Source organism: Papaver somniferum, unplaced genomic scaffold (assembly GCF_003573695.1).
Source record: "Papaver somniferum cultivar HN1 unplaced genomic scaffold, ASM357369v1 unplaced-scaffold_11, whole genome shotgun sequence".
NCBI lineage: Eukaryota > Viridiplantae > Streptophyta > Magnoliopsida > Ranunculales > Papaveraceae > Papaver > Papaver somniferum.
The window spans coordinates 929,823-1,001,911 of record NW_020619936.1 but is presented as its reverse complement, the minus strand read 5'-3'; the positions used below and the strand labels follow the sequence as shown (position 1 = coordinate 1,001,911).

General features: G+C 35.4%; 2 protein-coding genes across 4 annotated transcripts; both read right to left on the bottom strand.

Annotated features, from left to right (window-relative positions):
• Nucleotides 1-35,702: 35,702 nt before the first annotated feature.
• Nucleotides 35,703-46,732, bottom strand: LOC113328569 (NAP1-related protein 1-like). Of its 2 annotated transcripts, XM_026575648.1 has the most exons (17): nt 46,595-46,732; nt 46,347-46,520; nt 46,211-46,264; nt 46,075-46,125; nt 45,887-45,994; nt 45,727-45,797; nt 44,776-44,833; nt 44,572-44,628; nt 43,399-43,488; nt 43,131-43,298; nt 42,998-43,048; nt 42,765-42,836; nt 42,498-42,611; nt 42,378-42,424; nt 41,653-41,707; nt 36,457-36,513; nt 35,703-36,019 (listed from the first exon to the last, which is right to left on the bottom strand). In XM_026575648.1, the coding sequence occupies exons 1-17, from the start codon at nt 46,664-46,666 to the stop codon at nt 35,948-35,950; spliced, it is 1,371 nt and encodes a 456-aa protein (XP_026431433.1). In that variant the 5' UTR covers nt 46,667-46,732; the 3' UTR covers nt 35,703-35,947. The 2 variants fall into 2 exon arrangements, with proteins under 2 accessions (XP_026431433.1, XP_026431434.1); XM_026575649.1 differs by lacking the exon at nt 41,653-41,707.
• A 3,756-nt stretch (nt 46,733-50,488) lies between these two features.
• Nucleotides 50,489-54,120, bottom strand: LOC113328576. 2 transcript variants are annotated; one of them, XM_026575653.1, is made up of 5 exons: nt 53,910-54,120; nt 53,282-53,804; nt 52,947-53,024; nt 51,642-51,700; nt 50,489-50,816 (listed from the first exon to the last, which is right to left on the bottom strand). In XM_026575653.1, the coding sequence occupies exons 2-5, from the start codon at nt 53,426-53,428 to the stop codon at nt 50,762-50,764; spliced, it is 339 nt and encodes a 112-aa protein (XP_026431438.1). In that variant the 5' UTR covers nt 53,429-53,804; nt 53,910-54,120; the 3' UTR covers nt 50,489-50,761. The 2 variants fall into 2 exon arrangements, 1 of the variants encoding a protein (XP_026431438.1); XR_003349460.1 differs by having other exon boundaries at nt 50,790-50,816; nt 52,331-53,024; nt 53,282-54,120.
• Nucleotides 54,121-72,089: the final 17,969 nt, after the last annotated feature.

The following is a 72,089-nucleotide window of genomic DNA, read 5'->3' as shown; positions in this document are numbered from 1 at the left end:
TTAGTATTATTATTAATTTATATATTATATGGGACTTGTTAATCCTTCAAGGGAATTTTTAAATTTTATTATTTTATTGAATTTATTGTTTTACCACTAAAAGCTCGAGTCGGGTCCGGGAAATTTTATTATTTTAGCGAGAATATTATATTATCGAGTATTATATAAAAGAAGTTATATTATAAGAAGATAAACAAAATGTCTCTTATAATGCTACTTGTAATCAATTCACTGTTGTTGAATGGCCTTGGATAGCTTTAATCACGTTCAAGCAGTCTTCTTCCAATTGATGGTTCCTAACACCATGTTCCTTAGCCCAAATAAGCGCTCCCAGATCCCCCAAAGCTTCTGCTTGTTCCGGGTCTACTACAGTTTTTGAAATGCATCGCACTCCATTGCATTCACCTGCATTATTTCTAATGATTAGTTCAATTCCTGACAATATAGTTTTATCAACAAAAGAAGCATCAAAACTGATCTTTTCAGCATGAACTGGTGGAGGCCGCCAAATATGTGTAACAATTATGTTTGTTCTCAGTTTTAATTACAACCAAACAGATATTCCATTCTTCCAAGTGCTTTTTACTATATTTTCTGAGATCATTCTTGAAAAAGCGGGGGTCTAACAACACCACCCAATATTTCTCTTAACAATCTGTATGGACAAACTTGGATAAACTTTTAAGAGAATCAACAAGAATTAATCAATTAACAAGTTAATATCTCAATCTCTCAATCTGATTGATACTTAACAAATACAATCTGCGAGTCAAATCAAAGAGAGATAATTTGGACGGTATCAAAAACCAATATCCAAATGTTAATCAATGAGATCAACAATCACAAGACTGGATCTCTAATTGATTAAGCTTATACGCACAACCTGTATTATTTCAATTATATAAACGAATATAATGCGGAAAACAAATAACACAGACACCAGAAATTTTGTTAACGAGGAAACCGCAAATAAAGAAAAACCCCGGGACCTCGTCCAGATTAGATACACATTGTATTAAGCCGCTACTGACACTAGCCTACTACCAATTAACTTCGGACTGATCAGTTCAACACCTACCATTCTCCCACTAATACAAGGTACAGTTGCACCTCTACGCCTCTGATCCCAGCAGGATACTACGTACTTGATTCCCTTTGCTGATCTGACCCACAACAAAGAGTTTCTACGACCCAAAATCGCAGGCTTTGACAATAAACAAATCTGTCTCACATACACAAGTCTATCAAAGGATAAATCTGTCTCCCACAGATAAACCCTAGTTTTGATTCCGTTTTTTGATATAATCAAGGTAGCACATGAACCAATTGATTTATACGGTCTTATATTCCCGAAGAACAGCCTAGATAAACCAATCACCTCTAAATACTCAATTCTTGAATACACAAGAAGAATATTAAGGAATTACGAACAGTGAGACGAAGATGTTCGCGAATACTTTATCTTACCTATCGGAGAAACAAGTTCTCGAGCCAATCAGAAACAATTGTACTCTTAACGATAGAAAAGTAAGATCGGATCACACAACTACGATAAAAGTAGTATCAGTCTGGCTTCACAATCCCAATGAAGTCTTTAAATCGTTAACCTGAATTTGAAGAAGAAATTCAAGGGTTAATGGAGATCGACTCTAGTTTGAAGAAAACTAGTATCACACAAGAAAGGTGTGTGGGGATTAGTTTTCCTCATCATAGACGTCTCCTATTTATAGCCTTTCAAACCAGGGTTTTTACTTAAGAATTAAGCAAATAATATTAACCACTGATTTAGATCCAAGCCAATATCTCTCAACCGTTAGATCGAAAGATAAAGCTTGTCAAACACACTCGTAGACGTTTTCCAGGTTTGTGAAAACCGACGCAAAACGTTTAAATACATGTTGGTTCAATATAGCAACCAAAAGGCAACCATATGAGCTTCACATATTAACCATGTTCCTCATTCATCATAACTAGTCCACTTGACTCAAACGAACTAGTTAGAGAGTCATTCAATTGCTATGAGATCTTATGTAACTACACAAGACACAATTGAACTCTAAATGATATCGATTCGATTGAATCGGCTCAATGAACATTATAGCCACAATTTGCATTAAGTATTCCTTATTAATTTAATATTTATGTTCAGAGATAATCATCTTGATTACAACCACTTAAGTTTACAAACAAGTTCGCGGACTTAAGCATTCGGTTTGAGTTTTCCAAAACTCAACAGTAATTCTCGGTCGAGAACTTCCGCCAGTTCGCGGACTTGCGTCACATAAACGAGTTTCGAAAATCCCAGCAGAAATTCTCGGGTTTGAGAACTTCCGGCAGTTCGCGGACTTGGCAAGACAATTCCACAATCCTACCGAATACACTTGCTCAACAAAGTTCAAAGAACTTCGAATCAAGGGTTATGTAATGTACTCTCATTTCAATCATTGAGACTTTCTCTTAGAACGCTATCCCAACCGTTATTCACAGATCGTCTTCACGTCGGAGCAATTCTCAACTACGCGATTGAAAGATGAAGATAAACTTGGTTAAAGCGAAAAGCTTTACCAACACACGTATTTTGAGAAACTGATAAGCATTGAATACTAAGCTCGAAATATTAGTGTGTTTGATCTAGTCTATAAAGCATACGACTTTTTTCTCATAAGAAGTAGGAGATAGAATAGATAGACTTATAAGTGACAGATAAGTTCAAGTCTTCACATACCTTTTTGTTGATGAAGTTCCACGGTTCCTTGGTGTAGATCTTCGTCATTATCGTTGAATCGCCATGAAGTCCTTGAGCTCACTTACACTTTTCATATCCTAGTCCGAGACTTGCTAATAGGCTAGATATCAAGACTATATAGTTTTGATCACTAACATTGACAAACGTGCTTGATATAGCAACGCATGCGAGTTCGACCGAGATATGCTCTAACAATCTCCCCCTTTGTCAATTTTAGTGACAAAACTATTAATACATATGGAATACAAAAAAAGATAAACTTTAGTGGCTCCTATTCCATAGTCTAATCTTCAACGTTCCTTGAAATCTTCGTCCTTTCCAAGTACTCCAATGATCCAAAATGTTGTAAGTTCAACATCACCGTTGTTGAAGATTCGTAGCACAATAACGAGAGAAGTCGAGATTCTCAATCATTATTATACAGTGTCATAGTACTACTATGAACGTCAAAGTCCAATTGCATCACGACTTTAACAATAATACTATGGTGATATGTATCACTCCCCCTTAGTCGATACCTATCTCGATCATGGAAACCACTCCCCCTTACACAATGATCCGAAAACCATATGTATTATGTAGTGTGAACTACAATATTTCTCCCCCTTTTTGTTAATAAAATTGGCAAAGGTAAAGAGCGGGTTCATAATGAAATTCCCATGAGAGACAATGCCTAACCAAAAGAGAAGACACGCATCATCTTAAATTTAGATGCAATCTTATAGCCGAAGCTAACAACATTCATCAAGGAGTTTTAAGATACAAGATAACCCTAAAAAATTCCACAACCGCACTCCCCGCAAGATATTACCGTTAAGCACAAGTTCAAAAGAACTCTCCCCATAATATGTCATTCCCAAGAGAACAACATAAGCGACCTTACAAATAAGGATTTATTTGGACACCAAAAATCAAAAAGATGATCTTTTATATCCAAAATACAACCAAATTAACCACAAGAAAACTCATGTTTAATTTAATTGTCAAGAGCAATTAAATCAATACCACAAAAGTGATCAATTTAATTGAGCGTGCTCAACATAAGCAAACTTACGGAACAACGAGCTACGACTAAGTTAATCATACGAAGATAACCAACTTAATCGGAACCTTACGGAATATTTAAAAAGTACTCAACAAAAGAGAGTCCTTAAGGAATATACGATCATTTATTCAAAACAAGGCAAAACCTTAGGAATATTACGTATACTCGACATAAGAGACACCTTATGGAATACATGACTACAATAACCACAAAGAAACAAGATTACTATAGTCTTTCAAATACTCAACACAAGAGATTGTGGAATATTTGAAACATCAACTAGATTAATACAAGAAAACCTATAATCAATCTAATCGGATAACCAACAACCAAACTAATTACCGAAGTAATCAATTTAATTATTCTGGGCTCAACATAAAGGACGGTTACGGATTAGGGGTCACGCGCAACCAAACCGTCAAAGTTGCGGATTTGGAAAATTGAACTATAACCGGCCCAATCACCCGTGGATTTGACCTTTGCGGATCAACAGATTGTACGGGGCGGATGCGGATTAACCGCGGATCTAGTCAAGAAAATAAAAAGTCGCATGGAGTGTAAACAGATCGTGAGAACAAGTCACATGGAACTTATGGAAATGCTAGGTAAAACTTTCAAGCCATCCTTCAAATAAAAAGAAGGGAATGTCAGTTGCATCCACAAGCTTTATGAACCAAGGGATGGTTGATACCACTGTCATTGAAAATGAGAACACGTGAATATGGGCGAGGAATTTAAATATATCAAAGTAGCGTTTCTCTCAATTCCTAACATGTGGAAGGATTTCCTCAAAATGAATAAAATGTCAAGTACCACAAAAGATGATTCCAATCGCACAGGAAATACAAAAGTACACATTCCCCAACGAGCACAATGAATAATTTAGAGCAGGACATCACTTGACAAAATCTAGATTAACATTTTGATTTTTCTGAATGAACTGTCTAAATCTCCATGAGATATATAAAAAAGAGGAAAAAAAGAAAACAGAGAAAGAAATGTAAACCAAGGTTTGTGAAGATACTGGTGAGTAGACAGTAGTGACTCTCCTTACAAACATAGGAAAGATACTTATATTTACCTCACATTGAACTAAAATTTGATGTGTCAAGAAGAAGTGCCAACAACATATAAACCCACAGACTCTTGCTATTCACAGAGCCTTGGAGCTTAAAACCCTGCACAAAATGTAACACGACACAGCCAGGGAGAATAAAAGTCTCACCGCCTTTAACAAGTAATCTCAGGATCAAACAAGTTCGGGAGGATTATATATAAAATTGAACCTTCCATTATTATCATTAGCAGTTTTATGAAACTCCTTCACTACCCTGTGGTGCGGATAAATCCGCAGATTTACAAAACCAACCTCAACCAAACCGCTAAACCTTGTGGATTTGAAAATTTACCCGTGATCGGCCCATTGATTCTTGCAAACTGGTTTTCATCCGCAATTTTGCGGACGGTTGCGGATGAAATCCACGGTTCCGGGTTGTATGCACACCCCTACTTCTAGGATCTGGTGTCGACTTCTCACTTGAGTCCCCAAGGCCCAAGCCTGTTTTGGATCAGGCGAACGTCCCCATCTGAGAAGACAGCGTTAGTAAAATTGAACGGCTTAAAATTTAAAACCGTCAAATTGAGAGGATAGTCTGTTACACAGTATCATAGATAAATCCGTGTCTAAACCCTCTCACTGTTGAAAGCTCCAAAAAGAAAGAACCATGAGTTCTTATTATTCCACAGGCTTAGATTTTTCAGTATCCACAAAACCCTCTCTTCTCTACTCTAATCACTTCTCCTTCCATGGAGAAATCTCTAAAATCAGCACCAAAATCAAAATTTCAACAAAAAAATGGAGAAAGTAGTCGCAGAAGAAGAATACATCAAAGCTTCAGAGCCGCCACTCCCTTAATTTCTAGTTTCAGTTTAGGTTTTCACAACTCGGTCAGTCCAACTCACTGAGTCATACTCATTTGACCCGGTTGTGTGTTTCCAGGTCCTACTATGGCTGCTACTAGTACTGAAATTGAGCAAAGTGAGATAGAAGTAGCTGAAGGGTATACAAGTACTCAATTCTGTGATAAAATTATATGAGAAGCCACAAACTAAAATTGTATAGTGAGAAATCAAATTCTTAACTTTGAGCACTAAATTTTACTCTTTGAAATGATGCATTCGTACTTTAGTTGAGCTTACAGGAAAACTTAGCAATCTTGTAATTGATACAAACATCGTGATTGGTTAGTTCTTAATCAGAAATAAGTGATACCCGGAAAGAACTCTTGGAACATCATTTCAGTTGGGGAATATTGGACATGATGCATTCATACTTAGTTTGAGCTTATGGAAATGATTAACAAGCTTGTACTTGGTACCAAAATGTTGGAGCTTGTATCATAAACATCTTATGAAACCCAGTATAAATAATTGTTGTTGTGAACTATAATATGTTGAACTTAGCTCAGCATAGCTGCAAGGGGAATATGACTACCGTGTTCAGATGTAAGCAGAACTAGCAAGTCATGTTGATTGTGTTACTGAATGTTTCTGAAAATTTTGGTAAGCAAGAAGGTATTTTAATCCCTTATAAACTCTTGGAGCACCACTTTGGGTTAAGTGGCAAAATGCCCCAAAATGGACCACAAGGTTGTGAAAATGTCCCGGACATTAGGGAAAAGATTAGGAATTAGAAATCTGGTTTACTTAAATTTTTTTCTTTTGTGAAATTCAAGTTATGCTAGGCTGTAATTTTGCTAACTCTATGCGAGCTTATGGCAAATATATCTTGTATGTGCAGCAATATCCAGGCTAGGAGCTAGATGCCTCTTTGTAATATGTGCTGCTCAAGCGATATACTCAATTTTCCATTATTAGATGTTGGACGAGAAGAAAAGTTTAGGAAAAGAATAAGAGAGCTTGATTCCTCATTAATCTTGATGATAAATAGTGCTCGCGGAGCAGAAAAAGAATCACCAACCATGAAGAATGAGGTAGACCCAATCACCCAAATACTATAGACGAAATTTAACCTTGTTTCCTTCTATCTATCATCATTTATTCCAGAAACTGAAAAGCAAAGAAAATTGTTATTACCATGATGAATGCACCTCTTGGAATACATGATAGTTATTTCAGTTTTTTCATTAAACCTGGATGCTCTGGAGCATTTTGACTGGATTCTCTGAAGCATTGTAATTCGGTTACAATCTTGTCGTATGGTGATTATAACTGATCGTGTAAGAACAATCGTGGAAAGGTCTTATTTGACGTGTCCGCCAAAGATGCTTTAATGTATTTCATCTTGAAAATAGAGTATAATTCATACATTTCTTGGTGATACTGTCATCTTCAACCTGCATAAACTATTTAGATGATTGGATTCCCACAAACTAAAAGTTTGTCTTTGTCATTGCATCAAGGGTGAAAGATAATTTATCACCAATATAAAGTCACAAATGCAACCTGGTTACATTGCTTATAATCGGGTACTTAGTTTTGAAAGTTGTTGCTCAGCTTGTTCGAATTTAATTATTGCTTGTACATCAAGTGAATGTTTCACTAAGTTGCAACCTTTTTACAAAATATCTTTGCTAAAAACATCAAGACTTTGTAGGTTTTCCAAGTTTCTCTCACAAACTCTTCAACCACACTTCAATCTTCCAACATGTTTGAGGTTAAACTCCTACCATTTTTTTTTCTGCAGCAAATAAACGATTACATTGATAATCAAATTTGGTGTACAATTCTTATGGCTCAATAGCCTATTTATAGTCTCACAAACTTGACAATCACTCAGAGTACTTTCATAATAAAATTACTCTAAATAAAGCACACTTCTAGAAACACAAAAAACTCTGAACATAGTAAACTCTACAACAAGCAACCGACACAACTTGTTATTCCAGTTAGCTCCAACTTCCAAATATCGCGAAGTGTGTCAACAACATATGTTGATCCAAGTTGACTGCGCGCGTCAACTGCCGCAGTTGATCCACGAACCAAATCACTATATCTTGGTTTAACTTCCAACAAAGTTGTTAATGCCAGACTTCTTCGGTTCTCTATAGATTAATACGATCTGCTCGACAATATACTGAATTAAAGTCCACATGTGTAAGTCTTTTCTTTTTAGTCTGATCATCGTTTTAATGCTTTTTTGAAAAAGGATTTTGATTCTGTGTTTTTGCTTATGGGTTATTGTCCGATGTGTACCCGCATTGAGGGCATGGCAGTGATTAGATGATTTGGATATCAATTTTCCTTTGTTGGTGATGCTGCTTTCTTTTATCCGACGAACAAAATTTGTTAGTTCAGTTTGAGTTACTTGATGTTTTCCTTCTCTAGGACCTGTAATTATGTAGAAAATCTTAACTAATTACCTTTCGCATGCAGCATCCTGGAGGAGCACTGCCTGATACACCATTTGATGAGGAGACAATGAGGATTATTGTTAGACTAGACAGGATTGTGTGCGTCGTTCCTTTGGGTTTCTATGTGAAATGAGTTGGTTCCTTGGTGTCAGATACGCCATTTGATCATTACTAAATGTTATGTTTCTGTGCAGCACAAGAGCTCCTCTTTTAAATGCTGCTAGTCTGAAAAGTTCTCTAGAACTTGCACAAGAACGTCAAGGTACGTCACTAAAAACTGCTTATGAAGATTTGTTAAACTTTGTTTTTCTCGTTTGCAACTTTTTCTCATGTTGTACTCCTATAATAATGTATCATAATCATTAAACAGCTATAAAGGTAACCGGTGACATTGTCAATTCTGAGGCTGAGGCTAAGGCTAAGGCTAAGGGTAAGCTCCGTGAGCTAGAATTTGGAAAGCTACATGAAGGTAAAAGCTGCTTACCTGCATAAAAAGCTTTTTGATGTGGAGGATGAAAAAGCTTTGAAGGAGAGGTTTGAAAATTTTAAGGACACCGCTCGGTTTGTCAACAAATGGAACAAAGGCGGCCATTCCTCCACTTGCGGAATAAACCCCTTTTCAGATTTGACTCTCCAAGAGTTTGCGACTTGTTCTTGGAAGATCTATCCTAAGAAACCTAACCAGGTTATAGCTGGTATAGCTGAGTATCTAGATAAGAAAGTTAATTAACCTAGCTGGTATTGCTGTGTTTTGTCTTAGATGATTGGAAAAAAAGCTGCATTACTAAGACTAGAAACATTACTAAGACTATAGAGTATCTCAAAAATGTGTGTGAATAAGAGCAGAATCCAGAAGTACCAAAATGTGTGAAGTACCATGGGCACAGCTGCGCAGGGCCGGCTCTAAAATTTCGACGACCTTGTGCGAATGAGATAGGAACGCCTTTTTATCCATTTTTTTTTTTAACACAAATAAAATCTACATAATAGCATCAAAGCGAAATAATTTGTGTCACACAATTTAAGAAGAAAGTATTAGAAAGTTCGGAAGTAAACTAAGATCCAAATAAAAATAAAATTTGAGGACTAAACTACATCCAAAAACAGACTGAAGCAAACAACCATCTACCAAACACTCTTTCACTTTAGAACTTCTCAACTTCCGATATCGTTTCCCCCCTTTAGGTACGTAGTTCTCGACATATGTACCTGGATTAAAAGGAAAAAAAAAAGCTCAAACGAATAGTGCCCAGTCGACAAGTAAACTGTAATAGAACGGAGCAATAGAAATGTACTGTGTAAGCAAACTTCAAGTTATTAAGCAATGTGCAAAACAAACTAACTGGTGGTTTTATAGAGATTCTTTTACATCCGGCTCTTAAAAGTAAGTATTCTGCCTATGGTTCTCACCTAGAATGTTGGGCTTAAGAAGATCAAAATTATAAAATCAATGCTAATTCAAGATTGCTGCTTATATCACTTCTTTAAATCATCACATTCAGGTACCGCTACTCAGCTAGGTTATGGTGAACGGGAAGAGGTGGGAAGGGTATGGAAGTACTAGCTACCTCCTTTTATCTACGGAACTTGTTTATGTGGCAGGTGAGAGTGAAATTTTCAATATAAAACAACAAAGTGGTTACACAATTACATCTGTGCATATATACGGCCTACCAAATTTCCTATTCATATAGTTTCAAATACAGAAGTTCATGGTCACAACAAAAGATGCCAGACACACGGAAGTTCATATAGTTTCAAATTTCCCAAGCTTGCAAACTTAGCTAATCCGTCGCGGCACCATGAGCTCATCAGCCGCAGCTGCCAAGTGAACTCATGAGCTGCGGCAGCACCATGATCAGTCGGATCCACCGATTTTCAAGCACAAGTGCTCACATTTCAGTTGTCAGTGCACAAATATAATACTCCGAATTTAACAAAACGATAACAGTTCTAATGCGAGTTAAACAATTTTATCAGACACAGACCAAACATATTGTCATTAGGTTTACTCTTACGCATTAAAGTCCAGTAATCGGAGGTCCATAATTAAAAGAAAACATAAAAATGGACCCAATTTTTGAAGCCCAGGTCCTGTACACGTGCAGAACCTATTAAGTAGATATTCAAATTTCCCGAAATAGACTTCTACTATAACACAAATATAATCTAGGTATTTTCATTTTTCTTCTCATTCTCAGATCCGTTTTTCTCTTTCCCTCTCATCTTCTCTGCTACTGCCTCTTACAGAATCTTCTCTCGAATTCAATTTTTTTATGAAGATCTTTCGTGGTTTCCAGGTAATCTTCTCTCTTATTATGCGTACGTGGTCTTCTCTCCATTTTTTTTTTGTTTCTCAACTGAAACATGAAGATCTGATCGATCTCGTGACGTTTTCATCTTCGTATAATGGATGCTTGATTGTTCTTTTAGTGTTTTTAATATCTAATCATTTTATGGATGCTTGATTGTTTATTTATTTTTATCAAAATAGTTCAGATCTAGATGAGTAATCACGTTTTTTGTTCATTTGTTCAGTAGATTTGATTATATCAGTTTCATCTTGTTGGTTTTAGATTTTTTTGAGTTTGTTTTTGTGTATGAATCGACTGTACGTATCTGCAGTACTGACAAAAACCTAGCTCTACAAACTTTTTTTAGTTGATTCAGAATTACATATACAAAATATATAAATAAAAGTGTTTCAATTCTGTTTTTGCATAGATTCATTAGTTGTTTTTGACATACATTTGATTTTTAGATTATGAATCAGCAGTACATATGTGGCATACTGAAAAATACCGCTTTGATTTTGTTAGTTTTTTATAGTATTATCACTTTTTTTTGTCAGATCCAGAAATATATATATGAAATACTGAAATAAAAGTGTTCAGATTCTGATTTTTCATATATACATTCATTAATGCTTTGGTTTGTTATTTTTTTTTATAAAATTTTATTTATCACTTTTATTGTTTAATCCAGGAGTACATATATGTAATACTTAGATAAAAGCTTTTCCGTCATACCGGAAAATATTGCTTTTGATTTTCTCACTTTTCAGAAGTACATATATGGCATACTGAAAAATACTGCAGTACACAGATGGCATACTGAAAATTTTGTTAATTTTTATGGTTTTATTGCCTTTTTTTTGTTTTATCCAGAAGTACATATATGGAATACTGAAATACAAGAGTTTAAGAAGTACATATATTGCATACCGAAAAATACTGCAGTACATACATGGCATACCGAAGAATATTGATTTGATTTTTTTATTTTTTTTTATAGTTTTATTATTTTTTTTGTTTGATCCAGAAGTACATATATGGATAACTGAAATAAAAGTGTGCAATTTTGTTTTTCACAGATTCATTACTTATTTTTGACAGTGATAGACACATTTATGTGTCTAATACATCTCAATTGTGTATATCTTTCCTTAACTCTTTTGCTTCAAATGGTAACAGTTTCTCCTTGTTCATGCTTTTAATTTTATCTTTAGAACATTGAGGACAATGTTAGATTTAAGTTTGGGGGTATGGGAGAAACTCTTTAGTTGCATTATAAACAAACTCCTGAGCCTAGAAATTTATGCCTATTAAGGATAGCACTAACCAATCTAAGTGGATGGAAGCATTTTGGTTTTAGGAGTTGAGGAACCAATCTGATTAGATGGAAACATCTAGAAGAGTCTATTCATAAAAGCACAGAGCTCAGGTGTTAGAAATAACATGATAGTTTCACCATATCTCGTTGAGTCCTTTTCACTTCTGTTTTTATTTTTTTCATTTTAAACTATGTTTGTCTAAGTGATTAGGTGGGGTTCACGATTCAATTTGTTACCATTTCTAGGGTGAAATAGAGAGATTGAGTTACCTTAAAAAAAAAAACCAGACCAATAGACCAATCGGAATAAATATTAACACCTGGATAGCAATATGTGTGTGTTCTCCCTGTCTCCGTCGCCTAAACAAGCGTGGAATGCAATACCCGTGGGAACTATCATGTAATCTGCTGAAAAGAAGCATGCGATTGGATTAAAAAAATATATTCATGCCGTTAAAAAAAAAAAAAAAAAAAGAAGATCGAAAATTGTTCTATGTAGTCAACCACTGGTTCCCGTGTATATGTCAGTTTGTTGATCTAGATTTAGGCTATCGATCACTGGTGCCCTTGTATATGCAAGTTGTGTTGATATTAGTCAGACCAGTATCTCAATCCATTATGATAGGTTTATTTTGGCAGTGGCCTTCAGACAGATATGAGAAACATTGTTCACTTAGTCAACATCAAAACCATCTATGTTTTTCTATATCCATCTTTTAATCTATCCATGTGTTTAGTTTGACTCCGAATATGATGTCCATTGTGAAACTATCTTAGTAGATCTCTGTCACTTATATATGAATTTTAGTATGCTTGAGTGCAAACTCGTGTACAACAATTGGAATTTCGTATCAGGGTACTTCCTCTTGTAATCAATAAGTATGCCAACCAAGGAGGTTCTTTAGTGCTTTCCAAGATTTTGCATAGATAGTTAGGGTCTGGAGTAAAGATTTTGTGGGTACATCTCTGGTAAGCCCTCCCGAGACTATAACTCGGCCACTAGGTCCACCTAGGGGTTTAAAGGCTTATTGCATACGCTAAATGCAATCGACGATGCCTGCGAAAGTGAGTTAGGATTTTATTTTGTAGTTTTATTTTGCTCGGGACTAGCAAATAATAAGTTTGGGGGTATTTGACAAACGCATTTATGTGTCTAATACATCTCAATTGTATATAGTGTTAGTGCTCGAATTTGTACTTATTTGGTTATTTTATTTATTTTTAGGTATTTTTGGAAAAATAAGGCTTTGCGGCGAAATTGGCTGAAAATACGACATTTGGACCTCCGTTGAGAGTACACCGGAAGCGCCCCGGAAGTGTACCGGAAGTACCTCAGAAATACCCCGGAGGAACACCGAAAAAGTGCGGAAAAATGTCCCAAAAAAATCACTATACGGACCCTCGATTTTGGATAAGGGGTAACCTAATTACTAAGGGGTAACCCATTTCCAGGCACCTGCTAAAGGGAGACCAGTCACAGATAAGGGGAGGTCATCTTCACGTTTCAAATTGGAAAAATTGGCGGGAAAATAAGTTTATCAACTGCCAGTTTTTGATCGGACTTTCGAAGGATCTATAGTTCGACTAAATGGCTAGAATTCATTGGAACTATTACTAGTACCTAGAGGAAGCTAATGGGCGTGATTTGAATGGACAGAAGTGGCTGGAAAATCCGTGAGAGGTGAACAGAGAGACGGGAAGAGTTTGGGTCCTGTTTGAGTCGGATAAGGAATTCCAGCGAGACTAAACACCTATAAGAGCTTCCCAGAATTCGTATTTATATAAAGGAAGAGTTTGACACCGTTGGGAGAGCTCAGAAACGCGTAAAACAAATTCTGGAAAGATTTTTTGCCGTGACTGCCAAGAAAGAAAAAAAGAATTTTGATGCGATTTGGGAGATATTCAAGAGGCCTGTTATGTATAAATAGGAATCTTAGGGTCCATATAGAGTTTTAGAAGAAGTGGGGAGACATTGGAGAGCCACAGAAGCCAGAGAATCGATCGACAGTTCTCTGTCTTCTGCTGCTACTTCCGCCATTAACGACCTTCAACAACACGAAAGAAAACGCCACGGATCAAAGGAAAAACCGTTGTGGGAGGGAATAGATCACAGAGTTCACTCCTGTTACCTTTTCTATCTTTGTAACAGCGTAATAAACCACAGCACTTCAATCTCTGTAACGGAGTGACAGCGACTTCGCAACAGGAACTGCTGTTGCGATTTTTCTGTTGCATTGTTTACTTCTTTTAATCAACTGTTTGAGCTATAAACATGTATTTTGAGCAAGTGATTAATATGAGAAGCTAAACCCCAACACTGGGATGACGGAGGAAGCCCTATTTCATGCATGTGGTAATTCTAATAATTCATTTATGACTATTTGCATTGATATTTAATTGATTTATGATTTTTATTGAATGAGTGTGATTTCGTTTGATGGTGTATGCTTGGTCTATCTATTTTTGATACATCATGCTTTTGATTTACAGTCATTGCTTTTCAAAAATCTATTTTTGGCAAAGAACAAGAGTCCATAATTTTATTAATTGAACTATAATTGATTGGAATTATTATTTGAGTCACATGAATGGAATTTGGTGGAATCCTGAGTCTCAGTACCACTCGATACTGTGATAACCTTTTGTGAATATATTTTCTTTATTTTTAGTAATTTCTATTTTTTAGTCTAAAATCGAGTCTACACAAGTCCGAGTTTGAACGATACTCTACTTACCACAATCTACAATCACATCAGACAGGAAATTGATTTTTAAGTTATGAATCAGCAGTACGTATATGGTATACTGAAAATTCTTGCTTTGATTTTGCTATTTTTATAGTTTTATCTTCTTCTTTTTCTTCTTCTTCTTCTCCTTTTTAATCCAGAAGTACATATATGGAATACGAAACAAAAGTGTTTGAATTTTGCTTTTTCATAAATTCATGAATTTTCTTTGACATGCAGTTGATTTTTAGATTATGAATGCAGTAGTACATATATGACATACTAAAAAATAATGCTTTGATTTGGTTTTGGATTCTCTGAAATCGATTTACGAATGTTATAGCCTAATAAATATTGAACCTTTTTTGCAGGTGGTGTTTGTATGGGAAATTAAAGGAGAAATGGGACTGTCGGATACAAGTCTATTGCTAGTTTGTTTGTTTTTTTTAAATAGCTTTATCATTGTTTTGTATAATCCGGAAGTACGTATATGGAATACTGAAATAAAAGTGTTTCAGTACTGTAATTTTATAGATTCATTGCTTGTTTTTGACATGCAGTTGATTTTTAGATTATGAATCAGCAGTACATATATGGAATACTGAAACATACTGCTTTTATTTTGTTATTCTTCATAATTTTATAAAAAAAAATTGATCCACAAGTATATGTATATGGAATACTAAAATAAAAGTGTTCGATTATGTTTTTCATAGACTTACTACTTGTTTTTAACATGCATTTATTTTTTAGATTATAGATCAGAAGTACATATATGGAATACTGAGAAATATGTTGTTTCATACGTGTTTAGTTGCAGGGTATAGTAGTCATTTTCTTGATTTAAAAAACTTTGGACCTTAGGATAAGGATAAAATCCGGTTGGACCCTACTATAAAAAACTATATGGGCCTAGGACCAAACAACAAATTTTCCTTTTGATTTTGCCTCTAGGGTTTTCGTTAGATAAATAATTCAAAATGGGCTTGGTTGAGTTCGACTCCGACAAAATAAAAAAAATAGTTAAAAAGCTGGGCCCAACACTGAAATTTGGATAAAAAAAGAACCACTTTTTGGGGACCATGGTTTTTTTGGGGGGACCATGGTTCTATTTTGGGTAAAGACATTGAAAGTAATTATAGGTCACCCCATATCTAGTTATTTCTTTAATACCTAATCTACCCTCCTAATTAATTATAAATGATTTAGTTAAAAACAATTAGTGAGATTAAATTAAAAGATAGGTTTATTATTAGTTGAATAGAATTATTGTGAGAGTAGAATTAGAGAAGATGAAGGAGAAAAACATTGAAAATAAAAAAAAATCCAATTCACCCCCTTTGGGTATTCAAGTGATGAATCTGATTCTTCATCTCCATCCTCTCCTACTACTATATTTGTTAATCTTCAAAATGTATGTTGAATTGGTAAAAACTTCCCCAAAACTGTCAATTTTTGAACTGGATTTTGAAGAGTTCGGTTACATTATATGAAGAACAAGTAACCAAACTCATCTGAAGGTGTAGTTCGGTTATCTTGTGAGGATGAACAAGTAACCGAACTCTTATGAAGGTGTAGTTCGGTTGCCTGATCCAAACACGCAGTTTACCGAACTCCATATTAATGGAAGTTCTGACATGCATCGTTATGTTCGGTTGGTTCCCAACTAACCGAACTTTACATACAAATAAATTTTAACTAAGTGTATAAGGTTCGGTTGGATTGCAAACTGCATGCTTTTGCGAACAAACCGAACTTATAGGTCAGAGTTCGGTTCTTACAGTAATAAAAATAATGGGAATAACAGTAAGGTTCGGTTACATAAAAAAAAGTCTTTCTATGTTTTTAACCCTATAGTTCGGTTACATGGTTGTTTAAAAATGTTTGTGATCAAACCGAACTCATAGGTCAGAGTTCGGTTCTTACAGTAATAAAAATAATGGGATAACAGTAAGGTTCGGTTACATTAAAAAATTCTTTATATGTTTTTAACCCTATAGTTCGGTTACATGGATGTTTAAAAAGGTTTGCGATCAAACCGAACTTACAGGTCAGAGTTCGGTTCTTACAGTAATAAAAATAATGGGAATAACAGTAAGGTTCGAGTACAAAAAAAATTCTTATTATGTTTTTAACCATATAGTTCGGTTACATGGATGTTAAAAAATGTTTGCGATCAAACCGAACGCATAGGCTTGAGTTCGGTTACTTTTAGAATTCTGCAGGTAACCGAACAATGTCATGTTTTTTGGAACACTAGAGTTCGGTTACCACATACATTTTTGCAGATAACCGAACTTTTTAGTTCGGTGGACTTTGAGTTTTTCACTGTTAACCGAACCTTGTCCTGGATGTTTTGGCATGTTTTCATTTTTGTTTAACGATCTATAGAGTCGTCAGTCGTTGATTTAGAAATGATGACGACCCCTTTGAACCAATATTTAAATCCACACATTTTATTGAATTTGAAAAAACGTACACGTTTATAAAACACATAAATAGAAGGAAAACACATAAGATTGTTCTCTACATCTCGATAGAACACCTAAAACACATAAATAGAAGGAAAACACATAAGATTGTTCACTAGATTTATGAAAGAACACCTAAACGAGTTTAATCATGTTGGTCGAATCGCCATTGACTTTCTCAACAGAGCATAGCAGTCCTCGTGCAAAAACTCGTGGCCGTACTTGAACTCATATTGGCTGTGACCCAATGAGTACTGCAAAATTTGTTCTTTTATGAAATTCTGTTTTTAAATACAAATAATTGCAGAAATTTATTTTAATGTACAACTTGGGTTCTTCGGCGACAAGCACAGATCATTTTCAGGAATGTATGCATATCTAGCACAAGGCGGTTAGGCGTCTTTTTAACTTTTTCAACTTCTGCTACCGCTTCGTCTTTTCTTCTTCATCCTCATTTCCTTCTTCTTCCCCATCCTCATCTTCTTCACCGTCATCATCATCATCATCCTCATTTTCTTCTTCTTCAACTGGTTCCTTACCTTCTCTTTGATTGTGTTCGACATTTCTCATGTCTTCCACAATCTCCTATTCATATTCTTGATTACCCGTTTCTTCCATAATATGCTCTTCATGTTCTTAATCACCCGTTTCTTCCATAATCTCTTCATTAACTTGTTGATTGACATTGTCCACATTATCTCTATTGACTTTGGTTCCACGCTTATTGGCACCTAAGTGTACCCTCTCTAGGCGGGGAGGTATCATATCTTCATGTAATGGTTGGATATCTTACCTTTGACACTAATAAAAAAAACAAAAGATATTAGGAATAACTCACAAAAAAAAAGGCCAACTAAAAAAATTTATTGGTGATTCAGGGTAAGGTTCGGTTACCATATCATTTTTGCGAACAAACCGAACTCATAGTTCATAGTTCGGTTCTTACAGTAATAAAAATAATGGGAATAACAATAAGGTTCGGTTACATAAAAAAATTTCTTTCTATGTTCTTAACCCTACAGTTCGGTTACATGGAAGTTCTGAAATGTTTGCGAACAAACTGAACTCATAGTTCAGAGTTCGGTTATAAGATTAATAAAACTAATGGGAAAAGAGGTTAGGTTCGGATACATGAATAAAATTGTTTTCTATTTTCTTAACTCTACAGTTCGGTTACATGAAATTTTACAATTGTTTTGCGAAACAACCGAACTCATAGTTCAGAGTTCGGTTGTAAGACTAGTAAAACTAATGGGAAAAGAGGTAAGGTTCGGTTACATGAGAAAAATTTCTTTCTATTATTTTTAACCCTACAGTTCGGTTACATGGCAATTTTCCAATTTTTTTGCGAAACAACCGAACTCTACAGCATATTGAACCGAACTGTTCTTCGTGTTCTTCAGTTCAGTGAGTTCGGTTAGGAACCTAAGGCAAATAGAAAACACGTTCTAACCGAACCTTACACTGTAACTACCATTTCAAGCCTATTTTGATGATTTCTATTCAATTGAATCGATGAAAAACAAATTACAATGAATGGGTTTGTCGATAAATACCCGCGAATCGGTCCCATGGAAGATCCAGCGTTCTTCTTGCGACTGTTACGCCGAATTAGTTGCACTTCCGGTTCAAGTTCTTCCTCAATTTCATTTTGTTGATTCGCTAACTGTCCTAATGGTGGACCTGTTCCTGGAAGTCGGTTGGTTTGCTTTCGACGTCCCATTCTCATACTCGATTGATTAATCGGCGATGGAAATTTTATGAATCGACGATGAATCGACAGAGACGAGTTTGAAATGAAGAAGAAGAGAAGAGAGGAAGAGGAAGACGAGTAGAGAGGAAGAGGAAGACGAGGGAAGTTTTTTTTTTTTGGATTATAGTTTATGTATCACGGTTAGGGTTAGTATTAGGGTTAATGTTAATTAGGTTAAGGGCAAATTAGTAAACTTGCTAAGTAGGATTAGTGTTAGGACATCCCTTATCATTGTAGGGTAGGTCCCAAAAAAAAACCATGATCCAAAAAAAAAAAACTATGGTCCCAAAAAATGGTTCTAAAAAAAACGCCTTCTAAAATTGTACGCCTTGGGCGGGAGCACACTTTGCTCCCTACCAGAGCCGGCCCTGCAGCTGCACATGACTGATCGAGCAACTTCAAAGAATATCGTCCTGCTTCTAAAGTTTCTCACCCGTAGGAGAAAAGGCCTTCTTTTGCTTCGTCACAATCCTTTAGTTCCTGCACATCTTCAACATGTGTGCCAGAATTAACTGAAACTAGACTCTCCAGACACGGCACCATCTGGACCATGTGCTTCACATACTTTCTTATGTTACGATGTCTTCCATTTTCTTCCCAGCATATTCTCACAACAGTGGATCTCCTCTGCCATTCGAAAGATGATGAATACCTCTGACCATCATGTAATCGAATTTTTAATAAGATTTCACCATTCTGTAAAAACAATGCGCTTCTTATGTAGTGATAAGATGGGATATCCAATGTCACCATCAGTTGCGGGTCAGTCTTGAACAGTTTAGACCAAGACTTTCTAACCCCATAATTCTTCATCTCCCATATCTCAAAACCAACCTTAGAAACGCTACAAAGCAAATAAAGGCGGCCTCTCAACACATCAACAAATCTATAATCAAAATCATCCATATGTACTTCTTCAGGTAGTGGTATTTGTTTGAGTATTTCTTCTTCCAAGTCAAAAGAAACTATAACTCGCGATTTATAGTTATTACAGCTAGATTGTAAACGTATTTGCTAGCCAGTGGAGAGCTCCATTTACAAACACCCCAGGCTCTTCTCCAGAAAGTTTATACGGAATGCAAGACATGGATGTTTTCCATGAATCTGAACCCAAAGTATATATTTCAACTCGAGAAACTTCCGTATTTCTTTTACTAAAAATTGATACAAACTTGTAATCACTAGTTTTTGAATCATAACCAAACCCATAAGCAATGTGATTAGTTCTTGAGTTTGATTGAAATCCAATCGGTTTCTTTGGAAGTATTAGTTTGTACTCTTTAGTACTAGGGTTCCAGACATAGATTTCGTGATTCATTCTGCTTGCACAAATCAAACCATTACAACTACCCAAATTTCGAATATCAACCTGCCGCTCATTAAATGGGTACCTCATCTTCACAACCTTATCAATGATCTCATTTCTATCTTGTATTTAAGATGGCGTTCTCTACATGTTTTAAGAAGTTTGAAATTTCCTGCTCTACTATCGTGATTAAGCTTCTTACTAACAAATTCATGAGTTAGTAGATCATACCATGATTTTACTGGTAAGAGCAAGGGTTATGGGATAGACTATTTTAGAGTCTATCCCTATCAAAATGAATGAGAGTCTACCTGAAAGAGTGCAAAAGTAACCGTGGGAGAGAGGGATCATTGTCTATACGGGAAACAGTACCCCGTCTGGAAAGAAAACTTAAACGCACCAAATTTTCATACGGCTGAATTTAGCCATTTGATTTGGTGCATGCCCATCTGTCAATAGCTTATTGGTTAACAAATATGCTTTACATAATAAATACGGCTGACAGTTTACCTCTTGTATTCATTTTCTTTATACACGGCAAACTAATTGCCGTATTTCCAAAAATTATTTCAAACCGCAAATATTAGCTGTATAATGGGGTCTTCATACACTCGTCTAATCAACCGAGAATGTGATAGAGTTTAGGGTGAAAGGGGGTTACACTCTATCCATAGTATGACCTAATTTCATCAAATTTGATCAACTCTTTTGTTTTGAAAGAGACTCTCAACCCCCGTAGCCCTTATTCTTAGCATAATAGAATGTCAACTATTAATTTTTCCATCAAGTTGGCCATTGATCTCTAAGACTGCTCGAATTAGTCATTGGAACTCTATAACAGACTACGTATCAAATAGAATCCTGAGCAAATAATGAAATAATCAAACTTCTAAAAATAGATCGGTTCCTGACAAAGTTTCTAAAAGTCTTCTTAGGCCTGTTCCTATGGCAACCAGCTACGCCCTCCATTTGCATGCCAGCTGGCTAAACCCTTCCTTTGCCATGTCAGCTGGCCTGGCAAACTGGCCACACCACTATGGCAGAAAACATAACCGGTCGAGTCTCCATAGAAAGGTTGAGAAAATACCGACCGGTTTTAAAGAGACCGTTAGCGATCAAGACTCGACCGCTACCGGCCCAGTCTCAACGCTAATGGTCTCTTTAAAAACCGGTCGGTCTTGTAATCGTTGGTTATTAAATAATGAAATAACAACTATTCCCCCCCCCCCCCCTCCCTATAAATTCACCCCATTCAAATCAATTTAATCACACCTAATTTTCTCATTAAGTCTATCTTACTCACTCTTTTGTACCTTAATTGAAAAAGCGGGGACTAATTACACCACCCAATATTCCGATTAGCAATCAGCATGGACAAACTCCAATATATTTTTTATGAGATCAACTAGACAGTTAGACTTAATCAATAAAAAGATATATCAAAGAGTTTATATCTCAATCTCTCGATTTGATCTTTACTCAAGCAAATAGAAATCTCCGAGTCTTTATCAAAGAGAGATAACTTGGAAGGTACCAAAGACCAATGTACAAGGTATCAAAGAGAGATAACTTGGAAAACGTAAATGCAGAAAAACCCCGGGACCTAGTCCAGATTGAATACACAATGTATTAAGCCGCTACAGACACTAGCTTACTACAAGTTAACTTCAGACTGGACTATAGTTGAACCATAATCAGTCTCTTACCGATACAAGGTACAGTTGTACTCTCTACGCCTCTGATCCCAGCAAGACACTGCGCACTTGATTCTCTTAGCTGATCTCACCCACAACTAAGAGTTGCTGCAACCTAAAATCGCAGACTTGATAATAAAAAAATGTGTCTCACACTGAAAAGTCTCTTAAAAGGATAAATCTGTCTCCCACAGAAAAACCCTAGGTTTTGTTCCGTATTATGATATGTAATTAAGGTGAGCCGGAACCAATTGATAATCCAATCTTATATTCCCGAAAAATAGCCTAGATTAATCAATCAACTCTCGACGATCTTACTTGAATACACAAGAGGATGTCGAGGAATCACAAACAGTGATACGAAGATGTTTTTGACTTCTTTATCTTGCCTATCGGAGAACTCTCACGAATCAAGCCAATCAAAGAGTGTACTCTTACGATAGAAGATGCAAGATCAGATCAAACAACTACGACAAAAGTAGTATCGGTCTGGCTTCACAATCCCAATGAAGTCTTTAAGTCATTAACCTGGTTTTAGAGAAGAAAACCAAAGGTTAGAGGAGAATCAACTCTAGCGAGAGCACTAGTATCACACAAAAGTATGGGGATTAGTTTTGCTCAATGCTAGATGTCGCCTATATATAGTCTTCAAATCAGGGTTTTTCCTTAGTTACAAAGCAATCCATATTCACCGTTAGATGAAAACCTGATTTAGATTCAAGCTAATATTTCTCAACCTTTAGATCTAAAACTTAGCTTGTCACACACACTTGAGGTAGACGTTTATTGGGTTTGTGAAAACATTGTCCAAACGTGTACGTGTATGTTGGTTCAACATAGTAACCAAAAAGGTTAACCATATGAGCAATTCATATTAACCTAGTTCTTCTTCACCATAACTAGTTCAATTGACTCAAATGAACTAGTTAGAGAGTTGTTCAATTGCTATGAGATCTTATGTAACTACACAAGATACAATTGAAACAAAGATGATTCGATTCGATTGAATCGGCTCATGAACTTTAGCCACGGTTTGCATAAAGCATTTCTTAGTAATTTAAGCTTCATGTTCAGAGCACATATTTGGATCACAACCTCTTAAGCTCACAAACAAGTTCTCGGACTTAAGATAACCGGCAATGAGACTTCCATCAGTTCGCTGACTAGGTTTGCGGACTACACGCGCGAACGAGATTTTGGAAAAACCCAGCAAAAATTCTCGGAAAGAGAACTTCCGACAGTTCATGGACTGAGTTCCCGGACTTTGCAAAGCCAATTCCTCTGTTTTCTCTTGATCAACAAAGTTCGAAAATTTCGGTTCAAGGAATACATGGTTATGTAATCTAAACTCTTATTCCAACCACTGAGACATTCTCGTAGGACGTTATATATGCGTTATTTACGGACCGTTTCCCGTCAGAGAAATTCTCAAAGTGATTGAAACTTTTCATGACTTTCTTCACTAGGTGAAGATAAACCCGGCCAAAGCGAAACGCTTTACCAACACATGATTTCGAGAAAAAGATAAGTAGAGTATACTCAGCTCGAAATGCCAAATGTGTATGATCCAGTCTATATATATTGCATACAACTTTTGAGTAGGAGAAGTAGAAGATATAATAGATATACTTTTGAGTGATAGATAAGTTCAAGTCTCAACATACATTTTTGTTGATGAAGTTCCACGGTTCCTTGTGTAGATCTTTGTCGTTGTCGTTGAATCCCCATGAAGTTCTTGAGCTCAACTACACTTTTCTTATCCTAGTACGATACTTAGCTATAATAGACTAGAAATCAAGACTCATAGTTTTGATCACTAACATTGACAAACATGCTTGATATAGCAACGCATGCGAGGTCGACCGAGCTATGCTCTAACAATTTCCCCCTTTATCAATTTTAGTTACAAAACTATTAATGCATATGGAATACAAAAAAGATAAACTTTAGTGGCTCCTATTCCATAGTCTAATCTTCAATGTTCCTTGAAATCTTCGTCCTTCCAAGTACTTCAATGATCCCAAAGGTTGCGAGTTTATCACCACCGTTGTTGAAGATCCGTAGCTATAACATTGACAGAAATCGCGATTCTCGATCATTATTATATAATGTCATAGTACTATTATGTAACATCAAAGTCCAATTGCATCACGAATTTAAAAATAATACTATGGTGATATGTATCACTCCCCTTTAGTCAATACTCCATCTCGATCATGGAAACCACTCCCCCTTATACAATGATCCGAAAACCATACGTATTTGTAGTGTGAACTACATTATTTATCCCCCTTTTTGTCAATAAAATTGGCAAAAGTACAAGAACGGGATCATAATGAAATTTCCAAGAGAGATATTTCATAGACCAAAAGAGAAAAACACATACCAACTTTATTTAGATGCAATCTAAGCTAAATGCATTCATCAAGGAGTTTTAAGATACAAGATAACCCCTATAAAATCCCACAGCCGCACACCCCGCAAGATATTACCATTAAGCACAAGTTCAAAAGAACGCTCCCCCATTAGATGTCATTCCCGAGAGAACAACAAGAGTGACCTTAATTTCGAAAGAAAAGAAGGATTTTTAATTGGACACTAAAAACCATGGGAATAATATTTTATATCCAAAACTCAACCAAATTAATCACAAGTAAACCCATGATTAATTTAATTAGACTACACAACTAAATCAAACCACAAAAGTGATCAATTTAATTGATTGTGCTCAACAAAAATAAAATTACGGATCTACGACTAAAATAATAATACGAAGATGACTAACTTAACCGTTCAAATACTCAACATACGAAAAAACATTAACCACAAGAACATGATTAGTATAGCCGTTCATATACTCAACACAAGGACTTGTGGAATATGTGAAAACTCAACTAGATTAATTACAAGAGAACTTATAACTAATCTAATTGGAATACACAACCAAACTAATCACCGAAGTAATCAATTTAATTGTAAATTTTTTCGCTCGACAAAAAAGACTTTCGGAGCAAATAACTAAATAGCCAAACAAGATGGTTAATTTAGTTCAATAATGCTCAACATTTAGCATCTCACGGAACAACCAACAAAGCCAAAATTAATCAACTTAGTTGTATGGTGATCAACACGAGACACATTACGGAGCCTTCATGGTAAACAAAATATGGATCGATGAAGATCAAAACCGTGGATAATATACAAGGATCTATCTTATTTTTCATCACTATATGCATAACAACATAATAGATTTTATCCTTGCCAACAAAAGATTTCATCCTATTTTCCATCAAATAAATGACTTCATAGGCATAACTTTTGTATTTGTCAAAAGTCCATTCGTCCTTCCATCAATACGAATATCAATTTATGAACGAATTTAATTTTGACAATGTATGAGTTACTTATGTAGCAAATACAACAAAACAAAGTATTCAAGGCTAATCATAACAGCTATGACAACCCATATAAAATAAACCAAAGTTTAGACAAACAAACATCAGCATTCATAATTTTAGAGATTAGTCACTTGAATCATAAGAGTGATCTCTCTAAGTTTCATAGAACCTTTCTGCAAGTTTAGGTACAATAGGTTCAGCATACTCCACCTTCTCTTTAAGAACAACAATTTCTTCCTTGGCACGAGCAAGCTCTTCTATTGTTTCATCAAGTTCTATTTGGATAAGATCCATCTTATCAGCATCAACAACATGTGGAGTATCAAGAATGTTTCTGACAGTTGAGGGAATCATCTTCTCTATGCTTGACCTTCTTATCAACGATGGCCCTTCGAGATTGGTTCCAATCATTTGAAGGTTGTAGCCAACACATATTCTAGAATTAAGATAGGGAAGACCAGGTCTCCTATTACTACCTTGTTTAACACTGATCATAGATTTGACCATTGCTCCACGGAAATCAATCTGCATCCTTTCAATAATTAGATACATAAACTCAGTAACGTCCTTCGTCCAATGGTGGTTGTCACCGGTACTTGGCATCATATTTTCCACAATTAGCTTAGCAGCAACCTTGAGATGAATACCTACCTTCTCATTGTACACAAAACTTACCATCATTTCGAACAAGGTTATGATTAAACAGTAAAGCCGAGAGGTATTCCAAAGTTCGTCTTTCGGATGAAGGAAAAAGTGTGCCGCAAATGGGTACTTGAACTAGTCTTTAGATAATTTCGCTGTTAAAAACTACCACAGTCCCTCCAACAATGGTTTTGAAAGAGCAGTTTGCAAGGTTTACATCATGAATATTTGCCTAAAATTGTGCAACCAATTCATTGTGAACATTACCCGAGGGTTCGTGAATTATTCTCCAACTATGATGACTAAAGAAATTGTTAAGGTGAGGAATATGATCAATGGTTGGGTCAAGAAAATGTTCACGAATAGATATTTTGCTCATGATTTCAACATACAGTTCAAGTCCTGCACGGTTAAAGAACCTAACACCTAAATCTAGGTCAAGGAACGATTCGTCCCTGGGTTGATGGCTAGAACTACCAACATTTCTAGTACTTTTATTACTCATGATTGAAAGACGAAAAAATCCAAAAAGAAGTATAATACTTACTCGGTTCGCAAACTTGGACTAATGGTGATTCTCGTACACAAACTCGAAACACAAGACGAGATTCGACCCAAAATACAAAAGCTAGCTTCTTCTCAATTCAGGGGTACCTACGAATTTTTGTTTGTTTCAGAAACGTGAGCATGAGGGTGGAAGAAATGAAAAAAACTGTTGAGTTTCTTCTCTCGTTTTCGAACAGAAGAATCTAGGGAAGAAGGTGGAGTGAGCGAGGAGAGGATATTTTACTTTTTATGTGTTGAACGAAACACTTGCCACGTTCGCGCACTGGACTTGTTTGTGATACGGTTCCAAAATCAGCACGTGCGAGCGGCTTATGTGATTCCAAGGACGTGTTTGTTACAAGTAGACCATTAGCCAACCAGTATTTGACCCCCATAACACCATGAGAGAGCTTCCTTCAAACAACTCTTACAACTTGCAAGAATTAGATAATTCCAGAGTAAAATTTTTCCAAGACAATCAAAAAGTATAATTAGAAACAAGAAATTTTCTGATTTCTCTTTTTCCATCTTTTATGTCGAAGGTTTTTTATGTTGCATAGGGCAATCTTTTCGAGAGAACAAAACATTCACATTCCTTCATAAGGTTTGACAATAATATTATCTTGGTGGGAAGAATTAGGAATTGAGCAATAAATCAATTCACGCTTTGAGGTGATATACTCAGATGACTGAGATTTAAACTCCTCTTGTAATTTTTTTAGTTTATCACAACTAATTGGATTACATATAGAAGGAGCATTTCATTCACTAATTAGCAAATCGATGTCAACCTCATCATGAATATTATTCATCATAACTTGATTTAGCCTGTCAAGAAACTCTTGTTCCTTCTGTAGAAATAGATCAACATCAGAAGAGAGAGTTTCAAGTTGCTTTTCAATTCCTGAAAAAACTTTAAGGGATTTTAAACCTGGAGGAGGTTTTGACAGAATTTCTTCTACAAATTTTATTAAATTGGACATGAAAGAAAATTCGGAAATCCCTGAATCTGGTGGTGCATTTATTGAGATAGCACTACTATCCATAGAGTCAGATCGCTACAAAAACAGACTTGTAAGGTCTTCAACGTGTTTTCCTGCTCTGATACCAATTGAAAAAGGGGGTGGGGGTCTAATAACACCACCCAATATTTCGATTAGCAATCTGTATGGACAAAATCCAATTTACTTTTTATAAGAATTAACTGGACAGTTAGACTCAATCAATAAAAAGATATATCAAAGAGTTTATATCTCAATCTCTTGATTTGATCTTTACTCAAGCAAATAGATATCTGCGAGTCTTTATCAAAGAGAGATAACTTGGACTGTACCAAAGACCAATGTCCAAGGATCAATCAATATAAATCAACAACCAAATGTTGGATTTCCAATTGATGATCTTAATGCACAACCTGTATTATTTCTATTATATAAAAATATAATGCGGAAAATAAATATCACAGACAACAGAAGTTATGTTAACGAGGAAACCACAAATGCAGAAAAACCTCGGGACCTAGTACAGATTGAATACACACTATATTAATCCGCTACAGACACTAGCATACTACAAGATAACTTCGGACTGGACTATATTTGAACCTCAATCAGTCGCCCAACGATCCAAGGTACAGTTGTACTCCCTACGCCTATGATCCCAGCAGGAAACTGCGCATTTGATTTCCTTAGTTGATCTCACCCACAACTAAGAGTTGCTGAAACCCAAAATCGGAGGCTTGATAATAAACAAATGTGTCTCACACAGAAAAGTCTATCAAAAGGATAAATTTTTCTCCCATAGAAAAACCCTAGGTTTTGTTCCGTCTTATGATATGAAGTCAAGGTGAACATGAACCAATTGATAATCCGATCTTATATTCCAGGAGAACAGCCTATCACCTCTCAACGATCTTACTTGAATACACAAGAGGATGTCGAGCAATCACGAACAGTGAGACGAAGATGTTTGTGACTTCTTTATCTTGCCTATCGGAGAACTCTCACAATATCAAGACTATCAAATATTTTACTCGTACGGTAAAAGATGCAAAATAAGATCACACAACTACGATAAAAGTAGTATCGTTCTGGCTTCACATTTCCAATGAAGTCTTTAAGTCGTTCACCTGGTTTTAGAGAAGAAAACCAAAGGTTAGATGAGAATTGACTCTAGCGAGAGCACTAATATCACACAGACGTGTGGGATTAATTTTTCTCAATGTTAGATGTCTCTTATATATAGTCTTCAAATCAAGGTCTTTCCTTAGTTACAAAGCAATCCATATTCACCATTAGATGAAAACCTGATTTAGATTCAAGCTAATATTTCTCAATCGTTAGATCGAAAACTTAGCTTGTCACAAACACTTGAGGTAGACGTTTACTGGGTTTGTGAAAACCATGCCCAAACGTGTATGTGTATGTTGGTTCAACATAGTAACCCAAAAGGTTAACCATATGAGAAATTCATATTAACCTGTTTCTTCTTCACCATAAATAGTTCAATTGACTCAAATGAACTAGTTAGAGAGTTGTTCAATTGCTATGAGATCTTTTGTAACTACACAAGATACAATTGAAACAAAGCTGATTCGATTCGATTGAATCGGCTCATGAATTTTAGCCACGGTTTGCATAAAGCATTCCTTAGTAATTTAAGTTTCATGTTTAGAACACTTGTTTAGATCATATCCTCTTAAGCTCACAAACAAGTTCGTGGACTTATGATAACCGGCAGAGTTTTCCAAACTCAGCAGAAAATCTCGGCAAGGAGACTTCCGCCAGTTCGCGGAATAAACACGCAAACGAGATTCTAGAAAAACCCAGTGGAAATTCTCGGTAAGAGAACTTCCGACAGTTCGCGGACTGGGTTCGCGGACTTGGCAAAGCCAATTCCTCCGGTTCTCTTGATCAACAAAGTTCGAAAACTTCGGTTCAATGAATACATGGTTATGTAATCTAACTATTATTCCAACCATTGAGATATTCTCAGAGGACGTTATTTAGCCGTTATTCACAGACTGTTTCCCGTCAGAGCAATTCTCAAAGTGATTGAAACTTTTCATGATTTTCGTCCCTAGGTGAAGATAAAACCGATCAAAGCGAAACGCTTTACCAACACATGATTTCGAGAAAAAGATAAGTAGAGTATACTCAACTTGAAATGTCAAATGTGTATGATCCGGTCTATATAGCATACGACTTTTGTCTCATAAGAAGTAGGATATAGAATAGATAGACTTTTGAGTGATAGATAAGTACAAGTCTCCACATACCTTTTTGTTGATGAAGTTCCACGGTTCCTTGAGTAGATATTCTTCGTTGTATGATGAATCACCATGAAGTCTTAGAGCTCAGCTACACTTTTCTATCATAGTCCTAGACTTAGCTATAATATACTAGAAATAAAGACTCATAGTTTTGATCACTAACATTGACAAACATGATTGATATAGCAACGCATGAGAGGTCGACCAAGCTATGCTCTAACATTAATCATCTGTTTAATATTTCTTTTCAACTCAACGAATGTAGAATCTTCTGACTAAGAACTGCGTATTCATATGGATTGATTTGAAGAACAACAAAGAATATTCGTTTAGGCATTGAATCAAATTGATGATGAGTTAGATGAAGATAAAGAACTAAACAACAACTTGGTGAAGCTATATTCATCGGAGCAAATACCTAGAGATCCAGAGCCAAGAGAAGCCTTCACAAGATGATATACATACCTGGGTCGGGATGAATGGCACGAGAAGCTGATGCACAATTATTTTCTTCCAAACTGTGTGTTCTCTGATGAAAATTTCCAAGGCCGAGTCCGCATGCCCAGACATTTGGTGCTAAGATTATTCTTGAGATTTGTCAGGTAGAACCTCAATTTAATTATCAGTATGATGCACTGAACATTAGGGGTCATAACGTTGAACAAAAGCTTACTTCGGCTTTGAGGATTTTAGGATATGGAAGACCTCTAGATTCTAATGATGAGTACCTTCGCATTGGAAAAACAACTGCATACAAGTATCTTGCGTTTTTTTGTGAAATAATGATTAATAATTTTGGTCCTACCTATTTACGAATACCAACTGATGCAGATTTAGAGAAATATTAAAGCAGAATCAGGAAAAGAGATTTCCTGGAATGCTGGGTAGTCTTGACTGCATGCATTGGGTATGGACCGGATGCCCTAACTATTGGGCCTGTCAGTATAAGGGTCACTACACAAAACCAACGGTGATCCTTTAGGCTTCTGCTTCTTATGATTTTTGGATATGGCACACTTTTTTTTGTCTCACGGGATCTCAAAACGATACTCCTTTGTTTGAAGATTTAAAGTATGTAATTTCCCCCCAGGTAAATTTCAATATCAACGGGAATCACTAAAATCATGGTTATTATCTTGCAGATGGAATTTATCCAAAATGATCAACTTTAGTTCAATGTAACCGTCAGCCACTTGCCGTTGAAATTGGTCGTTCATACTCATATTTCAATAGTAAACAAATGAATATGAGAAAGGATGTGGCTTTTGAAATTCTGAAACGGAAGTTCACAATCGTTTGTGGGCCTTTCCGTGGTTTAAGTGCTAGTGAAATTCATAAGGCTATGCTGACTTGAATCATTATGCATAACATGGTTATCCAGGAGATTCGTCGTAATAAGAATTGGACTAACCATCAAAATGAAGACTTAAGGCCTGAGATTATACCATCTAGAGGATTACCTGCAAGGAACTATGCGCAAATCACCAGTCATATTGAGAACAAAACTCGATATAACAGGTTGAGGGAAGATCTCAGAGCGAATTTGTGGGCTGAAATTTGGAAAAGATAAGCGGCGAAATGAGTAGTGTTTGTTTCATTTGTTTTTGTTTTTTTATTATTGTTTCATTTGTTATTTATTTTTATTTTTGTAAATTGTTTAAGTTTTATTTGTTGTTCCATAATTTTTTTGTAGTTGTTTTTAAGTTTAAGATTTTTAACGGTCATTAAAAATAACGGTCTAGACTTAATTGCTAGTGGTCTAGACTCAACCGCTAGCATTCCTAAAAACACGAGGGTCTAACAACACCACCCAATAATTCGATTAGCAATCTGTATGGACAAACTCCAATATACTTTTTATGAGAATCAACTAGACAGTTAGACTCAATAAATAAAAAGATATATCAAAGAGTTTATATCTCAATCTCTCGATTTGATCTTTACTCAAGCAAATAGAAATCTACGAGTCTTTATCAAAGAGAGATAACTTGGACGGTACCAAAGACCAATGTCCAAGGATCAATCAAGTACAATTTACAACCAAAGGTTGGATTAGAGAAGTTGATGATCTTGACGCACAACCTGTATTATTTCAATTATATAAAATATAATGGGGAAAAGAAATAACACAGACACCAGAAATTTTGTTAACGAGGAACCTACTGCAAACTAACTTCATACTGGACTATAGTTTAACCCCAATCAGCCTCCCACTAATTCAAGGTACAGTTGCACTCCTACATTTCTGATCCCAGCAGGATACTACGTATTTGATTCCCTTAGCTGATCTCACCCACAACTAAGAGTTGCTACGATCCAAAATCGCAGGCTTTGATAATAAACAAATCTGTGTCACACAGAAAAGTCTATCAAAGGATAAATATGTCTCCCACAGATAAACCTTTAGCTAGGTTTTGTTCCGTCTTAAGATATAAAATCAAGGTAACAGGAACCAATAGATAATCCGGTCTTATATTCACGAAGAACAACCTAGATTAATCAATTACCTCTTAACAATCCTTCATGACTACACAAGCGGTTTGTCAAGGAATCACAAACAGTGAGACGAAGATGCTTGTGACTTCTTTATCTTGCCTATAAGAGAACTCTCACGATCTCAAGACAATCAATAGATTGTACTCGTACGATAGAAAAGCAAGATCAGAGCACACAACTACAATAAAAGTAGTATCTGTCTGGATTCACAATCTCAATGAATTACTTAAGTCGTTAACCTTATTTTAGAGAAGAAAATCAAAGTTTAATGGAGATCGACTCTGGCGAGCGCACTAGTAGCGCACAGACGTGTGGGGATTGAGTTTTGCTCAAGCTAGATGTCTCCTATATATAGTCTTCAAATCAGGGTTTTGCCTTAGGTACAAAGCAATCCATATCCACCGTAAGATGAACACCTTCTTTTCAAACACACTTGTGGTAAACATTTACTGGGTTCGTGAAAACCATGCCCAAACGAGTACGCATATGTTGGTTCAACGTAGTAACCCAAACGGTAAACCATATGAGCATTTCATATTAACCTAATTCTTCTACACCATAACTAGTTCCTTTAACTCAAACGAACTAGTTAGAGAGTTGTTTAATTGGTATGAGATCTTATGTAACCACACAAGACATAATTGAAAAAAAGATGATTCGATTCGATTTAATCGTCTCATGAACATTATAGCCATGGTTTGCATAAAGCATTCCTTAGTAATTTAATATTTCGTGTTCAGAGTACATCTTTAGATCATAGCCTCTTAACTACACAAACAAGTTCGCGAACTTAAGTTAATCGGTTGAGTTTTCCGAACTCAGCAGAAATTCTCGGTAAGAGAACTTCCGCCAGTTCGCGGACTGAGTTCACATTCTTAGCACACAAATGAGTTTCCGAAAAACCCAGCATAAATTCTCGGCCGGGAACTTCCGACAGTTCGCGGACTGAGTTTGCGGACTTGTCAAGCCAATTCCACAATCCTCCCGATTTCGTTTGATCAACAAATTCGAAAACTTCAGTTCAAGGAATACATGGTTATGTAATCTGAACTCTCATTCCAACCATTGAGACATTCTCAGAGGACGTTATATAACCGTTATTCATAGATTTCACGTCAGAGCAATTCTCAAAGTGATTGAAACTTTTCATGACTTTCGTCATTAGGTGAAGATAAACCTGATCAAAGAGAAACGCTTTACCAACACACGAATTTCGAGAAAAAGATAAGCATTGAATACTTAGCTCGAAATATAAAATGTCTTTGATCTAGTCTATATAGCATACGACTTTTGTCTCATAAGGTATAGGAGATAGAATAGATAGACTTTTGAGTGATATATAAGTTCAAGTCTTCACATACCTTTTTGCTGATGAAGTTCCATGGTTCGTTGTGTAGACCTTCGTCGTTGTCGTTGAATCACCATGAAGTTCTTGAACTCAGCTACACTTTTCCTATCCTAGTCCGAGAATTATCCAATATGCTATAAATCAAGACTCATAGTTTTGATCACTAACATTGACAAACATGCTTCATATAGCAACGCATGCGAGGTCAACCGAGCTATGCTCTAACAATTCCTTATAAATCCTTCACTTCATCCATTTCAAACTCACTCATCACTTCTCTACAAAAGCTTCTCTACTTTCTGGTTAAATTATGGATGATCCTAGATTCACTGAAGATGAAGAGACTATGTGATACACTATCCGAAGAGAGGTGAAGAACAATGGATGAACGATTTACCTAGTATGAGTTATTTGGGTAAAGTTCATGATGCCTTCTGCACAGATACATGAAATCCTCATAACCGGGATCGTGGTTCTTTGTTTTTCCGATTCATGGATATCATAAAAGAGTTTGTGGATTTTATAGATATGAAAAGGATTGTCACTCGATACCGTATTAGAGGTGAGCCAATGCTGACTTGGGAATACGAACTCGAGACGAGTGGCGAACATGGAAACGAAAAGATTTCGAATACGTAGAGCATTACAATATTCTTAAGGAGTTTTTAATAAATCGTATGGGATATTAGGCTTAATAACGTTTTCATGGATGTTGTCAATTTTAAATTTTAATGTAATGCAAAAAAAATTAGTTTAAGTTTTAATGTAATGAAAAAAGTAGAACAATTTGTAATGAAAAAACCAGAACAATTTCATTCACCATAACCAAACTGCTACATATTCATTAAACTTAAAGCTGATACAATAATTAATTAAGTGGAACTACTTCATCGTCGTCTTCATCATCGTCATCTTCAACTTGAACCCCAAATTGTTTTTCCATGTTTCTTTTTGTTTCTTTTTTCTTCCAATTCCTCGGTTAACCTGTCCTCTCTATCTCCCGTACCATCAATTGTCTGGCATTCATTTTTTCGGTGTCTGCATTTAGAATCTTATTCTTGTCATAGTATGAAATAAATTTTTCTTGAGTTAGTCGATGTTTTTTCATCTCCTTAGTCAAGAACTTGCGATCTACAACTCTTAGTTTTTCGACGACCTTCTGATGCGGTATCAAAGTTTTCATAGTACTACTACCTCCTTCACTTGCTTCTCCTTCTTGGGCAGCTTTTTTTGCTGCTCTTGCATGATTTCTTCCTCATAATTTTCTCTTAATTGCATTATTGACTTTCAAGTTGGAATTGTTGTTTCTGGTGAACAAAATGGATTCTGAAGGGGGGATGAGATGATTGAGATGGTTGTGAAGCTGGCGTTGAAGGTGAAGAAGTGTATGGTGAACTTGCAGGTACATTCTGCATGTTTGCTAACACTTCTGGATTATATTTAGGAAACACTTTCAAAATATGATAACAACTGTCATAAACAAAATTTATCCCATGTTTATGGTGCCAATCAGTTCGGCACTTTCGTTCGACATCAACATCGACAAGACCGCTCTCTCGACCACGAGCAACTTGCATTAGAGCAGCGACATATAAGGCAATTTGGGCGTTGATTGTAACAAAGCGAACGGACAATCCATTTGCATCACGCTCGTTGATGTTCATAGTTTCGTTTCGAAAGTTAGCAAATATGTTATTCCACATGGTATATTGTTGACTAGCACCATCGATACTATCTTGTGTAAAAAACACATCGTTTCTGCAAATGCTTTCATCTTCGGCTACAGTAAATTTTGGATCATAATCTTCTTCTTTTGTTGTTTAGATTGAGTATTAGATTGAGACATATTAAAGAAATTATACAATACTAGTGAATGAAATAGTTAGATGTTTCTTTTTTTTTTAGATTAAACAAATGTGAAGAGTAGAGAAGATAAAGAGCGAGTTAAAATGGTCGAGAAATCCGGTATTTACAGGGGGAAATTATGGTTATTGGATCATATTCTACTCAGCAGTGCAAACTAAACCGACCGGTCTTATAAAACCAGGTAACGGTGTAGCAAACACCTAACAGCGCAAACTGGACCGAGAGGTCGAGACTTGACTTGACCTGGCTAAGAGGTAAATTTGCCATCTAACCAGGCCAGTTTTCCCCCTCCATAGTGGGTGCTTAAATGGCAAACATGACTGTTTGCGACACCCATAGGAAGGGCCTTAGTAGATTAAAGCTACACCTACTACTTTTTCCTAAATGAGTCGGTGCATAATAGCATATAGATTGGTTAAGTCGAGATGCGGATTGAAGAGTTACATAGCCGCTAAAGTTTTTAAGGCATACTTTTGCAAGTTAAATTTTAGTTATGAAATTATATACTGCAGGAGAACTCCATGCTATGTTAAATGAGTGCGCAGGTGGTCTAATAATTACAAGCAGTTCTGATGTCTTCATGGCAAAAGTTGATGAATCCGACAGATTAGTAAGCCAACACCAGCACACCGAAAAGTGAAGACCCGAACTAGATTAGATAGAGGCTGGCTGTGTCATTCCTCGAAGCCTTTTTGGTCGTTCATCCTCTTCGTCACTTCCATTTTCCTGATACAGTAACCATGAACATAAAGAAACCAATGTCAGTTGTATGTTGCAACCATTTCATGCGTTACTAGAAATCCAGAACAATAAAATTCGTAAACAGCCTTCGCCCATATTTAGCAGCAATAAGCTTAAGATGAATTCATTCTATTAAGGTGAAAGATATTATTATGTGAGGTTTCGATGTCATTACTGATTAATTAGATTCTATTACCCAAAAACTTACTATGCCATCCAAAATGGGATCAAAACAATTTAATTTCCTACTTAGTGTCAAGTAAGACCATCCAAAATACCAAACGATATCTAGGCGGACTACAGTATAACCTACAATATTAATTGGCGCAGATTATTGTAAGTATGGCTTGCTTTTAAAATTCAAAGTAAAAGAAGATGAAATTTTCAACTAAAAATAACAGAAGAAGGGAAAAATAACTCACATTGCTGAAATACTTAACAGCATTCGGCCACAATTCATCTTTAATTAGCCCACACACCTGCGGTATACATACATAATCTTAATGAAAGGGACATCTTACAATTTTCCACCATATATAAAAACAAAATATAATAGTCCCCAAACCAAGTTACTGTTGGCGCAATGCGGAAATGTGATGGGTTTATAGAAATGATTTTGAAAGAGAGGTTTGATTAATATGAAAATGAAAATGTTACAAGAGGTTTGTGTAGCAACTTTGGCTTCCACTAGTTGTTTACAAGGAGGCACTTTGGCTCTTACTCTAACTCTAGCTCTCACTCTACTACTTGGTTACTCACTTGAGTTTTTTGATGATCAAAATGAAACCATGGAGTGCCTATTTATAGGCCTAGTGAAGAAAACTCTAGAAATGAAAATTCTAGAGACTATGATCTACTATGCCTTGAGAGAATTCTAGAGAAAGAATTCTCTAGATTACATGTGACTAAAAAGAAGACTCTAGAGGCCCAAAAACTCTAGAATGTATTGGGCTTTACCTAGTCTAGGGAACTTCAAGATTATTCTTGAATAATGATCACAAATTAATTTTTATTTTTAACACTCCCTCTTAATTTGTGATGTTGAGCTTTTCTCTGAAATGATTGAACTTATCCACCGTGACTGCTTTCGTGAAAATGTCTGCATTTTGTTCTTGTGTTGGACAGAATTGGAGCTCGATTTCCTTGTCTTCTACAAGCTCTCTGATGAAGTGGTGTCGTAGCTCTATGTGCTTCGTCCTTCCGTGGAAGACTGGATTTTTTATCATTGCAATTGTAGACATATTGTCACAGTAGATAATCGCCGGCTGCATTTGCCTTTGTTGTAGGTCGGTCATTATTCTTCTTAGCCACACTGCTTCACATGCTGCACTTGTTGATGCTATGTACTCTGCTTCGGCTGACGATAATGCCACCGTGCTTTGCTTTTTAGAACTCCAAGAGATAACTTTTGTTCCCATACAGAAAACATAGCCTGATGTGCTCTTTCGGTCTTCAATAGAACCTGCCCAATCGCTATCTGTGAAGCCAATTAAATCATTATCTTTTTCTTTTGTATACTTGATGCCAAAATCCTTCGTTCCCTTGATATACCGAAGAATTCTCTTTACGGCTGCATAGTGTAACTTGCTTGGCTCGCTCATAAACCGAGAAACAATACTGGTTGCATTGACGATGTCTGGCCTTGTATTTGTTAAGTAGATCAGTGAGCCGACTAGACTTCTGAATAAGGTTGGATCAACTTTTGTCGCTCCATCATTTTTTTACCAATTTCTCATTGGTACCCATTGGAGTTGCAATTGGTTTGCAATCCATCATGTTGAACCTTTTCAGTAAGTCTTCCGCATATTTTTCTTGAGAAATGAATATTTCTTCTGGAGATTGTTTTACTTGAATCCCAAGAAAATATCGCATAAGTCCTAAGTCTGTCATCTCATATTCTTTCATCATCTCCTTCTTAAATTTTTCTGTCATCTCTTGTTTTGTACCGGCATAAATTAAATCATCAACATAGAGACAGACAATTAGGAAGTCCGTACCTTGTTTTCTGATGTAGAGTGATGGCTCACTTGGACTTTTCTCAAATCCATTATCTCGGAAATACTTGTCGATTTTGATGTTCCATGCACGCGGTGCTTGCTTAAGACCGTATAGTGCTTTGCGGAGACGATATACCATTTTTTCTTTTCCTTTTTGGATATATCCTTGAGGTTGTTCAACGTACACCTCTTCTTCTAGTTCTCCGTTTAGGAACGCCGACTTTACGTCTAATTGGTAGACTTTCATTTTGAGTTGAGCTGCCAAAGCTAACACCATCCGAATTGTTTCCATGCGAGCGACTGGGGCGAATGTCTCGTTGTAGTCAATTCCTGGTTGCTGGGAATATCCTTTTGCAACTAGCCTTGCTTTGTGCTTTTGAATTGACCCATCTTCATTATATTTTGTCTTGTAGACCCATTTCAGACCAATTATTTCTTTATCAACTGGCTGATTGACGAGCTCCCATGTCTTATTTTTCTCAATTACTCGCATTTCTTCGTCCATGGCGTTTCTCCATTTTTCTTCTTTTGCCGCTTCCTCATATTTTTGAGGTTCTAGTGCTATAAAAGCACAATTAGATACATTATAAATATCTCTTAGGGAACGCACCTTTCTAGGTGGGGCACTTGAGTCAGATGAGCTTGGACTTTGTTGTGTTGGACTAGGAGATCTCGGGCTTGCTGGTGGAGTGTTTTCTTCTTGGTGTGACAGATATGGCTCTTCTTCGATGAGTAGTGGAGACTCGTGGTTATCTGGTTCATCATTCCAATCCCAAGCTTTGAATTCATCAAAGATAACATCTCTTGATATTACCAGTTCCTTTGTATCTGGATTTAGAAGTCTATAGGCTTTAGACTCCTCGCTATATCCGATGAATATAAGCTTTTCTCCTTTTTCATCGAACTTTTCTCTATGTTGGGATGGAATATGTGAGTATGCTACACAACCAAAAATTCTGAAAGAAGTTACCTCAGGCTTTTTCTTATGCCATCCCTCGTATGGAGTTTTATTGTGAACCTCTTTTGTTGGCGAGCGATTAAGGATGTACACTGCTGTGTTGACTGCTTCCGCCCAGTAGGTGTTGGGTAGCTTCCTTGCTTTTAGCATACTGCGAGCCATTTCCACGATCGTACGATTTTTCCTTTCCGCAACGCCGTTTTGTTGTGGAGTGTATCGGACGGTGAGCTCCTTTTTAATTCCATTTTCTTTGCAGTAGTTGATAAACTCTTTTGAAGTAAATTCTCCACCACGGTCTGTACGGAAAACTTTCAATTGATGGCCACTTTGCTTCTCTGCCAGCGCCTTGAATTCTAGGAATTTAGTGAATGCCTCGGACTTTTGCTCAAGAATGTACACCCACATCATCCTGGTATAATCGTCCACGAATAAGAGAAAATATCTTCTGTTGTTGAGTGAAGTTGTTCTTGTCGGACCGCATATATCAGCGTGCACCAAATCGAGGGGCCTTCTTGCTCTCCACGATGTCTTCGTAAATGGAAGTCTATGAAACTTCCCTAGAATACAACCTTCACATACTTTATCTCCACCGTCGATATTGGGAAGACCAATTACCATGCCTTTTGATTTTAGAACCTTTAAGGATCTGTAGTTGAGATGCCCGTATCTCAAATGCCATAGCTTTCCTTCGTCAATATGGTTGGTACTCATTGCACAATTTTCAATTGATGGCATAGATAGGGGAAAGACAAAATTTCCTGACATTTTTACTTTTGCCACCAATTGATTATTAATTTTATCGTAAATTGTGCATTCTCCGTCTTCGAAATGTAGTGAGTACCCTTTTCTTATAAGTTGTCCAACACTTAATAAATTTTGAGCTAGGCCAGGAACATAAAGAACATCAGATATGTATCGAGTTTTACCTGACCTTGTACGTACGGATATGACTCCTCTTCCTTCAACATTCTGGAACTTTCCATCTCCAAGTTTGACTGGCGGAATCTCTTGTTCCTCCAATTTTACGAAATATTCTTTGTTTCCTGTCATATGGCTGCTGCATCCGCTGTCGACGTACCATATACCTTGCGATTCTTGTTGCGAGGTGAGGCAGGAATAGAATACTTGATTCTGAGAATTGTTTTTCTCGGAATAGTTTGCTTCATTAAGCCAACAATCTTTCTCCATGTGATTTAATTTATCACACTTGGTGCACTTATACTTGCAATCTTCAGTTGCATGTCCAAAATTTTTGCAAACATTGCATCGGAGATTTGAGGAGTTATTTTTTCCGTACCTTTGATTGTTGTTTCTATAACCTCCTTTTCCTTTTCCACGTCCGGGTAGAAATTTCTGGGTCCTTGATTTGACGTCGACCCTTTCTCATACTGCGAGTTGGATGATGATCCCCCTCTAGAGCTTTCTTTTTTGGCTTCTGTTTTTTCTTCTCACTGAAATTTATTTTTGATTGAAATGCCTGCTCCAATGGTTGCTCCGCGAACCTATTTATTCTTTTCTCGTGCGCCTCGAGTGAACCCATTAATTCATGTACCGAGAGAGTCGATAAATTTTTTGATTCTTCAATGGCAGCGACGATATGATCAAATTTGAATGGTAAGCTTCTTAATATCTTTTCTACCACTCTTTTATTTTCAATGGTATCTCCATAACTACTGATTTGATTTACTATGCCAGTAACTCTTGAGAAGAAGTTCTGGATAGTTTCATTTTCTTTCATAAGTAAATTATCAAAATCTCGCCATAAATTTTGTAGTTTAATGGAGATTACCTTTTCTGATCCTTGGAATGCTACTTTGAGAATATTCCAGGCCTCCTGTGAAGTTTTTGCCACCGAAATTCGAGGAAAAATAGCTTTGCTTACGCCCTGTTGTAGAAACAGTAATGCTTTAGCATCTTTCTTCTTATTTTCCTTGTACTCTTTTTTCTCTGCGTCCGTCCATGACGACAGAGTTTCTACCGACTCTGGTACTTTATAACCTTCTTCTATAAAATCCCATAGGTCTTGTGAAATGAATAGTGTCTTCATTTGTAGACTCCAATAATCGTAACTCTCACCATCAAAAATTGGAATTAGACTTTGGGCATAGTTGAAACCTTGAATATTTTGGTTAATTGCCATGAGTAGAGTTTTAGGATTACTGGGTTAGGTTTGCTCTGATACCAAATTTGTTGGCGCAATGCGGAAATGTGATGGGTTTATAGAAATGATTTTGAAAGAGAGGTTGGTTAATTGGAAAGTGAGGCTTTGATTAATATGAAAATGAAAATGTTACAAGAGGTTTGTGTAGCAACTTTGGCTTCCACTAGTTGTTTACAAGGAGGCACTTTGGCTCTTACTCTAACTCTAGCTCTCACTCTACTACTTGGTTACTCACTTGAGTTTTTTGATGATCAAAATGAAACCATGGAGTGCCTATTTATAGGCCTAGTGAAGAAAACTTTAGAAATGAAAATTCTAGAGACTATGATCTACTATTCCTTAAGAGAATTCTAGAGAAAGAATTCTCTAGATTACATGTGACTAAAAAGAAGACTCTAGAGGCCCAAAAACTCTAGAATGTATTGGGCTTTACCTAGTATAGGGAACTTCAAGATTATTCTAGAATAATGATCACAAATTAATTTTTATTTTTAACAGTTACCTCATCATGGTACGCTGGTTTAAGAACTCGAGGAGCAAAAAACCAGGTAAAGAAGCTGTATTCGCAAAGAAATACAGGTTAAGTATAACTTACGTGCAGTAATGAATCAAATAATAAGTGTTAACTAACTGGCGATAGCCAATGGACAAATATATGATAAAGTTCTACCTAGAGCTAATATTTGATCATCGTATGTACATCCATCATTAAGACAGTTTGTTAGCAGAACAACGAAATCATGATTCCAAACATTTGAAACCACACATCCCCATGAACATACAATTATGACCCATGGAGTACGTAAGAAAACATATTCAGTCATGGGGTATAAACTATACATACACGGGAATTAAAATTCATTAAGAAAACATTGGTAGGCATAATAAATGTAACCTATCACACATCTAATACAGGTTCGAGCAGAATCAGTAGGTTAACCTTTCCCGATCCTACATTCGAGAAAAAGCTTACAGGACCATTTACTATCAACTACCTCAAATAATATATGCATTGATATGCACGAGAAACTACAGAAACTACAAACTAACGTGCAAGTCATCTACTAAAGAAATATGTTAACTAGCATAAAAAATTGCACTAGAAGTAGAATATTCAATAAAGCACGCATATGCCCAATCATTTAGCACAAAAAAAAACGGATTGTAAAATATCGTGGACAATATATGTTTTGATTACCAATAAGCAGGCATGATAAGACCTCTAACCTTATATTGGTAACAGAAGTGTCATGTTGATATTCAGTTGCAATGTCCTGCTAACCCAAAAAGATGATGTGAGAAATTCTACTAATAAATGTCAAGAAGTAATAGATCAGATTTGTTTACCATTTTAACCTCCCATTTGATATCAACTGCACTTAAGTTAGCAACTCCATCTTCAAAAAATGAGATTTTCTTTGTAAGACTTGTGTTTGTGAAGTATGGGTTTCTATTGAAGTTCTGAAATCAAGAAAAACATGTTTATTAGAAACTTAAGAAGAAGCACAAACCAAACAGTGGATACCAACATTATAAAACTCTAAACGATAACCAAATTAACAGATGAAAAGAGAGTAACACATGTTGGATAGGAGGGATAAAAATGAAACTCACAAATGTAATCTTGTACCCAGATACTACATCTTCCTCATCTTCGACATACATAGACTTTACAAACCTGAATATCTGCATCAAATAAAGAGTGGTAGTCTAGGATATGAAAAACCGAACACAAGCGGGAGAAATCACACTAATATTAAAGGAAAAAACAATTCCTCATACGAGCATTAAACAAATCCATTTCATACAGTAAAATCTAAAAACTAAAAAAAAAAAAAGAATCCAACCTTTTGGTCTTCCTCACTGAAAAGATCGCCAAGTGCATAATGACTCAAAAACTGCACAAAAAATAAATAAAATAAATTTGTATTAAGGCGAAAGTGTTCTTCAACAGGAAAAGAGGATGGTTAGATAACTAACCGCAAGTAACCAGAAGTTTGGAAACTTTTCGACAATCTCATTTCTTTCCTGATAAAGAGGTCTCTGGTCTTTGTTACATTTCTGCTCAATAGGCACTTGCAGTTCCCTTGCCTTTTTCCCAAATTCTTGCTCCACTGCTTCGCTTTCACGGTATTCTTCGTCATTAATCTATAAGACATTCACAAATGGACAGACACCCTAACTGTAAGGCTACGACATGGAAAGAAACAGTAAACAGAATGTTAACGGGATAACATGTGCATCTAACCCTTTCAAGCTTGCGGTGTATAATCTTCAGTTCGTCCAAAGCAATCTTATGCTTGATTCCTTTCTCTGCTTCCAGTGCAGTAATCTCCCACTGTTTTGGGAAGAAAAAAGGAGACTTTCACAATTTTTTTGTAATTCTCAGATAATATAATGGATCTTGTTTCAAAAAAAGAAAAAATACGAAAGCTTAACAGGGCACACCAGCACAGTTTCAGGGCAGGGTAGCTAAGTATTATTAATAACAAGAGTTTTTAAGGCAGAAGAAGAAGGGTTTTTCCCCCCAATATAGAAAGACTGCTGTTATTATACAGCGAGAGAATTTGGTGGGTTTAATAAGGTACTTGGTAAGGCAAATTCAAATCCATGTTATCAAGCCCAGGCATAAAAAGAAAAATGCTGATCTAGGGAAATGCCAATTTTGTATTTTCTTTGACACAAAAAGGGCAAAGTGTATTAAAATTGGGGGCTGCTGAAACTAACTGGACTACTTAATTTATCCCGTCCTAGTAGTCTGCTAAGGGATGTCTAAAAATATAACATATCTGATTTATCCTTTCCCATTTTATGTACTTAAAAACCTAAAACTCATTCATCCATCATTATTTTGGGACAACTTTATTAAAAGATGACTAGAAGGATAGTATTATGCCTCATAACGTACAACTGACAACATTGCAGCAACTAATGACAAGAAAAGTGACAAATAACTCAAATTTCAGGGCAGGGGGTGGAGTGTTATTAATTATAAGAGTTTCTAAGGCAGAAGAAGAAGGGTTCTTCACCCAATACAGAGAAAGAATTTGGCCGGGTTTGATAAGGTACTTGATAAGGCAGATCCTAATCCATGTTATCGAGCTAGGGGAAAGAATTTTCTGATTTGCGGAAGCCTGCTAATTTTTCATCTTTTTCGACGCAAAAAGTGCAAAGTACATTAAAAAGGAAGGCTAAATTTTATTTCCATCCTGTGTAGTCTGCTAAGGGATGTCCAAAAATATAACAAGTCTAATTTATCCTATCCCGTTTTATGTACTTAAAAACCTAAAACCCACACATCCATCATTATTTTGACTCCGAGTTTACAAAAAAAATGACTAGAAGGACAGTTTGATGCACTATAACATACGACTGACAATATCTCAGCAACCAATGACAAGAAAATTGACAAGTAACTTACATTTAAGAAGTAGCTAAGTGCAGTTGGCCATAGACGCTCTTCGATTTTCTTAAGCAGCTGGAGATGTAGAAGGAAGTTAACATTAACATATTATGTGTTCGGAAGGAAACAGAACTGCAGAGTCGCTTGTCCGTTGATTTACAGCTATGGTTCGAGATTGCAGCTTAAGTGGCTCAAAACTTGAGATAAATGAAGACATATTACCACATCAAAAGGCTTTCGTGGAGTTTTGCGTTTAAGCTCAAAGAACAATGTAAAGAAGCTGTATTCAGAAGAAATACAGAGGGTGAATATCCGCATGCTCGGCATAATAATATTTCTGAGCATAGAGAAGGCAAAGATAACTAGAGAATGCACACTAAATAAAAATTACAATTGAATGCTATCCGCATATGTACTATCTCAAGCACATCAGCGCTATCTAAGTTTTTAAAGTGTCAAGTGAGCTACAGTCTACATAGTAAATGATCCAAACAGTTGAAACACAAATTTCGACCAAACTGTAATTAGAAAATTATTTGAAAGTTAAGACCTTGTACCAGACATGAATATGAAGCAAAATTAACAGCCATATTTTATAAACACCGAATAAGCTTTGAGAGGAAAGTAATCAATTGCATGAATGCAGCAAACATGATCAACCCGCCAAATATCCACAACCAAACCATATTACACTATCTCAGATAACGCATACTCATATATTTGCTAAAGCAGAAACTACAAGTTTGGTATTGCAAATTATGTATGAGATGGAGAATGTAGCAGATTTAGCGAATCTGACAAGTTTAAACTATGCCTTTGAAAAACTTCGCCCCACTATGTAACTCTTCATGACTTAAGATATCGAAAAACTTTGAGCAGCTATGTAACTCTTCAACCTTGACTAGCTTGTGTGATTTTGAGGATGAAGCTGGCTCTGCTTCGCATGATTCGGATGGTAAAAAAGTCAGTGATTCATCTAGGCAAAAGTAGTCGATGTAACCTTACCAAAAATAAACAGAAGATATATCAGGAAAGCTTAATCCACTAAGAAGGATTCCATCGCTACTAGAAATTTTATTTTATTGAAGGCTTTGTAGTTTGTATCAATCAAGACAATGAAACTCGGGAAGTCACCTTCTGCATTTAGCATAAAGTTACAATATGAAAACAAACCTTTTCTTTTGGACATCTGTGAGCGAGTGATATCTTCCCGGAATCTCATTTTCTGATCCAGTTGTAGTGTCCTTGACAAAATAATTGATAACTATTACATTTATAACACAGTGAAAGATACAGCAGATGTAATGAAGAAGCCTGGTAAGTATTTCCTTACCTTCCACAAGATTTTAGTCCCTTCTTTCTGAACTATTCCTTTGTCAGTGCGTGAGTATACCGCCGTGAGGTGTGTATTTTTGAAATGTGGATTTTTCTCATCAAAGAACTGTAGCCATATTTACCTGAATTTGATTAAAAACATAACATCAAGCATCTTGTAGTCAAGAGTAGGGTGGAGAAACTTACAAAGGTAATTGCGCCATCTTCAACAATCACAGAGTTTAGAAACATGATGATCTGCATCCAATAAAGAGAACAAGGGGAATATGTGATCTCAAATCAGATCTTAAATCCATAAAGGAGACAAACAGTTGACACACACCTCTTCTTTGTCATGTTTGCTCAAGAATCTCCGGAGACCCGAATAATTAAGAATCTGTAAACAGTAATAATACATAATTAAATTTGTCAAAGAGAGAAAGGAATTCCAATACTGAGACAAGAAATAGATTACGAACAGCAGTCGGCCAGAAATCAGGAATCGATTTGATAAGCTCTTTTCTTTCCTCGTAGAGAGGCTTCCGTATGTCATTATACTTTCGTTTCACTGCAAACATCTCCTCACCCTCCCTTGCTTTCTTCTTATACTCCTCATCCAATTTCAACTTCTCAAGGCGTGCATCGTCAGAGATCTACAATTCATTATCAACCTCATTTAATCATTATTACCAATCGATTAAATTTGTTGTAAGATGGATTTGATTACCTTTTTAATCTTATCTTCAACTTCTCTCCCCTTCTCTATGCAGATATCGAGGATATCCTCTATCGACATCATGATTACTTCTCAATTTGTCTGAATTTCACTACGGAATTGGGGAAAACATGAACCCTAACTTACTGCAGAATTGAATTGGAAAAGAGACTCTTTTCTATCCATTTTGATATTTAGGCACGTAGGACGATGGGTGGGCCCGCAAAAATATCAAAAAACTCATAGAAACAATCCAACGGCTAAACATTTGGAATCATCAAATTAGATATCATCAGATACATCCTCCTTCTTCTTTATCATATACTAGGGATAATTTTCGATCGTAATGATTCTAATAATTACTGCTACAAAAGGCCTGTCAGTGGAAGAATATTCATCGGATATTTATAAATCCGATATCAGACAGGTTAAGCACTACCGGATATCCGATAATATCTTATAGGATATCAAAATCAGATATCGATTCCGATAGGCTAAGCTGTCGGATATCCGATAAATATCCGATAATATCCGGTTATAACAAAAAAGCTTAAAAACCCTTGTAAAACATTTTCATAAATGACGCTTATCGGATATTTATCCGACAATATCTGATATTTATCCGACAATATCCGATACTAGACTCGGATAAATTACAAATAAGTTCCTATACTATCCGATATCGGATATTAACATTTTGGATGGGGTCTAATCCGTTTCCGTTATGTTAAGGAAGAAATATCCGATAAAATATTTAATCCGGTATCCGATATCCGATAAAACGGATAAAATCCTATAGGATCTCGAATACTCGGAAACGGATACCGGATATCGGACAAATATTGACAGGCCTAGCTACACATTATCATAAGACATAATTTGACCCGTGAGATTTTGTAGCTATGAGTATCTTAGATATTTTCATCCAAATTATTATAAATTTGGTTACGCTTCCAACTAATTAAAATAATTGTTTTGATAAAAATCAAGGTAAATTGTCTTATTTTTTCCTTAAATAGAAAAAATTTTGATCCCCAAAGATTGCTGGTTTTGATGAGATCATTGTGCGGAATCTTCATCTGATGAGAAATAAATGTAATTACATCCTCTTATAAATTATTCTTATATCGCAAGGACTATCGGCCACTGTTCATTATCCATATCCTCTGGTGATTCCATTCCGGTCTTTTTGGTTTAATTGAAATAACAAAAAAGTGAGTTGTATACCTTAATGGCACATTACATGTCCTCAATTTTCTCTACAATTATGATGGCGCTTTTTGTAATGTTTCTTGGTGTCGAAACAAACCACTGGGAGGACACAAAATATAAAGCAAAGGTGATATGGGTGAGCTTGATAATTGTACCTTAGCAAAAAGATAACCGATCAAGATTTTTACTCTCGTGCTTATTAAAATTTAAGATTAACATGGTTAAGAACGCTACTTTTTGTGCTTGCATTTCTAAGGCAAAACCGCTGCTCGAGTCATTCATATCTCACTTTTCACAGCAAAGAGTCTCAATTTAAAGAGGAAGCAGAATTTGATTAAACTATTCATGGCATCAGTGAATGATTAAGATCTGATGTCCCCGTAAAAACTCAAGCCAATTGTCAATCATGTTTATATGGACGAAAAGATAGTCATGATCTGCATCGAGAATGCTTAAATGTTCCTAAAAATGCTAATTTTTTTATGGATCAAAACATGGTTCATTTTTCAGGGGAACATGAAGATACAACCATTAAGATAATGAAAATTATGGGAATATTTTTTGTATTTTTTTAAAAAAGGACCTAAAGTTGTTTGTTCTTTGGGTTTTACGCATTGCAACCTCAAATGCTATAATGTTACTTGTGTTTTGCAGGTTGACAAAAGATGACTTATTCAAGCGATAAAATTAAAATAAGGCCTATAATTTAAGAGTAAATTTTCGGAGAGTCATTTTATGGATATGTATTTCATTTTTCGATTATTCCATTTACAATGAGTATAATGAAAATCATTCATTGTATTTAAAAAAAGATCTAAATCTTGTTGTTGTTTGGGATTTACACGTTGTAACCGCCAATGTTTAGTGCTCTTTGGGTTTTGCAGGTTGATGACGGTTTGGCTAATTTCATTTTCTTAAAGACATGGTGCAAGGAATTTTTTTATTTTTTTATATATAATATGAGTGTAAAGTATGATTTCTTTTAATATTTAATTGTCAACTTTATTTTTTTGGTGGGAAATTATTTTTATTTATTTTAATTAGTGTTGAGCTAATTATGAGGGTTATCAATGTATATAGCCATAATAGAAGAAGGTTACAAGTCTTACATTAGTTAGATGTAAATGGCTAGGATGAGACCTGATGGTTGGATCATCCGTTTGTCTCTAAAAACTACCGTAATGTCCCGGACAATGATTTGTTTTCACTATTGTCGATTGTTAGCTTGTTGACTTATTTAGATTGGTCATTTTTTTAGTAACTACACGAAAAACATATTTTAATCAAAATCTTAAAAAGAAAACAAAAATATCTATATGCATCGTATAATGCACATTGAAATAATCTCACTATTTTACACACCCATGATCCCTTCATTTGTTTTGCTACTTATATAGTCCTCCAGCAATAGTCTCTAAATAATACCAACTCAGTTTTTGGGCAAGAAGTACTATCAACTTTTAATTTTAGGCTAAAAATACGTTAAATTCTTTCCAGGCACAGAGGAAGTACTTAGCATTACACCTTTCCTACAAAAAGTGGCAACCTGTTTATCTTTTTATTCTTATTTCTGGTGTTATTGATTTATATATACGGTCTTCTATCTTAATCACTTTTTGTTTCAATCCTTTCAACTATACATACCATTAGGACTTTCATTGCGGGATGGATGAATCGTTCACACATATTATTGAAACAACATGGGATTTTGTATTATCCAATTTTAAAGATGCAATGACGCTTGAAAAATAAAAATTAAGTCACACGAACAACAAAAAATGATAAGAGGAGTGAGAAAATATGGATAGATATAGATGAACACTGCAGAAATGTTAGTGGTTGTCCAGGTAAGAAAGAAAAAATGAACAAATAGAAGTCAAGAATTAGATAAATTCCAAACTGTATAATCAGTGTGCAATGAGACACACGATATTGGGTTCGATAAATTTTAGTTTTTTGATGCTAATAAGGTTCGATAACATTAAACTCCTTGTGCAACCACTCTTTAATTTCCCGAGAATCATAACGTTAGGGATGGCATAAAGGCACGGAATATCGGTTGTAGAAAATAGATATAGCGAATTTTAGATACCATGGGGGCTGGTGTAGAGGAATCATTAATATTTGGTATTATGTGCTAGTGGTTACAACATTGTCAACTAAATTAGGAATCAAAAGTTCCAAAACCATTCTAAGAATATTGAAGTGGATAAAGCCAATGTTAATATTTAGGTATCATCAACTAAATTAGGGTTGATGATACCAAAGGCTTGAAACTTGTCGGTTTACAAATTTTTTGCCGATCAATATTTTATTTACTAAGAAATAAGTTTAGCAATCAATTTAAGGTTTGACTAACTGACAACCCTCGCTGAAATGCAGGTCATAATGGATAACACTGTCAAGTTTAGAATAATTGAAACATAAAAGAGTGGCCATCTTAATAATATTGAGTTCTTAAATTTTATTGTTAAGGGCCATTTTAAAAACAACATTAGGAATAAAAAGATTTTATTGTATTCTTAATTGTAACATTACACGGAAGATAATAACTATGTACCTTAGTAAAAATCCTTACCATGTCATTATTTTATATTTCCACTCCAAATTAGAATTAATGCACAATCGTAATCGAGGAGGGAAATGAGATATAACATTCAGCCGCATAAAGCATATACCTCTAGGGAAGGAAGCCTATCACGCTCGCCTATATTGCTAAAAAACCACCTTGGAGTTTAGGAAAGAAGACGTCCACAGATATACAAGCCTCCTAAAGTAGCTTCAAGAATGGGCTAGCAGCTAGAAAAAATATTAGGAAGAAATAGAAACAAATGACAAATCCGTTGGAAAGGCGTCACGACGATGACACCCATAGAAACATAACACCCCAGTTACAGAAACACAATAACCGGCATACGATGTGGAATAAAAAATTATTTTCAAGTCAGATTTGATGACAACGATTGATCAGTAGAAAAATACATATATCTCCCCAGCTTTTATTCCACTGGTCGTCCAAGAGCTGCAAAAAGAAAGACGATGAGAAATTCATCGGTTTCCATGTTGGTGGGCAGGGTAGAGCTTTCAAGTTTTAACTCAGTAGAAGCAATAACCAATTGCAAGCTCGATCCTCGTTATAGATTCGCTGAAGGGCTTGCAACTAAATGATTTTTACTGGTAATTTACTCAAACTGCCAAAATTTATTGAAGTGTGTCGAGTGATTTGAAATAAATAACATGAATCGCTGACGTCATTTTAGCCATTTATAAATAACATCCGCAATAGTTAAAGTAGGTACCTGCGTACAGAAATAAGCTAATGTATATCGTTGACCATTTCATATGTAACTGACCAGCTAGATTGTTGAAAAATCTTATAAATCACTGACGTCACCTCTTATGAATCGCTGACGTCACTATGTTATACTCTGACAAACATAATCTAATGAAAATTAAACCTCAAATATGGAAAAAGTATGTGTCTCTGCGACTCAATCTAGGAACCTTCAAGGACTCCACATTATCATTCTCTAAAATGGTTATCATAATGCTGCTTACCGAATTACAGCTGTATCAGGTCTTTTTATGAGAACTAAGCAATCCTTCTAATTTTGCTTGCTGGACCAATACCTAACCCCGCACTTTTAACCCGATGGTTTTTACTCCACTAAAACTTAAGACTAAACTAAAATTCTAAGAAATCTATGTAAGATTAGAGATTAAGAAAAATGAATCAAAGATGAGAGAGAGAAACTTACCCTTAGTCATCGAAGATTTATTAAAAATAAAAAGAGGAGGCAAGAGTGCCTGGATCGTTTCGAAAAACCAATACAGAGTTATTAATTACCTCATGAATCTACGCACTTTTCCATGTTTAACCATCTCCAGTTTTAATGCATTCCATAACTGAAAGTGCGGAAGAAAAAGAAAAAAACAATCTATCAATGTGATAAGATGTTTTTCGATTCAAAATGAACTAATGAAAGGGTTTGATTCAGAATGTACTAATGAAGGGATTCCTCTCACGTAATGAGCAGAAAAAACATATCGATGATAGCAATACAAAATACTAAGTCTAAAATCATATTGGATTGTTACAATTAAGAATACTCAGACACAATGTGAAGTTACAATTAAGAAGACTCTTTCAGATTAATTTACCTTGGATTGTTGAAAACCAATCAACTAATCATCCTGTTGAAATATCAACCTTAAACTCGATTTGAGATAAAGTAAATAAAAACAAATATCAGATGAAATTAAAATCAACAATTCATACTCATAATCAATCACATTGACCCAAGCAAAGAGTTTTCTAACAGCTATGGTAAAAAAGCTATGAGCAGAGAAGTAGTTCTAGATTCACCACCAAAATACACATATTCACGAAACCCTCTATATTCTTTTGCAGGGACATAAAGAAACTTGAGGAAAGAAAAAAAAACAGGAATTTGAATAAACAAAGTTAGGTTAAAAATCACTAACATACTACATACAAAAATTCTTAAAGTGAAGCAAATACAGAGATAAACTTACCTGGTTGGGAGGATTGATGTGAGATAATCGGTTTTATCGAGAGGAAATGAAACGTTTTGACATAGAATGATTATATTATACTAACTCTGTCTATGTAACCGATGATAATAAATCTGCCAATTTTGGGTAACACATGAAGATTTTGATTTAGGACGTTGGATGAGGGCGGAGAAAAAGGGTGCATTCTTAACCACGATTTATCTATTTCATTTTTCTATATTTTTAAGCAATTGAAGTCGTTGATGAACTAAAAAACTCAATTAAGGACCATCGAATGGTCCAAAAACCATTTGTTTTTGTAAGATAGATGTTATCAAGAATGCTCAAATGTTCCTAAGAATGTTAAATTTGTTATGGATGAAAACATGATTTAATTTTCAGGGGAACATGAAGATACGACCATTAAAATAATGAAATTATGGGAATTATTCTTGGGGTTTTTAATAAAATACCTATGTGGGAAAATGCATTTTGAAAAAACGCCTGACGGATGTTAGTGCAAACGTGGCAATTACTCAACCTAGGTGAAAGACAGTTTAACCCTTTTGTCTAACTCACACCTAATTAAATCGGGAACTCAGTACCGAATTGAATTGACTGGGACTTACGTACTTACCAGTTTGGCGGGGGACTTAAACAGTAGATCGTTCATCCTCTTTCCCAATTCCATGATACCCAAACCAAACTCATGAACCTATCCAAATCAAAATGTCAAATATAAAAATTGAAAAAAATTTATCATTGGCATTTTTCTCATCATGTCCAATCCAATCAAATTAATCAAAACTCCCCCTAATCAAAATTCCAAGTACGTTCATACAAGATTTATGCACAACCGATATTTTATTTATATGAATAATTACATAATCCAGTAAGCAAATTAAAGAATTAAACAAATCAGTAAACCATTCTTCAATATACGTATCTTGCATGGTGTTCCTACGACCTTACCTTGTATTGTTTGCTGATCGCTAATAACTGGTCGGTCAAGCTTTTTCTCGAACACTTGATGTACGTGATAGACAATGGAGAGGAACCTGCACCATTGATCTGAAATGATTCATAAACTCTTCGGCGTCTCCTTCTCTCCAGAAGCATCAATTCCAGCAATAACAGAAATATATAAATACATCAAACATTCTAAAAACAATCATCATAGCAACATTCTTCTTCTCTTCTTATCTAAAAACCTCTCCGGAAAACCTCCAATTACGACTTGAATACATTCCACTGTCAATACCCATGAAAATCCCCTTGATAAGAATAACCAATTCCACCAATTTTGCTTGGCCTCGAGAATAATCACCACCGTCGGCCATTACGAACAGTCAATAATCCTGGACTCCAATCCATAGCAGCAACACATTTCTTCACCTAATTGATTTGTTTTCGAAATTCAGACCCAAACAAGACAACAAGAACAAAACCCCCGTTTTCATTCATGTTCTTTTACCATCTATAAATCTCTCTCAATCTTATCCTCCCACCATGAAACAATAGAGGCCATTAGTTACAAGTGCACAAATTAAAACCCCCATTTTAATTTCTTAACAAAAAACAATTAAAACAAAATTGTTACCTAACAAAGATAAAAAGCTTCAATCTCAACAATTAGAACACCATCGTAATGATTTTCCCATCTGATTCTTCATCTTTTCTTCCTCAATCACAATCCATTAGCATATCTAAATCTCAATCTTCATCCTCTTCACAATCACCACCACCCAATATCCGTTACCACCACCATCACCCCTACCAGATGAAGTCAGCAGAGAGAGTTAAGAGGAGAAGAAGGGGGGACGCAGTGATGTTTTTTTAAGGGTTACATGAGTTGTATTATATATGGGCAGTGGGTAACAAAGTAATTTCGTCATTTTTTTCATCCTTGCTGGCAAGATTTTGACCCGGTTCAAACGAAATGGACCAGTTTAGGTGTGTCCTGACGGAATTCGACATATTTCATAACGGCGTGGCCCTTAAATTAATATTGAAAAAAACGTCGTTATTTTCTTAATTGACTTTCCCCGCGTGGGCATTTTTTAAAATCTCCCATTATTCTTTGTGTTTTTTTTTAAATGACCTAAAGTTGTTTGTTCTTTTGGTTTTACACATTGCAACCTCAAATTCTCTAATGTTATTCGTGTTTTGCAGGTTGATGAAGGATAACTTATTCGGGCGCTAAAATTAAAATAAGGCTTATAATTAAGAATAAATTTTCGGTGAGTAATTTTATGGATATGTATTTCATTTTTCGATTATTTCCTTCACAATGAGAGTAATGAGAATTATTCTTTGTGTTTTTAGAAAGAATACACGTGTAACCGCCAATGTTTTTTTGTTGTTGGGTTTTACACGTTTAACCGCCAATGTTCAATATTTTTTGTGTTTTGCAGGTTCATGAAGGTTTAACTAATATGATTTTCAAATGGTGCAAGGAATTTTTTTATTGTTTTATAATCAAATATGAATATGAGTGTAAAAATATGGGTTCTACATGATTTTAATATTTTATTGTCCACTTTATTTTTATGGTGGGACATTATTTTTCTTAATTAGTGTGGAGCTAATTATGAAGTTATAATTGCATATAGACATAATAGAAGAAGGTTATAACTCTTATATTCGTTAGATGTAAATGACTAGGATGAGACTGGGATGGTTGGATCGTCCGTTTGTCTCCAAAATGTTATCTAGCCGTTGAACCCTCAAAAACCTATGTTGTTTTGTATTATAGATCTCACTCTCAGACTCACACCCTCTCAATTCTCGGTGATGCTACACGGACAATGTCAAATCTCGTGGATAATCCCGGGAGGGAAATCGGCGGTGGATTCGGAGCGCTCTAAACATTGAGATTAGGAATGGGCAAAGTGGGATCCGTTTCCTATCTCACACGGTTTCTGTCCGGGAATAACCCCGATACATAAAGCATTGTCGCTTTATTCCTATTGCAACAATGCTTGGTGTACCGTGAGGGGACACCGAGTATTCTCCCGCGTGAGAGAAAAAAGAAAAGTGGCCCCCACCCTGCAAATCTTCCCTGGTGGGATTTCTGGAGGTCAACGTAGCGTAGTTCCTCTATTCCAGGCTCCCCCAATAAACACACCACGAGTTCTTATTACTCCATATACTTAGATTTTTAAATATCCACGAAACCCTCTCCTCTCTCCTCTAATCACTTCAACTTCCATGGAGAAATTTCTAAAATTGCCCACAAAAATAAGTTTACCTCAACATAACATAAAATGGAGGAACTAGAAGAAGAAGAAATCACAACTTCAAATCTCAATCAAGTAAGTACCACTACTCCCTTCTAGTTTCAGTCAACGTTTTATCAACTTCCGGTTCAAAGTAGTAGATGATGATGTTGCATGTTTCAAGCTCTTGGAGCTTGTGTTTAGCCCATGAAGCGATCTTTTAAACTCACACACATAGTATGGATGTTATGGATTCACAAATCTAGGTGGTTTTCTTATGTAAACATCCTCATTTATAAAACCATGCATAAAGGCATTTGACACATCCAACAGTCTCATAAACAGATCATTACTCACAGCTAAACTAAGAATACATCTGACAATAAGAAACGTCACAACATGACTAAACTTTTCAAACTTCATCTCTCAATGTTTTTCTCAAACCTAGCCGACACAACAGAAAAGTGACGAAAATAACAATAAGGTATATTTGAGAGTGATTTTAAGTTTTAGACGTAAGTTTTTATTTACTCTGAACGGTATCATACTAATTTTCTAGGTTTTTTTACTTATTCAAATGATAATTTAGTAACCTCGTTTAATATATTGGGGACCCAAAAAATAATTGGGGGCCTCACTCTCGAGGACAAAAACGGTCAGGAAAACCTAATTTGAGGCACCCCTTATCCCAATTAATATTTTTTAATGGATAAACTTCCCCTACATGATTAGTGTTAATAATTAATTACGTTTAGTTAATTAGTGTGATTAGATTAAAATCATATTTTAGTATTAAAAATGGAGAAAAAAAATATTTTTTTGAAGTGATGGAGCGATGTAGTCATCTCAAAATGAGGGTGCTAATAAAGATTCCATTAATAATGATTGAGAATCTCGATTTCTCTCATTATTTGTGCTACGGATCTTCAATAACGGTGATGCTAAACTTACAACCTTTGGGATCATTGGAGTACTTGGAAGGACGAAGATTTCAAGGAACGTTGAAGATTAGACTATGGAATATGAGCCACTAAAGTTTATCTTTTTTGTATTCTATATGTATTAATAGTCTTGTCGCTAAAATTGACAATGGGGGAGATTATTGGAGCATAGCTCGGTCGAACTCGCATGTGTTGCTATATCAAGCATGTTTGTCAATATTAGTGATCAAAACTATAAAGTCTTGATATCTAGCCTATTAGCTAAGTCTCGGACTAGGATAGGAAAAGTGTAGTTGAGCTCAAGGACTTCATGGAGATTCAACGACAACAACGAAGATCTACACCAAGGAACCGTGGAACTTCATCAACAAAAAGGTATGTGAAGACTTGAACTTATACGTCACTCAAAAGTTTATCTATTCTATCTCCTACTTCTTATGAGACAAAAGTCGTATGCTATATAGACTAGATCAAACAAACTTGATATTTCAAGTTGAGTATTCAATGCTTATCTATTTCTTGAAATATATGTGTTGGTAAAGCTTTTTTCTTTGACCAAGTTTATCTTCATCTTTCAATCGCGTAGTTGAGAATTGCTCCGGCGTGAAGACAATCTGTGAATAACGGTTGGGATAGCGTTCTAAGAGAAAGTCTCAATGATTGAAATGAGAGTAAGATTACATAACCCTTGATCTGAAGTTCTTTGAACTTTGTTGAGCAAGTGTATTCGGTAGGATTGTGGAATTGGCTTGCCAAGTCCGCGAACTGACGGAAGTTCTCGACCGAGAATTTCTGCTGGGATTTTCGAAAATCGTTTGTGTGACCAAGTCCGTGAACTCAGTCCGCAGACCTAGTCCGCGAACTAGGGAAAGTTCTCGACCCGAGAATTTCTGCTGAGTTTGGAAAACTCAAAACTGATGCTTAAGTTCGCGAACTTGTTTGTGAACTTAAGTGGTTGTAATCTAAGGATGTGCTCTGAACATAAAATTATTGAGGAATGCTTAATGCAAACCGTGTCTATAATGTTCATCGAGACGATCAATCGAATCGAAATCATCTAGAGTTCAATTATGTCTTGTGTAGTTACATAAGATCTCATAGCAATTGAATGACTCACGAACTAGTTCGTTTGATTCAAGTGAACTAGTTATGATGAATGAGGAACCTGGTTAATATAAGAAGCTCACATGGTTGCCTTTTAGTTACTATATTGGACCAACATGTATGTGTACGTTTGGGCCGGTTCTCATGAACTTGGAAAATGTCTACAAGTGTGTTTGACAAGCTTTGTCTTTCGATCTAACGATTGAGAGATATTGTCTTGGATATAAATCAGGTTTCATCTAACCGAGAATAAGGTTTACTTAATTCTTAAGTAAAAACCCTGATTTGAAAGGCTATAAATAGGAGACATCTAGCTAGAACAAAACTTAATCCCCACACACCTTTCTTGTGTGATACTAGTGATCTTGCTAGATTCGATCTCTATTAACCCTTGATTTTCTTCTCTAAATTCGATTTAACGACTTCATTGGTATTGGTGAAGCCAGACCGATACTACTTGTATCGTAGTTGTGTGATCTGATCTTATTTTTCTATCGTACGAGTACAATCGATTTGATTGGCTTGAGTACGTTTGAGTTCTCCGATAGGTAAGATAAAGAAGTCACGAACATCTTTGTCACACTGTCCGTGAATCCTCAGTATTCTTCTTGTGTTTTCAGGAATTGAGTATTGAGAGGTGATTGATTTATCTAGGCTTTTCTTCGGGAATATAATACCGGGTTAATCAATTGGTTCCTGTGCTACCTTGATTATATAAAAAATCGGAACAAACTAGGATTTATTTGTGGGAGACATATTTATCCTTTGAATAGACTTTTTTGTGTGATAGAAATTTGTTTATTTGTAAAGCCTGCGATTTTGGGTGAAATCAGCAAAATGAATTGAGTACGTAATATCTTGTTGGGATCAGAGGCGTAGAGGTGCAACTATACCTTATTTCAGTGGGAGACTGATAGAGGTTCAACTATAGTCCAGTCTGAAGTTAATTGGTAGTAGGCTAGTGTCTGTAGCGGCTTAATACAGTGTGTATCTAATATGGACGAGGTCCCGAGGTTTTTCTGCATTTGCGGTTTCCTCGTTAACAAAAATTCTGGTGTCTGTGTTATTTATTTTTCGCATTATATTTGTCATATAATTGAAATAATACATGTTGTGCGTTAAGCTTAATCAATTAGAGATCCAATCTTGTGATTGTTGATTTCATTGATTAACACTTAGATATTGGTTTTTGATACCGTCCAAGTTATCTCTCTTGTATTTGACTCGCAGATTTCTATTTGCTTGAGTAACAATCAAACTGAGAGATAGAGATAATCACTCCTTGAGACACTATATTATAGATTGAGTCTGACTGTCTAGTTGATTCTCTAGTAAAGTGTTTTTGAGATTGTCTATACAGATTACTAATCGAAATATTGGGTGGTGATGTTAGATCCCCGCTTTCTCAAAAGCGACTACGCAATTCTATTTCATTCCTAACACATAATATCAATATGTTAATATTAGCTTGCTTCTACATCTCCAGGTGATTAAGGCAATCGAAGAGCGTCTATGGCCACACACATTTGGCTATTTCTCAAATGTGAGTTACTTTTCACTTTATTGTCATTGGTTGCTGAAATACTGTGAATCAGATAGAATTTACACTTCCTTATTCTTGTATAATTCATACCAATACTATCTTTTGGATTAGGTCTGTTAATTTTTACTCTAAAGGATATTATTTATTATTTATTTGTTTGCTTGGTGAGAATTCATGTTATTTGGCGTTTGACTTGGTTCGCCAGTTGTTTCTGTTTCCTTTCCCTTTATCTCTATATTGAATTTGTTAGTTCCCAAGTTAGATTTGAGACTGTCTACTTCATGTGATATAAAACTGTTATATTAAAAGATTCTCCTAAAGCAACCATATTACATGCATAGGGCCGAGTTAAAATCCTCCCTAGTTGTAAAAGCGTCTAAGTTAATTATAAGATTTCATTGCTCGTCCATGGGTGGGATATAAGATCTTACTTTTAAGATGTGTATTTGCTGGTTACACTTGCATATTTGATATGTATTTTGGTGGTTACACCTGTATATTTTATGTATATCTATTATCATTAAATTATTCTTCTCTTATGCAAAAATCAAGTATCCACTTTTTTCATTTGGACCTTGCTGCATTCTTATTTATATCATACAGTGGATAAGACCACGACTTTCGTATTTACATTTTTAGGAGGGTTCAGGGCCAAAAAGTAGTTACATATATAGGATAATTGTTGTTTACCTTCTAGTTGCACAAGCTAAGTGGATGTGTAACTTCTAGTTACACAGGCTAAATAGATGTGTAATTTATAGTTACACATGCTAATTAGATGTGTAACCTTCACTTATACATGGATTTTACTTACATATAGTAATGGTTGTTACTGATTGAAAATGTTGCATTCTTTCTATGAAGGTTGCATTCTTTTTATCTTTTGGTGACTACTTGTTGAATATGACATTGAGTGCTTGTGTTTTGTATAGTCGTTGAAGAAGTTGATGGTGGTAATTATGCTAATTTCAGAGAGGATGTATTGTTATGGGCTAGTGGTAGTATTAGGAGGATACTAAAAGATGGGAAAAAAGCTGGTGTTAATGATCGGTTATTTATGATGTAATTTATGCCTCCTGAAGCTTATGGAGTTGCCTAAGGGCAACAATTCTGCGTCAACTAAGCCTGGTCGTGCATGTATTTCTTCTTTTCCGTTGAGGTTAGGTCTGTAAGTAATTATGTTCTCTTTTTGAGTGGCATACTTTTTGTTATCAACTTGTCTCCATGAATATCCCCTCGTGAATTCCGTCAGCTTATCAATTTTTTGTAAATAAGCATTGTTCTTTGATTTTAGATGTTTACTAGTAGACATTCTGATATAAACATGCTATATGCATGTGTAACTCCTAGTTCTATATCTAACATACTATACGTTCCAAGTATACAAGCCATAATATTGATGCGTAACTGCGACTTACACATGTCATATGCAAGTATAACTATATATTACACATGCCTGTGACATATGTAACTATGGCTTACACATGATATATGCATGTGTAACTGCTGATTACATGTATAATAGTTTTCTTGTGTATGAAATTTTTCTAGGTTTTTTTAGTTGTTTTTACTTCTTTTAACTGCTGTAGCATTCAAATTTTCTTTTAAATTTATTTCATGAAAATATACAACGGAGGAAAGTAACTAGATTTCTGATGAAGGATGTGGCATCTCGCTTGGTTGAGAAGGCAATTGCACTAACTGTGTCCAATGTTGAATAACGAAATAAATTATGATTATAAAGTTTTCTGCGAGGTTATTCTTATGTTCCTATTGTTGCTTACAAAAGTTGCAAAATCTTCTTTGTCGATTTTATAGGTATATGGCGCTAGGCTAATTAGGAGGTGGCTAGAGAAGAAGGTGGTGACATAGTTTTCAAAGATGCTTCTAAGAGAGGAGATTGACTAGAACAGTACCGTGTATATTGATGCAAATCTAGATGGAGTCGAACTTACTTATCATACGGTGAATGCCAACACTAAAATTGCGCTTGATACTACTACAAGGTTATTGTCTAATGCTGCCATGAAAGTATGAAGTAATTGTTCATGTAGAATGTTTACTGTCTAGAATTTTTTTTGTATGCTTTCGGGCTAATTTTTTTTGTTTTGTAGTGCTTTTACTGTCTAGAATGTTCACCGTAGCTACGATTGAGGAAAGGTTTGTTCTCCGTGCTGGAATCTAGTATGTTGTCTTTTAGCACTATGGGTGAGGCATATACATCTGTTGGTGTAGACAAGTATGGAAATCCAATTGGTCTTAGTGAGAAGCTCAAGGTGGATTTGATAGTTATTGGTTCAGTCACTATTGATCCAAAGACTGGTGCACGGCTTGGTAAGAGGTAATGATTTAAACCAATACTGAAGCTTTATTTTTTGTTGCTTAAAATGAGGCATGTTTCTTTTCCAAAGTATGTTGTTTGAAGATGTTGATAATCACATGAACTTAAGAGTAAAGAAATTTATCTTAGTGTATGTATATGATTGAGCCAAAAACTGTATCACTTTGCTTTAGGTAACTTAGGCTTGCAAGTTCATGATAAATGGCATATGCCATATGTATGTGTAACTCCTAGTTACACTAGTTATATGCATATGTAACTGAAAGTTACACAGTTAAGATGCATGTGTATCTCCTGATTACATATTCTATATGCATGTGTAACTCTCAGTTACACAAGTCAGCTGGTGTGTAACTAAATATGAATTTTCTGTATACATCTGATTTTTCGATGTTTGTAGAGTTCAATGAAAAGTGTATTTCGGTTTGATTGTTCTTGTATTGTTATTGATTTTGATTCTGAATTGCAGAGTGTTGATGGTGGTGGTATTGGAGCTGGAGGTAGTAACAGTTGGTTCATGAAACATGAGAATAAGATGAATAAGACACTGTATGTTCTTAAATTTACACTGTACATATAGCTTGCAAATTTTCTTTGTTATTAACCTTGCAATTTTTACACTGATGAATAAGATGAATAAGACACTGTATATATTCCACTGATGTGTAGTTACAGGTGCTCATAGTGGTCCTGGTGTATTGCAGATGCAATCGGAGTCGCAGTTTTAGATGCATGTTTAGGACAGGGAAGTGCAATAGCAGGTAGTTGTATGTTGCTATTGCAGTGGATTTGTCGGGAGTTGATGCTGGTAGAGAATGATGAAATGAGCCATGGTGGTAGCTGTAGGATAAATGTTGTTGAAAGAGTGCATAGTGTTGTGTAAATTTGAATTACTCTAGATAGATGTATAAGTAACTCCCAGTTACACTAGGCATATGTATTTTTTATGTCTATTTTTTTATGCTAAGAAATTATCGTAAATAAATCTTAAAGTGTAATACATGTATTTTCTTTCATGTTTACTTATTTATGTCTATTTTTTTGATGTGTAACCTCTCGTTACACATGTCATATGGATGTGTAACCTATGGATACACATGTTATATGCATGTGTAACTTCTGCTTACACATGTCATACACATGTGTAACCCTTTCATGCCATACCCATGTGTAACTTCTGGATACACATGCTCGTGGCGTGTGTAACTTCAGATTACATATCCATATATTATTGGTGGGAGGCGGTGGTTCCCGGCGGTGGTGGTTTCTGCTGATCCTGGTGGTCACCGGTAGAGGTGGTTGGTGGTGGCGGTAGTCGGAGGTGGTGGTTGGTGGTGGTTTTCGGCGGTGGTGGTGGTTTCTGCTCCTGCTGGTGGTCACTGACGGAGGTGGTTGGTGGTGGCGGTAGTCAGAGGTGGTGGTTGGTGGTGGTTTTCAGCGGTGGTGGTCGGAGACGGTGGTTGGTGGCGGCAGTCGTCGGAGGTGGTGGTGGCAGTCGTTAAATATGGCTGTGACATCATGCTTACTATATTTTATTAATTTTGAGCCTAAATTCAAATTTTATTTAATTTGGGGCTTAAAAATATATAAAAAGGTATAGATGTCTTTTAATAACTTGGGGCCTAGATTTAAACTTCTTTTCACTAGGAACCTCATATTATGGGTTATTCATGGGTCGGGCCTTAGCCTAATTTTCCCATCCAAAAAATTGTTATACATAGCATGAACAGTACCCGAATCCAGTTTATTATTTGTTTTTTTTGGAAAGAGTATTTGATTCTCTAAAACGGCTAGCAGCCTAGCACCAAACCGGATCGAGGAGTGAGGTGGGTAAGTGGCTCCACTGCCACCACGAGGATGAGGTGGGTTTGAGTTGTTGTTCATTGCTTTTTCCGGTGATGCTTCGGTTTTACCAATAACAATGGGTCCGCTTGCCTTTTACCCTTTTCAGTTTTCACTAGCGGGTCTCAACACCGTGGTCTTTTACACTGCATTTCAACTCGAAAATAACTAGGCGACCATGTACTGAAATGAATATGCCACATGAATCATACTTTATCGACGGGGAACTCTTTTTTATCTTTTGGGTGGTAAGTTCTACGGGTAGATAATAATGTCACAGTTGATTCGATAATATGACAATTACAGTTTAAATCAAATCACGACTCCAACTTTTTTATAAAATTAGGTGTAGAACTATTCTTCTGGTCATAATGTAATTTATTGTTTAGTGAACTAAATATATCTGGATTAATGAAAGAGATTACCATTACCTTAAGGGAGAACCAACCACCATATTTATTGCAAGGTTACTTAACTCACTTAATCTATATACCTCACATTTTTAGGATAGCTAATTTTTGTCATATTAACATCAAATTCTATTTTTGAGAAACTGTGTAGAGATATGGCTCACCTAATTTTACTTTTTCATACAAATTTAGAATCTCAGCGACTTTTTTACTCCCGTTTCTAATTTTTCAAAAGCAAATTCTAACATCACTTGCGCACATTAGAACAATTCAACTTGGACGCATCTGAAACCATGCCTACAAAGAGACGTAAGAAAACTTGCTGAATGCAGGTAAAAGCAAAATAAAGGTTAAAAGGCTTCAAAATTTCCCCAATTTCCAAAAGATGAAAAACCATAATTTTTTAGATATTGCCGTGGTGTAGTTTTAGTGCTAACGTCTGTTACGAGACAAAACCATAAATGTCGTTTATGCACAAAGAATTGCCACAATTTTCACTCACTCACATTCCTAATCTAAGAAAATCAAAACACATCACAAGATCCAAATTCATACACATACTCCTCCTCCGACCTTCTTTCATCTTCCTCCAAACATCCGGCGTCCCGTAGTCGAAGATCGAAGAAACGACTGCAATCGTACCAATGAAAGAGTAAATGGGTGGTGAAGAGTTGATTCAGAGACGATCACAATCGACGTATTTTGGTAGTTTCTTGCCGATGACAACATCTCCGTCATGTTTTCCGGTCAAACACGAAGATTGCTACACTCGGATTCATCGTTCTCCAAAGAGTAATAGCAATAGAATTAGTCATGATGTTGTGAACAGAATAAAAAGAATATGGAGAAATTTATTGAGAAGATTAGTGTGCCAGAGAAAGATTATGAGTAGTGGTTCTAATAATAAACGATTGGCATTTCAATACGATGTTGTTAGTTATGCTCAGAATTTCGACGAAGGATGTCATCACCATGAAGATCAACGCCACAAGATTATTCCGTCCAACAAGAAGAACAACTCCGGCAACAATAATAACTTCATCAGAGATTTCAAAAGCATTAGTTCTAAAGTTGCTTGTTCCAGGTGACGATCATCCGGTCATGATATACTGTAAGTTCTGAGAACTTGATCAAGATTTAGATCTTAATTCTTTAGGTACGTAGTACTCGAATTCTTGATGTTTAATTTGCAAGGAATTCAACTACTAGTATTTTGTTAGAATACGGACATCCAACTCAAAACCAATTGGCAATGAGTGGAGAGGCCCAAAGGATTATAAACCGCAGGATCTTAGAAACCCAGACAATGTGGGACTAATAATCTCAACACGCCCCCTCACGTGTAGCCTCGTTAGGTCTAACACGTGGAACAATAAATCGGGTAACGCGGAGTAAAGGTGCAGTCATTTGACTCCACAAAAATAGCCTGCTCTGATACCATGTTAGAATACGGGCATCCAACTCAAAACCAATTGGCAATGAGTGGAGAGGCTCATAGGATTATAAATCGCAGGATCTTAATTGCCCAGACAATATGGGACTAATAGTCTCAACACGCCCCCTCACGTGTAGCCTCGTTGGGTCTAACACGTGGACAATTAAATCGGGTGACGCGGAGTAAAGGCGCGGTCAAATGACTCGTCGCAAATATCCTGCTCTGATACCATGTTAGAATACGGACATCCAACTCAAAACCAATTGGCAATGAGTGGAGAGGCCCAAAGGATTATAAACCGCAGGATCTTAGAAACCCAGACAATGTGGGACTAATAATCTCAACACGCCCCCTCACGTGTAGCCTCGTTGGGTCTAACACGTGGAACAATAAATCGGGTAACGCGGAGTAAAGGTGCAGTCATTTGACTCCACACAAATAGCCTGCTCTGATACCATGTTAGAATACGGGCATCCAACTCAAAACCAATTGGCAATGAGTGGAGAGGCCCATAGGATTATAAATCGCAGGATCTTAATTGCCCAGACAATATGGGACTAATAGTCTCAACACGCCCCCTCACGTGTAGCCTCGTTGGGTCTAACACGTGGACAATTAAATCGGGTGACGCGGAGTAAAGGCGCGGTCAAATGACTCGTCGCAAATAGCCTGATCTGATACCATGTTAGAATACGGACATCCAACTCAAAACCAATTGGCAATGAGTGGAGAGGCCCAAAGGATTATAAACCGCAGGATCTTAGAAACCCAGACAATGTGGGACTAATAATCTCAACATATTTTGCCCAAAATTATGGATATTCATAAGAGATAAAGGGTCATCCTAGCTAGATCACACTTCAATGCTTTTTCTCATTTCCAATCAAATTTCTTAACCCGATTATTTTGTATTTTATTATGACATTTGATAATGAAGACAACGGTTTTAAAGAAAACAAAGGATTTTACATGTACCGATCGACTGCTTAGGGGACCTGGAAGATATTCAAATGGTGCGTGTCGTGCAGCTGAGCAACTGTAATGCTTGGATCTCTGAATCTTTGAAGAGATTCCAGTCATTAGACTCAGTACTTATTATATGGTTTTTTCCTTTGGAATTGTAATTAATCTGTTTGCTCAGTTCAATGAGCCAACAATAGCTTGGAACTTGTATAACTCATAGTCAGTAACTCAGTTTTTACCCTCAGTTACTAGTTTCATCTATTCGGTTGGTGTTGTTGTACGATGAATTCCACTTTGAAATTGCATCAACCACCAGGTTTTGTTGATCCTGCTCAGAATTCCTCCATTGTACGAAAAAATGGTTCTGTTGGGAATATATTTTTGAAACATAAATTTATTCTCATTTAATCTGTTTTTAATTGCATCTATGTCTTTATTGAAAGAAATTAATTTTTTATCATAACTAAATTGACCGTTTCATATTTCTGGTTTTAATGGTGTTAACTACACCATAATAACTTTGAGAGTTTTATATAGTGGAGTTAATGGTGTTAACTACACCATAATGATATTTTAATAAATTATGTTAAAAGTTTTAAATATAAAATTAGTTTTTGGTTGGAAATAATAGGAGTTGAATTTTTTCTTTTATGTTTTGTTTTTTTAAGAGAAAAAAATTTTTGTGAAAGAAAACAATGTGGGAGCATCATTGTTTTTCTAAAGAATTTTTGAGCAAGAATAAGTGTAATAGTATCACAATCCTGACGGTGCAAGAGTGATTGTGAAAGAGATATTTAACTCGGCTGTTTTATCCTGGGGACGATGCGACATGGAAGAACTGCTTGCACAATCTTAGGCAGAGCCGCGAAACGTCTTAAAGAAAGCGACCTAGTCCACGACTCAGCCATAACAATTTGTTTCGTGTTTGATTTTGTTTTTGTGCAGGCATAATTCGGCAATTTGATTCCAACAATTTTAAAACATTTTATTCTGCCATACGAATCAAAAGAAACGATTCCTGACACGCGATAAGTATCATTGTTTTATTTCGTTTTGTAGAAGTATATGAATGGTATAATTTTTCTTAACGATTTGATATGACGCTTGGAATTAGGTAACTTGGTACCTAAAGCAAATTTATTTTTGATCTTGATGGACTAGGAATATCATGGTTAAATGTTTTTCTTCATTAATATTTAGCATAAAAAAAATGATGATAAAGAAATGGTTTTAACATGCTTTAGAATTTTATTTTTATCTCCTACACGGATTTGAATTTGGTGTTGAAATTTTTACTCGAGATCTTAGACATCTCGACGATTGTCCATGTTAAATTTCATAATTTTTGGACACCGAAAAGTATTTTTAAGGTATTTTACAAAATTGGATAACGTTGCTGAAAATTTCTGATGAGTGGAAATATACCCCTGATTAAATTTGTTTGCCTGATTCTTGTGTAGATATTTTGAATTCATGTGTGTGACATGAGACTTTTAGATCAGTAACTTATGTTTAATACCCATTTTTGAAAATTTTCATTTACATTTTTACTTCGAGAGATGTGGTGATTTCAAAATCGTTGTGTATGTTTATGAAAAATAGAGGATGTGATACTTGAGTTTAGAGATTAGAGATGTAATAAATTACATTACAAATCATGTTTTGATTCTAGTACTTCATAATCTTGTTTTGGTAATGAAAAATAATATCATTGTTAGAAATCAAACTTATGCACTACATATGTTTGATAATATGCTTATTAGAAAGTTGTAAATACATGATGTTATAACTAAGGAACTTTGTATCCTTGTTTGGTATTTAAGAGAAACTTGGAGTACTAATTTTGTGAATGGTCTTGAAGTAATTATGTAAGTGCATACCTTGCTTATTTTTGGTTTCAAATGCTCACATGTACATGATTGTGACAGGTGAAAATTCACATACTTGAGCAAGTTTTTATTTTCCTATAAAATAAAAATTGCGGGAGATTAATCGATGTGAGGAGCGAAGGGGTTACTGATTTCTTTGTTCGTATGCAAAGAATGGACAATGGTTTATAACCAATTGAGCTTTAAAAACAATTGAGGTATGTTTGATGAACTATTTTTAGTTATGGTAGTGATCAAAAAATGGTATTCTAAATTGAATAAGTTGATTGTTCAATCTTAGAATAAATTTTAGGGAAACAAGATATTGAGAATTATTGTGTATGACAATAAACATGTGACTCATATAAGTTTTGAAACTATGAGATGAAATTTTATACGAGCCCAAAACCGAAATAATTAGAAACCTAGTCAAAATAAATGTGAATATCAACCCTCACCAAGAAATGAACATAATATTGATTATGAGATTATTTGCTATTCTTGCATGTCATTGCAAGGATATCAAATGTTATTAACAACGCTTTTCAAGCTTAGTTAATGTGAACTATGGATACGGTGAGAGGTTGATATATATTGGTGTTTTACATAATATTTGTTTTGATAGGTTATGGTTCAAAAATTAAACCAAATATTTTTAAAAGAAAGTGGCGTTGAGATATACTCACATCACTAGGATTTTCGGTATTGGTACGATCTCAAGGTTTACTTTGGGTAGAATAATCTTGTTAAAGATGTTTATACTTCCGAAATGAGAAAGAATTCTAGTTTCCGCCTTTCTTGTTATTAACAATATTGAGATTAGAAATTTGTTGAATTTGATCATTGCAATACTACAAATGATATGTTATCGATAAAATGTTTGAGCATAATAATGCAATTTTATCATAACATAAATTGAATTTTGAATATTTGAGATTTGAGATTTTGTCATGCTTTTTAAGAAATCAATGAGTTAGTGATGAATATGAGCATGTTATATTTTCTTATAAACTTGGTGAATTTTTTGAGTAACATGTATGTAATCTTACCTAACTCATAAAAGCATGTACATTTTCAAATCTTACGCAACTTGCAATAATATTGCATGAAATAAAATATTTGAGAATTCTATAAATATACTTTGAGTAACTTGTCTTGATATCAAATATGATCTTTTGAGTAGTGAATTAGGCAATGCTGTTTAACAAAAATTGTTTAAATTTTTATTCACTATATTGTGCAAAACGTTTTGGGTTTAAATCATTGGTTCACTAGTTTTTCACAATTTTTGGAGTCTTTCGATATTGTTTTGAAATTCTTGTTTGAGTCAAAGAAATAGTGGGGGTTCCATATCCTATGTTTTAACATATTTGTTTTAAATTAGAGGAACTTGAAAAATGAAGGTGACAAGTGATTCACTAAGAATGAACCTAGAAATACATAACTATAGGGAGACTAAAAGTTAGCCATGAATATTTTGTTGCTGGAAAATAACTTCTTATAGAGAGTAACTTTGTTCTTTAAACTATTAAATCTTTGACAAAAAGTTTTTATGAGCCTATTGTTTTTAGACAAGCAAACAAAAAATTGTTGACTCTTGCATTCATGTCACTAAATAACTTACATTCTTGTTTTGTTGATTTTGTTTCTACAATGTATGATTTGTTATAGTCATAAGTAGGAATATATACTTTTGAGTAAGTTAAGGATGAAAATTTATGTAAACCAAGCATGAAAAACTGTGTAGTTTCTACAATAAAAGAAATCATATAAGTTAGATAAGTTATCATTTATATTCTGAAAAACAACTTTAAAACAATTTATAAAATAAAAATTGTTTACTTATTCATTCGAATGATTTCAGAAGTAATGAAAGTGAAATGCACAATACTATTTGTTTTGTATGCATAACTGTTTTGTTGAATTTCTATTCTAACTTATTGGATGAAAGTGAAATTGAGAACATGCTTAGTTTTCTATTTGACATAAAAGACTTGAATGAAGATGGTGTATATTTTTGAAATGAATTTTTTCTTTCTTTGGATCAATTTTCATTTCAATGAAATATAGAATTTGAAAAGAGATAGAAATATATATAGTCTGACCGTAAACTAGTTTTCACTCATTTGGTTTAGTGCTAATGCTTTTGAGATTGTGTGTGATTGCACTAAACATGAGTATGGTAGCTTAGTATGTTTCTTTGCTACGTGATTGACTATATATATATATATATTTTGTTGTGGGGGTGTAGTATATTGCTTCCATAGTGGGGATTTTATATTCAAATTTACCAATCCTAAAATGGAAAAAATTGGTAAAATATTGAGAAAGTTATGAGATGTTTCAAACACATCTTACGCATAGAAATACACTATCTAAATGTTTACAGCAATCCTTTAAGGATATTGCGAAGATGATTGGACATCCTTTCAGTTGAATCCTTTAAGGGATGGAGTGATTCGATCCTCTATAGTGGATAAAGGAACAGACATATTAATCTAATGTGATAGTACCGCGGCTATTGCATGAATTGAGAACATAACGACAACTATAAGAGTTGATTTTATGAGAATATGGATTACATAGTGTCTGAAACGAGTTTTCGTTAGTCCTTTGACGAAAGGATTAATAAGAAGATGTGAATACATCTTAGGGATAAGGTTGATGCCCATTGAGATTGAGTCATCTGTGATGGATACCCAACCTAGAAATAGGTTCAAAGGGACTAGACGAAGTCATAGATGATATGGAGATGCGAGAATCATGCTTTGAAGAATTCATACCGCGGCATGACATCCTGAAGCGAGTAAAGGTTGAGTTTAATTTTTTATTCTAAAATATTAAATTCTTAATGATGTTTATATCTCTATTTAGAGTGGGGTAATTTCAGGAGTGCTCTTGATAAACTCACCTATATGAATGTGAAAGTGTGGCCGCTTTCTATGAGAATATGGGCAGTTCTCTAGATCATTCATTAAACTGGGATACAAGCGCAGGGCCGTAATGTGCTGGCTTTAGACTTTACACTAGCATAGTCGTGTGTGTTAAGTAATCTTTTTATCTCCTAGATTTCAAGACTTATGTTCACTCTACGGTCAGGTTTTAAGATAACCTATTAACACTATGTAAAGGTTCAACTCGCGAGACACCTTTGCTTATGCACAAAAGTACTATGCAATTCTTGCTCAATGTTTTAAAAATATAAGTGGGGGATTGTTGGGAATATATTTTTGAAACATAAATTTATTCCCATTTAATCTGTTTTTAATTGCATCTATGTCTTTATTGAAAGAAATTAATTTTTTATCATAACTAATTTGACCGTTTCATATTTCTGGTTTTAATGGTGTTAACTACACCATAATAACTTTGAGAGTTTTATATAGTGGAGTTAATGGTGTTAACGACACCATAATATTTTAATAAATTATGTTAAAAGTTTTAAATATAAAATTAGTTTTTGGTTGGAAAAAATAGGAGTTGAATTTTTTCTTTTATGTTTTGTTTTTTTAAGAGAAAAAAAATTTTGTGAAAGAAAACAATGTGTGAGCATCATTGTTTTTCTTAAGAATTTTTGAGCAAGAATGAAGTGTAGTAGTATCACAATCCTCACGGTGCAAGAGTGATTGTGAAAGAGATATTTAACTCGGCTGTTTTATCCTGGGGACGATGCGACATGGAAGAACTGCTTGCACAATCTTAGGCAGAGCCGCGAAACGTCTTAAAGAAAGCGACCTAGTCCGCGACTCAGCCATAACAATTTGTTTCGTGTTTGATTTTGTTTTTGTGCACGCATAATTCGGCAATTTGATTCCAACAGGTTCTTTCCGCCATTTATCATCATATTCGAATTCGAAAGAGCCAATTAACAAGCAGAGACATAGACTTTGTACATGCCTAGCTCTGTCCTGATTACTATATCCAACTACAGTAGAAACTCTTTAAATTAATACTAGTTAAATTAATTATCTCTTTAAAATAATAACATTTGATGATCCCAATTAGGTTTGCACAAGCTAAAATTTAACTCGCTAAATTAATAATCTCTCTAAATTAATAGATTTCTCTGGTCCCATGGCTATTAATTTAAAGAGTTTCTACTATAGCACTCTTGG

Coding starts and splice junctions, on each gene's coding strand:
- LOC113328576 (XM_026575653.1), bottom strand. CDS start 53,428: ATGCTTCTGGAGAGAAGGAGACGCCGAAGAGTTTATGAATCATTTCAG. Junction 53,025..53,281: donor CGATCAGCAAACAATACAAG/GTAAGGTCGTAG, acceptor TGATTTGGATAG/GTTCATGAGTTTGGTTTGGG. Junction 50,817..51,641: donor AAAGTGCGTAGATTCATGAG/GTAATTAATAAC, acceptor TTCTTTTTGCAG/CTCTTGGACGACCAGTGGAA.
- LOC113328569 (XM_026575648.1), bottom strand. CDS start 46,666: ATGATGTCGATAGAGGATATCCTCGATATCTGCATAGAGAAGGGGAGA. Junction 42,612..42,764: donor CTGGGTACAAGATTACATTT/GTGAGTTTCATT, acceptor TCTTGATTTCAG/AACTTCAATAGAAACCCATA. Junction 42,425..42,497: donor TCAAATGGGAGGTTAAAATG/GTAAACAAATCT, acceptor TTGGGTTAGCAG/GACATTGCAACTGAATATCA.